The sequence below is a fragment of the Brachyistius frenatus genome, unplaced genomic scaffold (genome assembly GCF_029030835.1).
Source record: "Brachyistius frenatus isolate BFR_SWC_R1_liver_20210118 unplaced genomic scaffold, ASM2903083v1 Contig_6, whole genome shotgun sequence".
Taxonomy (NCBI): Eukaryota; Metazoa; Chordata; class Actinopteri; family Embiotocidae; genus Brachyistius; species Brachyistius frenatus.
Window position 1 is genome coordinate 6,352,982 of NW_027210605.1, and position 70,734 is coordinate 6,423,715.

Below are 70,734 nucleotides of genomic sequence, written 5' to 3' on the forward strand. Positions count from 1 at the left end.
CCACCTTCATTTCTCTCAATTCAAATTCACTTTGTAAAATTCCATTTGTTTGTTTCTCACATATTCCAGTATTTGAGCAATAGCATAGTTTGACCAAAAAAGGAACTTTGTGTAGCTCTAAAGGGAAACTTTTACTGCATATCCTAGGCTAGATCCTTTTGATCCACAGCCACACCACTATTGAGATCAAAAAGTTTCTGATGTTATGCCACTAATGGTTGAAGTGGTATATGTCAATCCCTTCAGTGGCCATTTTTTTGTGCTGCTGTTATTTGTATTACAGTATTACTTTTCACTGTTCACTGCAAAATGCTTAACTCTTTGGTGCTCAAAAACAAGTGTATCAAATAAAAATAATGATCATAATAACAATTAATTGTATATTCTTACCACGGTAAAGTTGTACGTTTATAATGATCACTGCAATAACCTTAAATATTCATCTTCAACCAATGTTCATTCACAATTGTTTGTGTTTTATGCCTCCGGAAGTGCATATGAGAACGTTAAGTAAGAATAGAGAGTATCCTCTTTTAAAAAAAATAATATTCCTTTAGTTAAACAATTTCTCATTTACATACAACATGGCTTTCACGTCTTTGTAATAGATCAAAAGGATCAGGTGCATGAATGCTAGAGGACAGATCATGACATAAAAATAATTAAGCATTTTGCATTGAACTGTGGGATCAGCACATGCCGCTGCACCACTAGTGGCGTGCCATCAGCCACTTTCGATGTCAGCGCTGATGCGGATCAGTGGTAGTGAAGGAAATGGTCAAAAACACAAACAGTAGGGCACACGGGAGAAGTTTTCCTTCAGGGCTACACTTGGTGGTGATTAGCTGAAGAATTCCTCAAAGACAGGATGTATGAGGCACAAACTGAAATTGAATTTTTGGAATTTCAATTGTGAGAACAGAATGTGGAAGAGCTGAATTTTCCATGAAGTTTCAAGTTTACTGAAATTCTGTTTAAAACTGATTAATCTAATTTCAGTTTTTTTCTCCTCAGATTAAGTTTCTTACTGCAATTTTTCAAGTTGGACAATTCACATTCAAATATAAATCAATCAAATTCAGTTTCTGGTGACACATATTTACACACTTCCTAATTGGTATTTACAGTCTCAACGTTGTAATTAAATGTGCACACGAAAGCACAGCAGAATTCTCCAGGCTTTATGAAAAATAGAGTTTAATATGAAAGCGTATTCAAACTCACTGACAATTAGGAAATGAAGACTGGGCATTTATATAACAAATGCATCTAACCCCTACTTGAACGAGGAAGTCGCTTTTAAAATTGAGCAATGGAATAATGTTTAGATGTAAAAAAATAATACAGAAATTCGTACAACAAAAAAGACCCTGAGAAAATCTGCAGTCACGACTTGTCATTCAAAAGTAATATCTATTACCGTCTCGTTTCTAATACAAGCAATGCAATTCTAGTGTAGATGTGTTAAATACAACACAATATTCCTTGTTTGTGAAATCCAGAAAATTGCCAAAATCCCACCTTTGTGAATGTTATACAAACTGAGTTTTCTAGTAGACTGTATTAAACAGAAAACCATTTATCTTGCTCGCAAATCAAACTTGGTGATTCGGTGGTCCTCAAATAAATTCAATGAAAAAAGAAATTTTGCCCAAGGTATATTTTATCTTTTCCAGGTCGTATTTAAACACATCATGTTTAAAACACACAGTACACACCAACACAAGAGTGAATATCAACAATAATTAATATAAAACTAAATGGATGAAATTTAACGAGGGCATTTTCCAGCACACTTCCAATATTACACTAACAAGACAACATGAACTTAGCATGACAGTTAATGCATACAAATATAAAAAAGAACTATTTCAGATATTTTCCAAATACAGCAACGTATCATGTACAAGGTATGTTACGAAAGATTTGAAAGTTTTTGAACTATAAAAGAACTTAAATTACAACACATATGTACATATCAGTTCACATCCTGCACCTTCACAATGTTTTCACACAGTTGAATCTACACCTCTGCCAACATTTTGTTACTTGTACATTCTGTAGAAAGAAAGCACATCTCTACATCTGACCCAAGAATGCTGCCAACACTTGGGGTGCAAACTATGGCAACATGCAGGAAACTAGTCTCTTTATCCCATAATATTTTTCTGCTTTTCCAACGTAGCTATATAACTTACAAATATTACAAATATTTACAATGACAATTTAAAACTGTAAAATATTTTAACAAAGTAATGGATAGTATTTTTGTACAGATGTTAAGTGGTTGAAAATAATTAATAAGAAAATGAGGTGGTAAAAACATACTATATTAAAGTAGGCTAAGAGATGGCATAAGCTTCCTTGTTAAATAAGTATGAAAAGAATAAATAGAATTGTATGGTGGTAGTCTTGGCATTAGTTAAGCACTTTCCATGTAGAGCTACAGTATATGGAGGAACAACGGACAAATTTCAACGTTTGACTGTGCATAGTCTGGATTTTTGCACAACTGCTTTTTGTGGTAAAGATTGGTGTCCTGTAATCATCATACCACACAATAATGTGTTTTATGAGGTAAAAATGAGGTAAAAAGACAGCTAAATACAATACAACTGCGTGTGTGTGCGTGTGTTTGTGTGTCAGTGTTTGCACATGTGTCTTTGTGGGAATAGGGGTTATTACAAACAACATTTTACCTGACCAAACATTTTTTTTGTTTTCTTTCCCTTTTAAAAATGTATGATGGGCATGTACGATGTCTTTGCAGAAATACAACCCCCAAGAATAGCTTGTAATAGCCCATTTGTCAATTTATCATGTTAAATAAAGGTCTACCTGTAATTTTGGAAATTGTTGCACAATTTTGTATTGCCAAAATGTGTGATAATTAAAGAGTCATTTGACACATTCAGTGGGAATCAATCACATAACACATTTTAGTCACAGATATGTCTCTGAAAATTCCATCATGCAGATATGGGTAACTGGAACTGGGCAGAGTGATTGGTGGAGGACAAGAGTGAGGTTCGATAACAAGTGAAAACAGTAAACAAATTTATCTAGAGTACAAAATATAGATCACTATGTCTATTTCCTTCAGACCTACTTCACAAAGGCCTTTGCTTCATTCTAACCAAGTCTTCAGCCACGTTCCCAAAATCTTTCACAAGAGAAGTTTGCCATTGCGGTGAATTTTCAGAATTTTTCCAAGTCTCTGTTTTGCAGTTGCAAGTCCTTTCTTTGGACGTTTCCCTAAAATAAAATAAAAAGGAAGAATGAGAATTACACTGTCACAGACAGACAATATTATGCTGTCAATATTTAAGTATATTCAACTTTATGCTTACCTTGACCAACTCCGGTTGTGCCTTGGCTGGCTAAACCTGCAGGGGATGTACCAGCATGAGAACTGCTATTCTGCGGAGACAGGGAAGGTCTTCGAGAAGTGAGAAATACACCAGGAGCCATGGCTCCGCTGCCTCTCGGGCCTCCAGGGCCAAAAGGTCCTGGTCCTGCCGTGTATTCATGGTCCAACAGACTGGCAGAGTAATAATCCATCCTCCTGTCTGGGCTGGAGTCTGCTACAGACTCTGGAGCAGGTGTTGGGGAGGGAGGGGCTGGCTCAGTCTGAACGGGGGGAGGACTGACTACAGGAACAGGTGGACGCTGCTTTTTGGTGTACTTCCTTTTAGCTGGCTTTTGCTGCTCCTGAATCAGAACCCAAAAAAAGAAACAGGAATCTTTATCTTTTTTTTACTCCACATGATTAATGTGCACATACCTTTAAGACCAACATGCTTTGTTTCCCAACTCACTTGTTGTGCCAGCTTGGCAGCAGCTGCTGCAAGGCCAGTTTCAACAGAGGCGACTCTGGCCCCTTCCCTGGCAGGTCGCTCCTGTTTGGGAAGGGTGGGCATCACCCTGGCTGTAAAAGAAAATAACTTATTGAAAAATCAACCATCAAAAAGTTAAACACAGACTTATCTGTCTTGCTGATATGTTTAAGCCAGGTACCTTTTGGGCTCCAAGGTGTATCATCCCAGTTTTTCTTCCGCTTCATTTTAGTCTTGTTTGCATGATCTTCTTCATCAGACTCCAAGGATGGGTAAACTAAAAAAAAATGATTATCATCCTTATGCTTTGCCTTGAACAATAAAAGCAATAAACTTTCATGCTTTGACTAACATGATGACGGATGACAGATCTTTTACTGCTCACCATAGTCTGAATCTTTAAAACAAGTTCCCAGCGTCTCTTGCTCATCTGGACTTTCCTCGTCACTAAGGTGACGAGCCGGCCGTTTAATTGGCCGTTTTCCTGGCCGCTGGATGACAGGTTTCTTCTCGGGATGTGCGGTCTTTTTGACCCCTCCAGTCACCCACACAGCCCTGCCACCCTTCTCTTTGACAACTCCTAATCCTTCTGTCAGGCCTCCAGAGATAGACAGGGGTGATGAGGAGGAGGAGGAGGAGGAGGACGATGAAGGGGGGTTGGCCATGGAGAGCATACCCTGGATGGCATCACGAGTACTGGGAGAGGCTGGAGCTTCCTCACTGAGAAAATGACAGAGTTTAGCAGTCAATTATCATCTAAAAAATAAACAGACTTAAACACAGCAGAGAGTGAGAGCCGCTGGAAATATGTGAAATATGAAGGTTTCAAAGGTTATGAGATTCTTGCACCAACACAGTGAGCCATTTTCTCCCAACTCTAAACTTTCCTTCTCATCACTGGTATCCAAAGATCAGGAAGTGTGTTTCAGATACGTCACTTCAAACACCATAAAAATCCAATTAAACATACCTATTTAAATATATATAATTTACAATAGCACCAGGTACAAGCATCACTGGTGATTAAGGCAATCTGACCTGAGTGTTGCAGAGTCCAATCCTGCCACTTGCTTGCTGGCCTTCAATAAATCCAGAATGCCCCCCGCACCACCCTTCACTCCGTGGGCGGCCAGTGCCTCTTCATCAGTGGTGTAGTCCTCCTGAAGTCACAAGCACAAACACACCATTGTTACTGTTGGAGAAATGCCGTATTAATAATATAAATAATAATAAAGCTAAACTGGAAGCCATTGGTATATCCATAATAATCTCACCTCAATGTCAAAGTCTACCTCTCCTGGCTCCCTGATGCGATTAGGGTCAGAACAGGGCTTGGCTCTGGGCAGCTTCCTGGGAAGACCTGAAAGCATAACAGTGTTAGTTTACAGTAGCAAAGTGGACTTAAAACCACAATACTGAACTATATTAGTTACTACATTTAGCGGTCACTCAAGGTGTTCAAGCAGCTATACTGATGTATACCAGACTTTGCTGGGAGGGTAAATAAATTGATGTCCAGACAAGGGCTACTACATTCATCCGAGCATTCATAATACTCTTGTAAAATGTAGAATTCTTACCGCTTAGTTTCTTTTTCTTGCCCGGTCCAGCAGGCTTGCGTCGTGGAGGAGGAGTCTCGTCAATCTGCAACTCATCTTCTGATTCCAAGTCAGACAGACTGGATCCCTCCGTGACAAGGTGTTTGTAGTTTCCAGCTCGTCCTGCACCATTACTGCTGCTGTGCTTCTTACTAAAGCCAGAGAAACAGCAGGTAAAAAAAGACAACCAACCTTTGGCAGGACCATCAGATCAAAAAAAAGTAACATGAACAGTCCAAATGGATGCAAAGCTTACCCTTGGATTTTTCCATTAGTCAGCACAAGTTTCAGTTTGCTTTTATTTAGCTTCCCTTCAAACTCCTCTAATGGCAACTCCAACTGTGAGGACAGAAAGGAGGATGAAACATTTAGACACAGAAAGTGGTGACTAACGTTCCCATTTTCAACACAAATGTCTGCAACCTTGTACCTTGTTCTTGTGTTTGGACTTGCCAGGTTGAAATTTCTTGAGTGTATGTTTGGTATGGATCTCAATGAGGTCAAGTTCTCCTGCTTCTGCCTTCAGCAGCCCCTTCTGATTCTTCTTTTTGGTTCCTGGGGGCCCAAGACCCCCTATCACCTCCTTGGGCTTAGGTGCTTTCTTTTTTCCAGGGGGGCGTCCTGAATTCTGAGAGGTGGTCAGGGGAGCTTTGGTCAGTGGTGAACCAGGAAACTGAGGTCCAGAGCGGCCAATGTTTTGCTGAAAGATGTCCTGACAAAAGAGAGCATCATTTAGTCAGTTAAACAGAAAATAAGTTGGAAAAGTAAATATTTTTACATAAACATTTGAATAATTACAACAAAGACTAAAATTCAAGCCTAAAACCATTTTTTTTTTTGGTGATTCAAGTCTTTACCTCAACCAGACGAATTTCCTTGGCCAGGTCCTTCACTAGTGTCTGAGTATTGATGGTTTCTGGTATCTCTGCCTCATGGTCTGCTAAAGCCTGAGTGTAGAGAGATAACTATTAATTGTCTGACAAATATTTCGCAAAGTTACAACTCATACTATGTCATTATTAAGTTACTATTATTATTATTACTACTAATATTATGACATACATAATACAACACGTTTAACGGAATAATTTAACATATTGATAAATACGCTCTGTCATTTATGAAGCTACAGCCAGCAGCTGGTTAGCTTAGCTTAGCATAGAGACTGGAAACGGGGCAACAGCTACCATGGTAAAAAAAAAAAGTCCACCTACCAGCACCTCTACTAAACTACTCGTGCCCTACCTACTACTACAATTGTTATATTGGTACAAAAACTGCAGTGCATGACAATTCTTTTTGACACGGAGGTAACATGCTGCACTATTTCCTGGTAGTGACCAGGAACTTCCTGAAGTCTCTGTTGGTTACCTGGCAACTGCTCAGAGCCAAGACACAAATACCCTGTGAAACCATAGCATGTCATTTGTATAATGAATAAACAAACTAAATAGTTGTCATCAGAGGTGCTGGTAGGCAGTTTTTAAATGCTATGTGACAGTCAGGCTAGCTGTTCCTCCCGGTTTTCATACTCTGCACTAGGTTAAGCTTACTAATGGTTGGCAGTAGATTCATATTTGATTGACAGACACGAGCAGTATTAGCAAATCAAATGTTTTCTCAAAATGGTAATTGTAGGTTTGAATAGTGCCTGGTTTAAACTCAAACTAACTCCTGCACATTATTGTCACAGCTGGCTAGAAAAGGAAATAAACCAAGTCATGAAATAGAGAGTGAAGAGAGGACAACAATTTTATCCCAAGACAAAGTAAAGGAGTAAGATTTGACCTCTTTACGGGTCCAGCTGCGGAAGGCATTGTTCAGGGCCTTTGCTCCATGAACCAGATAAGTGGCAGGGTGTCTGCGGTTTTCTCTTAAACCTGTTAGACAGCATAACACAAGGATAAAGAATAGCACAATTTACAGTAAACACAGGTGACTAAAAAAGGTTCCATGAAAACCCAATATGAACAATATAAAATTCATTGAAATCCCTCACCTCTGAAGGTATCAAGAAGGTGCTTCCCAACATACCAGCACACAGTCTCAAAGTTGGGAAATCTAAACAAGTCTGCAGTGCTTAATCTCTTCTCTATTTCATATGCCCTAAAATGATACCAAAACACAAGAAAAGTCAGACATGAATTGGTTATCATCACAAAGGATTACCTCTGTGGAGGTGAACAGCTTCCAAAGAACTGGAGGCCCTGGGAACAAAAAGAAAGGAACTGCAGCGACTCTAAGTTTCTTTAAAACATTCATGGTTGAGTTTCAACCAGTGGCCATATATTAATACGGAGCGCCACCAACATCGAGAGAACAAATATACTACTTTAATATGTAAAACATAAATTAATTATATAATAATAGTTTGCTCGTAAAATGCACCTGGTAGTATGTCAGCGCCTGTAAGCTTTCAATAAAAACTGTTTATATTCATTTCATTGTCACTTTGTCTTGTTTTTATTGGCTGGTGTGAAAGTCATGTGCCGTTTTAATATCAATCACCTTACGAGAACATTTCAGTCAAAAAGGGATACAATAATATCCAATTAAGATCACATAAACAGTCCTGAGAAAACTAACCGCAGCTGCATGTCAATGTTGAGACTATGCAAGAAGTTTCCTCCAAAGGCCAGGCAGTCAACTGGAGTCAGCACAGCATGAATCCACCCTGAAAGACAAACAAACAATAAAAGTGTAAACATCGTTTGTTTCAGACCATGTCAGCATTGAGCCGGGTAAATTTGTAAACAGGTCTTTTCCCCTCCAATTGGGCGATCTGTCCAAACTAAAACGTAGCTATTCCAAAACGGGCTTGGGAGAGATTTAATCTGAAAATGGCATGGCATAGCAGTGTGTATACAGAAAATGTGTGGAGAAATACTGTTGTAATTGCTGACAAAACATATTGTAGCCTCTCACTGTTTTCTTAAACTAAACATGAAGAGGAAACAGAATAACCTTCTGCTTGTTCTGTGATGAAGCCATAACTAAAAAATGTCCCTCACTGACATGGTTGTAATATATTTGCAATTAACAATGTGTTCGAAATGTGATAAATCCACCACAGAAACAAAAGTAGTATAGTCTTTCTTCTTCAGTGGCTTTCTATGGTTGGCTTGCTTGTGTGTTCTTGTGCATGTCCAGTAGAAGGAGAGAGTTGCCCATTTTTTTTTTTTTTTATGTGGAGAAACTAAAACTCCTGGTGTGAATACGTCAGTTTTGCATTTTCAAAACTTAACTGGTTCGATGTTGTTGTATTCCCAGACTGTTTGACTGTCACATCTTTTCTAAAACTGTTTTTTTTTTTTTTTTTACAAAAGTATCAAAATCAAAGTACAGTTTACCTGTTGGTATGAACAGGGTGTTTCCTTGTTTGACAGAACACTTGTAACACATATCAACCTGGTCCCCGAAGAACATCTCATTCTGGCTCGACGAGGAGCTCCACCGCTCAAAAAGTGCCAGGTTGGCGGTGGTGGGGGATATTAGGTAGAAGATTTTCTCACCCTGAATAAACAGAGAGAGAAGCTTTTAGAATAAAAACCATTTCATTTAGAAAAACAGGAAAACTGACACTGAATTCAAACTTGCTAAACATGACTGAAAATATCGTTCCTCTCACCCTCAGCACATGGTACCACACCGAAGTGCCTCCAAAGTCGATGTGGAAGTCTGTGTAGCTATCCTTCACGCCCATTAGGCAGTACTTCTGCACATTGGGCCGTTCAAAAACAGACTCTTCAGGCCACAGGTTTTCCACCCATGACAGTTTTCTCACAATCTTGGGAGTCTCCACCAAGTTCGAGAGCCTTGACAGACAGGTTGAACACTTGAGTTTAGTCTTCTACACATTACATCCATAACGACGCAGTTTCACTTCATTATTCTATCCAATTACATTTTTAGTATACCTGGTCTCAGAGAACTCCAGGCTAATGACATTGAGCACTCTGTCTCTGTTGGGGCTGTTGTAGTATTCAACAAAGTCTCCCAGACGCATCTTCAGATCACATTGGCGAGACACATCAATCACGTCAATCTCTTTATCTGCACCTGCAATTGAAACCAAATTAAGGGTTTAGAAAAGTGCAGATAATTTAGATACTATGTCCGACACAACAAAGGAAACTGATTTTAATTTTTCGATAACATTTACCCTAAAAATATTTGAGAACACTACGGAGATATATATCAAAATTCAGTGGTAAATGTATCAAAACTTTACCGATGTAGTGCTCTACATCACTGACGCTGAATGATGATGGAGGAAGGGTCATGCCTAGGCCATCCCGCCTCAGCACCATGACAGGAACACTGAATGAATGCTCCTCCAGAAACTCAACTGTCAGCTGGGCGCCTGATGGCTTCAACAAGACTTCATCCGCACTGTCATAGTAAGACAGACAGATATATGCACATGTTGTGACTCAGAAGAAGAAAATCATGATAATGAAGAGAATGCTTCATGATTTTATGACAGTAAGGCATATTCTCAACCAAGTAGCAAAAGCTGCTGCAGAATGCTGAGCAAAAAAAACTACACATGGGCTAAGTAGAGCAATATCAATACAAGATCAACACAAGTAGAATGCAACTCAATCGCAGATGCAGTAACAGTGCAACAAAGTACCTTATGTATGAAAGTACCTCACTTTTAGTTGTTAAATCAGAGTGTGATGTGCACTAAAACCACTGTATCCTTGACTAGAAATCAACTTTCTATCTTAAAACCTGTGAATAATAAACTTTTGCCTTTGCAGGACTGTTGGCGAGACTAACTTTGGGAAGGTGCGGCTCCGTAGCTCCCTAACAAACTGTGAACTGCCAGTCTTAACAGGCCGACTTGGATCTCTTCCTCCACCGGCACCTCCATCTGTCTGCTTATTGCCTCCACGGCGTTTGCGCACTGAGAACAAGGAGACAGAAAATGTTTTATCAACTGCAGCAGTCTTAGAAAAAAGTAAACCAATAACAAGATAATCACCTCAGAGAGGTATCAATAAGAAATGGTAACTTACTGACAGAAGGCCCATGGGTGACCTGACAGTTAGGGCAGTGATACAGGTCAATCTCAGCTGCTTTGTCCTCTTCTACTCCAACACAGCTAAACAAAAACGTACTTATATCAGACAAAGAATGTGCAAAGTGGAGCGTTGAATGGAGTATGATCAGTCACTATACACACAGGAATCAGACAATAAAGATAGCAGATGTATAAATGCCACAACATATGTGAGTCTCGCAGCACAGTATGATCACCAAAATGTGAAATCTAGTATCCTACCTTCCATGGAACCAGTCTTGACAAATGTCACACTCGATCATAAAGCGTGTCACATCGTATGGCAGGCGACACAAGCAGTATACCGGCACTGATGCCATGTTCAGAGAGTGTGTGTGTGTGTGTGTGTGTGTGTGTGTGTATGTGTATGTGTGTGTGTGAGGACAACAAGAAGCTATCACCGTAAAATCAGTACAAATCTAATTCCGATGGGAGAGACTATATACTGAATGCTTATTTAATTATTGGTAATGTTACTGTGGCACTAAACTCTGAATCAGTCACTTCACTTCCAGATCCCACATGTCCGCTGGGATTCACTCGAGAACCTGTAGAACACAGAAGACAACGTGATTTAGTCGCTGGTCATAAGACACGATGACAACAGTGCGACCGCACTACATGCTGATAAGTTAAATGATTTAAAACTTGACCACGTTATACCCTAAAAGTAACTATCCCTGCAAGAAGCAAGTTCAGTCAACTTGTTGACAACCAAACTTGTAAACATAATGTTTTGGTGGCAAGACATTTTTTTTTAATCTTTGTTTAATTTAATATATTTCAAAAATAAATTCTGAGAGAAGGACAGCAATATCGCGCCCTTCGCAGACTTGATAAAGTGTAAATATTTTTTTTTTGCTTCTGCTATTAACAGTAACGTTTGCAAACTTGCAGTCGTAACTCTTGTTTGTAAACACGCTTTGGATGTTGTTTAGCGGAGACGCGTTTAGCTAGCGAGCGAGCGTTAGCCGACGACGTGCTAGCTGGAGAATCGAAATATTTGCAAGCAAGTTAACTCGTACAACAGTTCGTGCAATTATTTCAGTTTCCGAGCTTCAACGAGACGTTTAAATAAATCTAATACAGCAGGATAATTTCAGCCAAAGGACGCGCCCGAACTGACATTTCACGCGAGCAAACTCACCGGAATGTCGCTGCGGCAGGGCCAAGCATCGAAAAGCCGCTGTAATCCCTACGCGAGCCCGGTGGCGGCTGAGGCCTTATTATGCAACGTCAATTAATAAACAATTTGCTTTACCACATTTTTTTTGTTTATCAACTCTGTTAAGCCCAAAAAGGAAAGGCCTGGTCCAGGAGTGCACACTGGACGAGACAACTGAAACCTGAAGCGACCTAAACGAGCTCAAGAACTACAAATAACGGCGTATTAAACAGCATCAACGCCATTTCAAAGACAGTAACGTCAGACCGTTGTTCATCGTTGTCGGCCGTTGAGGGGACAATAAAGTTGCAGCCAGTCAAATGTGGAGTTGCATGAAAGAAACAAAAAAAAAGAAAAAAAACAAAAACAAAGCGGAGCGTTAATGCAACAACAAAGGTGAAGAAGCCAAATAAATCAGTAAAAGTTGCACAGATAACATATTTCTTATAAACATGTTTTTTTTTTTTTTTTTTTAAATTAGCCTAGATAGATAAACGATAGTAAATAAATGCATGAATAAACAAAACGCGAGTACATACTATATATATGTCCATCGTAATCAAAATTCCAGATTTGTGCATTAATAAAAATGTTTAAACTTTAGCAGGAGTCAATATAGTCTACAGACTAGAATGAGAAACTAATGTTTCCATTTCTTTTAATTAAATGAGATCAAATGCTTTTATATTTTTGACTGGATCCAAATTGAAAATGACATCAATATATTTGAATAATTACACCTAATTTAATTTAATTATATCTAATTTCATAATTTGTATTATTATTTTATAATATCATTATGCTCTGTGTCAATGCAAGGCAAATTTTGTAAATTAACCGTTCCTTTTTATTGTATGTGTTAGAGCAGTTTTAGTCAGCATTGCTGGACAATAATGACAACTGAATTTTAATAAAAATCAAAAGCAGACATGAAGCCAATTGACATTTAAAGTAAAATAATGGGCCAAGTCTCAGTTTTAATCCGAGGTTGCAGTCTGCCCCTTCTATTTCTAAAATTTAGGAGATTGCATGTTGTTGTGAATCCTCTGTGAAAATGCTTGATTGCTGACAAAGAAACATTTACCTCTACATCCTGAAGAGCATTCTTGACTTGCTGTGCAGTCATAAATGTATTTTTTTCTTCATCATGCAAATCATTTTCTTCTCATCCATAAGGTTCCTCTGTCTACTATTTTGACAATTTTACATTAAATGTAAAGTCGCAATCAATTTTGAACAACATATGAACTCTTTCATGTCTGAACTAACCTCGAAATTAAGTAGCCAAGTGTCTATTTACTTTTTAAACCTCGCAGTGCGGGCACTTTCTTTTAAAAAGGCCTCACAGTTTGTTTAATGACATAAACTATCCAAATATTTGTGAGGAGTGTGAATGTAACAACCAAAGACCTCTGCATGGCCTCCACGCTGGTCTTGTTTTGCCTCAAACCTCCGCATTAAACCATTGTGGTTTGCATAAGTCAGGCAAAGCAAAACACACATACAATGTTATAATTTGATGTTTAACATCTTTTATTTTGATTAGTTACAAAACATAAATAAAATCAACAATTGAATTAGTTACAATTTACAGAGGCTAAATCACCATCAACATACTTTTTTTCTTGAAGTTTTTCTACCCAAATGTTTTTGTTTTTTTTGTGGTTTTTTTTAATCATTGGTTTTTAATCATGCCATTTTGGAACTCCGCAGATTTTCGTTGCATTAAATTGTCAGTTTATCATATTTGACCTGCAGCCCAGCAGGAAGTCTGGTGTCTTTCTTTTAGGCTGAAATAAGATGTCAAAAATTTATCTGACTATAAATCCTAAATGTCCCTGGTCTGTCAGGACTCAGAGTTATATCAAGGCAGGGAGTCCCACGTAAACATGGAGAAAAACCAGTGTTTTCTCGGTTCAAATAACCTCTGATTTATAGTGATGAGAACACAATTTTACAATTTGTACAACCCCATTCCAAAATACAAAAATAATCTTTATCTTTTAGATAACATTTGGTAACACTTTAAGGACAAAGCCAGCTCCATATCATGAATCATGATCATGAAATGTAGCTTGTTAGATACATGTTAGTATCAGACGTGACACCTTCACTAATAATGAACTACGTCTCTGTGAGAATGTGGGTAGTCTGGAAAAGCAACAAATACAGAGAACTGTGTCATTTATAGTCTAGATTAACGCCGTTTCTGAACAACCACACCCTTTAGCATGAGCTCTTCCTCCTTCCCCATTCATGTTTTATAAGTCTTTGACTCACATTTACCTGTCTTTACCACCCTGTACGATCTCCTGTGTTCTGTGGCACACCATCTCTCTATCATTAATAAAACAGAAATTCTGCTTTGACTACAGGCTACTTATTACACCAAAACAAAAGTATTAACACCTGACCATCGCCGGTCAGATGTGTGTATGGCTAAGTGCACTGATAAGCCAATAAAATGTACAGTAATATATCTGCTGCTGATATATTACTCTGCGCATCTCTGCATCTGCAAATGAAGTGAGTTTAGAAATAGAGGAATGGAACATTTTTTACTTGAGTAAACCTTTAGAGGTGTGCATAAAAGCCCAGTTATGGCCCATATTTAAGCTTCTGATCGATGCACTCACACTGACAGCCTATGGTCAAAGACTAAATAGTTTACAATTGAAATAAGGAATTTGTACAATGCCAAACAAAGCTAACAAAGAGGCAAATGAGGATCTCACAAGAGTGTTGAACATCAAACTTACAACCAGTATATCATCTAAGATTTCACTTGTTTTGTTTCTCGAGGAAGCGAGCCCATAGCATAGGCAGAGTAAACATTTTCGTTTGAGAACAGTGACATTTGAGAGGCTGCTTTGAATGAAAGAAACAGGGATGCAATTTAGAATGCAATATACCATGGGACTATCACAAAGCTTTGTCACAGAAAAAATATACACTCACCCACTCACAAAAATGTGGTAAATTTAAAAGGCAATATGGGAATAACATATATGGTTTCCCCAGTCAATAATAACTTGGCAGTTTTTTTCTTTTTCATCTTCCATGTCAGCATGACACTGATATACTCTGATATGCTGAGTTCAAACTGAAAGCAAAAATGTCAAATGTGAAAGCATATCATACTGAAAGCAAATTTAACTGAGATTCATGAATATAGAGCAAGTGCAAGCTGTTCGCACTCAGGCAAGTCAAGTTAGTCATAAGGTCATGCAGTCTTGGGCTGAGTGTACCCAGGTATTCACGGAACACAGATGGCGTATTTCAATTCACCATCGCATTATGAATTAATCTGACTGTGTTCTGTTACATAAAACAATACAAATTAAGCACATGCTGTAGTACACTGCAAAACTGTGTTTGGTTGCACTGTGGTAATGAGGGCAGCCAGATAAGTTTACTGTGCTCAACTGTGCAACATGCTGTTGTTATCATTTCTTTCATTGCCCATTTAAAACTCCTTGTGCTGTAGGCATACACTTTTAAAACATCATGAAAAAAAAAAAATCCTGTATGCATCGGGTATTGATCACTGTGCTTCTACAAAAATATTTTATGCCTCAGACAAATTAATACAATACGTGCTGGTCAATTTAGATGACCATTACTAATTGCACTTTTAAAATTGATAGTCCTTTCACTGTAAGCATTGACAAATAAAACAAAAAATGTCAACACCACCAAATATTTTGTCCTTCTTGTCTCTGCTTAGGGAGATTTCAGGTCCAGCTGAGTTGGTTTGCAAACAAAAACATGACTTGTAAATTTGTGTCCAAGGACAAGTGATATGTACAGTAGCCAAATAATCCATAAACACTCACCCACACTCATAAATGCACACACTCAAACATTAAAGACTTTATACATCGCAACATCCAAACATATCATGATTCATTAACCCCAGCTGCATATTACCCTCAATCTGTACATACCAGAATATATCGCCTTTCTTCCACATTCATTTCCCATCTCATCCAGAAGAACACTGGAATCCAAATATTCATTGCAGTCACAACTCTCTCACATACACAGAACTAATACTCCAAATGGATCTGCTTTACGTCCTGACCCACTTAGTATTCCCCTCTCTTGGACCTACATATTGACCTCGCACTTCGCTTGGTTTCATTTCTGTCCCAGTGGAAGGGTAGAGGTGGGGGGTGTTGGGTGAATTTTGGCACTGGAAGGTAGAGCAGCAGTAGAGCAAGAGGAGGAACAGGTGGAAGAGGATGAGGAACAAGAGCAAAAGGCCCCCCCAGTCGCAGCAGAGCTGTCTGCGGGCGCGGCGGTGGTCGTCGACACCGGTGACGTGGGCATTTGGGAAGGCAGCAGCGGTTGGCTCTGAGGTGGTGACTGGGGCAGCTGTGCAATGGGTTGTGTCTGAGATAGTGACTGAGACTGTATGGGAGTTTGCATCCGGGCCTGTGGTATCTGTTGGCGGAGTGGGGACTGTTGATAGGTCATCTGCTGCAGGGGGAGAGTCTGATGGAGGTGTAAACTTTGCTGCATCTGTGGCACTTGAGCCAAGTGTGTTTGCGGTGGCGGTCCCGGGGAGTGCATGGTGGACAGGCTTCCTCCGCCTGAGTAATGGGAAGGGGCTGCCACGGTTAGGCTGGCAGGAGTCGGGGCTGCAGGGAGGTTCAGCTGTGCCACTGGAAACCAACCTGGTGGAGCCACCTGTAATTAATATAATGATAAATACTAAGGAAATCTGCCCAAAACTGTTCACTCTTCACTCATTATAATGAACTTGGTGCTGTGTGATCTGAACATCTGAAACAGGCATTTGTTGCCTATCTTAGTGTGTAGTCTTACCTCTGTTGCCTGGCTCCAGCCCCCCAACTCCTGCACCTGCTGAATCTGCTTGATTTGATTTAGTGAAGGCTTGGGCAGGGCAGGGCCCAATGTCTCCTTAGTCCAATTATCAACAAGTTTGTGCAGCTCATCTGTAAATGTGCTTTTCCTTAGAGGACTGTGATCTGTGGAAGAATTAGGTGACTCATCATAGTACTGATTGGAATTAATTTTATGTGGTCTTGATTTAGTACAATCATTACAAACTGTACCTCTTTTAGCAGGCAATGTAGTGTGGTGATCTGGGTTGCAGTAAAGCGACAGTCTGCTCTGTTCACCACCCGAAAAACTACTTGACTGCTGAATCCCTACATGAGACCGACAAGAAATGGTTACACTGAGAGCATGTAACATAAAAAAGAGGACGTTAGGCAGAAAGATCTGATAAAAGGCCTTTACCAGAGTGTGTAACTCCATTGTTATCCATGTGAGAGTGAGGCCGGGGACGAAGCTTGGGTTTGGCTGGCCTGGGCCGGCGAGGAGAGAGGACAGGAGCTGTGGGAAGAGGAGGTGCTCGATACAGCGAGACAGGCAGACTCTGCCTTTGGTCTTTGAGGGAACGAAGCTGTCTGTACAGTTCCTGAAGCTCTCTGTTCTGCTCGGCCTGAAGGGAAACCACCTCTTTGATGTGCCTACAGAGGAAAGGATTTGTTATATAATATAGGCAAGAAAAAATACAATAAATAAATGGAGACATAAGTTTAAAAAAAATCAATTAATAGGGAGACACATCTTGTGAAATAATTTAGTTAAATCTTTCTCCCTACTGACTTACTTCTCTCTCAGCTTGTGCAGTTCCTTTCTCAGGTCTTCATCATCTAGCTCACTCTCCTCATCATCATCACTGCTGTCCAGGGGTGAGTGGCCGTGCCCAGGACCTCGGGGTAGGTGGGCCATTGATGGGGTCCTCTTACTTTCTTCTTTATCCCCTTCTTTTGCCCGAGATTTCCTCCTCTCCCTCTCCACATCAGGAGACACCGGGGAGCTGTCAGTCTGCCTGCCCTCTTTCTTCATCTCAGTCTGGGTTACCGAGAAGCGACCGACTTTCCTGTGAGTGCTACTGTGGCCGGTTGGAACATCCTTTGGGAGAGAGGTCAGGGGCACTGGAGTCACCTGATGGCAGAAGAGGTTAGAGACACTCACTGCTTGTTCAGACTGCCTTAGTTGATCAGATTAATAAGTGTGAAAGGTCAAATCAGTACAATTACTCTTACGTGAAATCGTCCTTTGCGTGAATGAGGGGGATTAAATGGTGCCACATCTTTCTCATCTCTAAGTGCCTGACTGCTTGAACGTCCATCTGATAAAGAGATAGGGATGAAAAACAAAAAGGGGTGACGAGGACACAGAGACAAGAACACAGACACACGTGTATAAAGAGCACATAAATAATGAGATAGACACGTAAAAAAAACAGAGAAAAATTTACATGACAGTGAGACATACAGGTGCACACAGACAAACATGGGGCACGAACACAAAGAAACTGTTAAAAATCACCCACCACTAACACAACTGTCAACTTTGAGACTTGCATTGCTTGCATGCAGGTCTATAAAATGTGTAAACATATGTTCTGTGAAAGTAATTGCCTTAATCATAAACAATAGACTGAAAAATACATTTTTGTGGATGTTAAGTGCTTAAAAGAAAAATGTATTGGGCGTGTGGTTGTGGGGATGAATGGTAAATGCTTGCTTCATGAAAAACTAAATTGTAGTAAATCATTAAATAAAAGAAAAAAGCATGTTGTGAAATGGTAGTTGAATACAGTGCACCCCACCCACCCACACATCATCTCTCTCATTCTCACTCACTCACCATTGATCCACTCATATACCAGACTACAAAGCCCAATATCACATTTGAGATCTGTTCCCAGACCCACAGTGATATTGGCCAGTGCATTTGATATTTGGGATTGCTACATTAGCAAAGCGTGTACATGGATAATCACAGCATTATTTTAGATAAATATAACATAAAAAATTGCATAGAAAAATATGCAGCCTCATATGGATGTTACTTACAGATAATGGTCCATTATTAGTCACTCAAGTGGAACATAACATCCATGCTCATGCATGTGATCTTGTAGCAGAGCAGCTAAGCTATCGCTACACATATTACACATAAACACAGCTACATGCAAGAAGGCTGGAAAATCAGATGAGAAGCCTGAAACAGAACCTGAGAGTAACTTAACTGCCCATAATTTGCACAATGTATCACCAAAATATCATGACTTTTGTCAGAATCTCAATATTTCATAATATACTGCATATAATGGTAATGCATGGGTGCATCCAATAAAACCAAATCATATAGTATAATGCTATACTGTACAAGCTCAGACAGAAAACGTGTACACATATTCTGTATGACAACTGATTACATAATATCTGCATCGCAACTTAGCGTCTATCTTATCTGTGTAGTGATGCGAGTTGCATGGCGCTGTCTACACTGATCCAGCAGGTGGAGGTGAGGAGGTGAGATGGTTGCTGCTGGCAGTGACTGTGGACTTGAGGCAATGAAGTGGGGTGTCATATGAAGGGAAATGTCCTGGGCACAGGCACAGGCACAGCTGGGCTTTAATCCAGAGCTCATCTGCACCGGGAGGGCATCAGATTTCTGATGCCAACCTCCTCTTACACTGGGCCAATCCTCCCACCCTCCTCTACTCTTCACTGTTCTCACCCCTCAGTGAGTAACTCATGCAAAAAGAAAGACTGGCAAGAAAATAAAATTTAGTAAAACGGAATTTCAGAAAAAACAACAACAATAATGTATGCAGTGATGTCAGCACTGACATTACATGGGGACTAAAGTCAAAAAACAATATACAACAACAGAATTATTTAGCAGTAAACATTAACATCCATTAACATTAACTTTGATTAATTATTGATGGTTAAGACAGTTATTTTACTATGTTAAAATTAGTACTAGATATTAGATTTAGGTTCATGCCCCCACATCCCATTCTCTCTCTCTTTCACGCGCTTGCTCGCTCCCTAAGAGGACGCTACCTTGCTGGACTCTGGGCTTCTTGAACAAGCTGGCGGAGTGGCGCAGTTTGCATGCCCAGTTTTTGAATTTTCGAGTCCAGGATTTCTTGCTAACAGGATTTCTGATACTAGGACATGTCAGGTTTAGGCCAAAATATCCACCTCCTGCATTGTGCTGCTGCTGTCCATGCCGGAGGGGGATCGGGTGATGATTGGGGGGCCATGATGCGTCTCCAGAGGCACTGGTGTCAGAGTGTGGGGGTACAGCCTAGAACAGTTAAGACAGTTAAGAGTGGCTGCATGGGGTTGAGACATTCAAAACGGAGAGAAACTCAAACATTTAAATATTACAAATAATCACAGACAGCTGAAAAAAACAAACAGAGCGGAGGCACATTTACACACTGAAATATAAACAGTGACATAAAGAAAATTCAGTACACTGAAAGACAAAACTGAGAGAGAATTTAATCAAAATCTAATCTGTGGTAATCACTCACAAGAATGGTTGGTTCTCCTGGTACAGGTGGGCATTGGGGCCCAGCAGAGTCATCCTGATTGGGAGGCATTAGAGAGGTAGGCAGGGTGGACGAGGTGGAGGGGAGAGATGGGCAAGGCTGCTGCTCCACTGGGCCCAACTCCATGGAGTTGGGTACTTCTGAGGAAGCTTCCTCTTCACTTCCATCCCTCTCTGGGTCAGGAGAGGTAGAGGAGGAACGGGAGGTTGTGGAGGAGGTACTGGAGGACGAGGAGTGGGGGGAAGTATCTGAGGAGGAGGCAGGTGGAGGGAAAGATAAGTGATGGAGTGACTGTGGCTCAGATGACTCATCACCTCCTGCTGATGTAGAGGCAGCTGATGTAAGGCCAGCTCCCCCGGCCAGTGCCGCCCCACCGCTGTACTCCTGATACAACAAGTTTCTCAACTTTTCATCCAAAGTCTTTATGCGGTTGTCTACAAATTCTATTTTTGGAGGGCCTTCACTGTCTGACTCAGCCACAGAAGATGGCTGAGCAGGGGATGGTGTCATTGTGTGGGAGAGAGTGGGTAAAGGGGTTTCAGCATTGCTCAGTTGGAGAGGCAGCAGAGAAGAGTCAGAAGATGGTTGAAAGAGGGCAGAATAGCTGCCTACGTCCTCTGTGACACTCATCTCTCCTGTGGACACCTCTGACTCTGACATCTGTGAAGAGGACTGCTTCTGCAGTGGAAACTGCTGCTGTTTCTGGGGTGTGTCCATGGCATTAACCATCTCCTGTTGCTGCTCAATGTGTTGCAGCTGTTTCTGTGACTGTGCATGTTGTTGTTGTACCAGCTCAGCAGGCACTTGGGTTTGTTGTAGAATCTGCTGTTGTGGTACAGGGCTAACATTTAGCTGGGTCTGCTGTTGAATAAACTTTTGACTAATTGAGACGGGCAGCATTTGGCTTTGATCTGGTTTTAAAGCCACAGCACCCATAAACAGCTGGTGTTGCTGCTGCTGTAGCTGCTGTTGCACCATTTGCTGTTGCTGTAAGTGTATTGTCTGTTGTAGGTTTAACTGTTGCTGTTGTTGGTGATCTATCTGAGCCTGCTGTTGGGGCACTACGGCAACTTGATGTGCCATTACCTGCTGTGGTAACTGCTGCAACTGAGGCTGCTGCAGCAGCTGTGGGGCATACTGTGATGTTTGCTGTTGAACAAGGGGTTGTTGGGTGTGCTGTAGGGGCAAAGGTGGCAGAAACTGATGCAGAGGCACAGACTGTTGTAGCAACTCTGCATGACCTGACCGAGGTAGCGCCTGCACCTCATTCAGCTGCTGAAGTGGTATTTGTGTTTGCATTAGTTGCTGTTGCTGTAACTGCTGGAGAGACTGTTGCAGTGCTTGTTCCTGCTGCAGCGGAACTTGTTCTTGGTAGACTTGATTTTGTGGTTGCTGTTGTTGTGGTGTTGGCTGCGGTATCTGCTGTTCAAACAGCCTTGCTTGCAGTTGTTGTTGCACTGCCGGTACCTGCTGCTGTAAAGCAGGCTGTAGCTGTGGTTGTTGTTGTAGGGCTGGTTTGGCCACCTGCTTGAAAGCCTGCTGCTGCTCTATGCCAAGTTGGCTTACTGCAGATGGCATCACTACAGCAGGAGGAGAGGAGTGAAAAGACGGGTCCACTGCAGACACACATGGCCTTGGAGCAGTGGTCATTGTATCCCCTATACTTTGACCTACAGTGGAGCAAACACTGGTTAAGGTAAGGTTATCGGGAAGAATGGTGGTGGGTGCGGGAGACATAACAGTAGGAGCAGTGGACAAGTTGGGGAGGTTAGCAGCAGCAGGTATTGCAATGGTTGAAGGAGCACTGGGAATTTGGTCAGCAGAAGCTGAAGCAAGGACTAGCAATTCAAAACCTCCTGAGGCAGCGACAGGGACAGAGGCTGGTCCAGAGATGGTTTTAGACACAGTGGTGTAAGGAACAGGGGCTGAGGGGGCCATGGAGGTAACTGAAATTGGGGGGGAGGTGCCAGAAAAGGTGGGGCAGGGGGGAGAGGCCATTCCAGTCAAGGACTCCAGACTCTGGGATTCTTCACTTTCTACAGCCGCAGAGAGGAACACAGAGTTAGTTTTTGTTATGCCATGTTAATAAGCCCCAGCATTAAAACTGACCTGAGTAGAGCTCACCTTTCTCTCTTTTGGGAGATTGGAGAATCTGTGCCTCCGCAGTGGGTGATGATGCTGTTGCTCCCTGGCTGGAAAGGGAGTCTCTATGGCGGATGGTCTGGTTGATAAAGAAGCGCCAGCGCCCCACTGGGGAGGAATGCGGCACTGAGTCCACTGAGAAACCATAAAGACAGGTTACCTGTTATAACAAGGCAAGTTATAGCATGAACAGTAAGTTGTTGTGAAGAAAATATATATCCATTAACTCACTTGAGCTGGTAGGCGTGCTCACATGTAACTGGTCGGTTGATCCAGTCTAATAGAAAAATATAGATTCAAAATTCCTCATTGTTCAGTCAAAACAGTAAAATAAAAGAGGAGAGAAGGTGCAAATTAACATACCTGTGAATGTGTCTGAAGAATTTCGTGGGCTTTCTTAACTATTGCTCTAAGCTCCTCAACAAATGTTTCTTTCTCCACATCAAGGACAAAATCCTCCTCCACCTACAAACAAAGTGAAACCAAATATTAATGATCAAAAATATGCAATGATATTTTCCAGCATCAGTGCAGACTATTGAAAAACATGAGCGGTCTACCATGTAATCTGCTATGTCCTCAGGTGCATCCCCGTCAATGTCAAATTTAAATGTCACCATCTTGTTGCTGTGGGTCTCCAGCTGACATTCCACCATGTTGTCCCCGCTGCCAGACACCTATGGAGTACAATACAAATTATCATGATATACTTGTTCTTTTCATAGTCTGTTGGTATCTCCTGATATAAACATACTGTAAACTAATTTAGTAATTCAGTTTGTCATGTGTTGCCCTTTTTTTCACCTGTAGCATGCTCAGTTGAAACTGATGCAAAACCTTTTCAGGCCTCTGACAGGAAGCTCTTCGCTGACCCTTTAATTTCTCTATTTTCCCATTCACCAACAGCTGCAGGGTGTCGTCGCCATTAGCTGGAACAGACCTGAGGCCAATAGTATAGATATTACATACGGTCTTATAAATAACCAAGTGTCAAAGTGACTGAAAATAAAAACATTATCTAATAACCACAAATGTAGTGTAAACAGTGAATATATTAAGGGAGATTCAGGCTTTAATATTCTCCCAGTAAGAAGACTTTTATCAGTAATTACTTGTAAATGGAGATCAGATGGTAAAGATATCAGACATACCCTGATACAGAATGATGTTCTACACTTGAGAAATATGGACCATCCTGTAGTGACAGGCACAGAGAAAAAAACATTAGCAACATCAGATGCAATTATGGATAATATTACATTCACGAACAAATGTGCTTTTCTATGAATAAACTTGTTTTTGAAAGACAAAAATTGGTTAGCCTGAATAAAAAAGGTGCAGTAAAAGCTCTTAAATATTAAGATAGTAATATTCTCATTCATTTTGCCAGTATGTCAGCAAAGTAAAATTATTTCTTTAGTAATACAGCAAACTTTCATCCTGTACCTGAGCAATGCCCAGCAGGGAAAGGTCACAGTCTTGCAGCGAAGCTTGGGGCAGTTTGGGGGCATTAGAATCAAGCGATTGTAGAGCAGCGACAGGTGGAGGGAAGGTGGGTATAAAGTCGGCCTGCCCAGGCAAGTTTACCTGGGACGCTGGCGGAGATGTAGGCAGCTCTGGAGCGAGGGCAGCGGCAGGATGGAGGGATGGTAGGGATGGGAGAGATGGTAGTGAAGTTGGGGGACATGAGGTATGCGAAGGGCTGAGGGGCATTTGTTGTGCAGGAAAGACAGCATGGGGCAGAACAAGCTGTTCAGAAATGAGTGTCTCAGTGTGTGTCTGAGTGTGAGAATGCATCTGTGTCTGAGTGTGTGTCTGAGTGAGTGTCTGTGTTTGGGAGTGTGTTTGGGAGTGTGCTTGGGCCTGATTGCTGGTTTGTGTGTGTGTGTGAGCTGGCAGCATCTGCTTGGCCAGGTGCTGTGGAGATGGAGGGGCACCTGCCACTGGGTGACTATAGAGGGGCAGGTTCCTGCTCTGGGACTGAGGTTCAGCAACATTACTGGGGCCTAACTGTACAGGAGGCTGGGTCACCAGATGTGAAGTAGGTGGACACTGTGGAGGAAGCTGACTCTCTTCAAGGGGTATCAAAGCCTGCTTCAGAGGAAGTGTTTGTTGAATGGGAGCAGGGATGGACTGTGCCGGTAACTGGGCCTGTGTGTGAGGGAGGGCTTGCTGTTGCTGCACTTGAGAAAGCTTCTTTAGTTGTTGCTGGTATTGCTCAGCAGACTGAGGCACAGCAGGCTGGGAGACGGGTTGAATGACTGAAGGGTCAGCAGTGTTTCCGAGGGGCTGCTGCTGGGCCTGAGCAAATGGATGTAGTGTTGTTTGACATGGAACATAGGCTTTTCCAGCCTGCACAAGATGAGGAGTGGCAATGAAGTTCGTAGAGTCAACTACCGAACTGAGACCATCCGTTTTAGTTCCAACACTTCCAGCTGAACCAGGAGGCAGAATCATCTGCTGATATTGAAGTACTGTCTGCTGTTGCTCCTGCTGTTGTGTCATATGAGTTACATCCTGCTGTACGGGTGGCATGGTTTGGTGGGTAGGCTGAGGGACATACTGAGCTGTCAAAAGGCTTGTGGCCGGCTGCGCATGCAGTTGGATAGGAGGCTGGCCTTGAGATTTTTGATGGACATGGGGCTGCAGGAGCCCTGGCATTTGAGCATTTTGTAGCTCATGTTGGATCTGACTTGGAATTGAAGCAAGTGCAGCTGGAGGCTGGACAGTGGCTTGGCTTTGTTGACCCATCATCTGACTGTCAACATTTGGGATCTGGCCATGTAGTGGCTGGGGCTGAGTAATAGCTGTGTGCAGAGACTGAGTCTGGATGAATGGCTGAGCAGTTACCTGTGTTTGAGTGACAGGTCCAGGATAACTAGTCTGCAGAGGAACTTGCTGGGTCTGGATGGCTTGCGTCGGTGCCTGGACTACTGGCACTGGAGGAGTTACCTGGGCCTCAGTCATAGCCTGAGGTGCTTGGGCTGCAGACTGGGCAACAAACTGGACTGGAATCTGGCCCTGGTTCGGGGCACGAACCTCACTTTGTCCTTGCTGAGTAAGGATTTGAGCAGCGACAACAGCAGTCATCTGGATAGGCATTTGTGTAGTCTGAATGGTCATAGGGACCTGGGCCTGAGGGATAATATGAGTTTGGTGCTGAATCGCCTCAGTACCGACTTGAGCTCCAATTGGAAGATGAGGTTCCATTACAGTATTGTGGTGCAGCGGCTGGGCAACAAATGCTTGCTGCTGCTGGATCAGTGTGACTTGCTGCTGCTGCTCGATCCCCGGCTGCTGAACGCCATGATGTGTAAATTGAGTGGTGTTTGGTGATGGGATACACATGTGCTGCATATCAGTTGGTTGCTGCTGAATCTGCTGCTCACTGTTGCTTTGTGGAATAGGCACCGCCTCTTGTTTTTCAGTTTGCTGAAGTTGAATGGTGGCTGCTTGTTGCTGCTGCTCTTGAATCTGTTGCTTTAACAGAGCCTGTTGCTGTAATCTCTCTGCTTGCTGTTGTAATAGAACTTGTTGCTGACGCTGTTGCTCCAACTGTTGTTGCAACAGAGCTTGCTGCTGCTGCTCTATCTGCTGCTTGAGTTGTACTTGTTGCTGCTCTTGTTGCTGTAGCTGAGCGGTCTGTTGTAGCTGATGCTGCTGCTGTAAAATTAACTGCTGTTGCAAATGCTGTTGTATTAGCGCTTGTTGCTGTTGCTGGATGAAGGCTTGCTGATGCAATTGTTCCTTTTGCTGTTGTGTCTGCTGGGGTTGCTGCTGCAATACAATTTGTTGCTGCTGTAGCCCACTTTGCTGTTTCATCTCTGGTTCTTTTTGGGTTCCAGCTTGGTGCTGTCCAATCTGTTGATATAACTGGCTCTGCTGCTGTTGCTGTGAAGGAAGCTGTTGTTTCTCAAACTGATGTTGTAAAAGTGCTTGTTGAAGTTGCTCTTGTTGTACAAGACCTTGCTGTTGTTGATCTTGTTTCTGTTGAATAAGAGCTTGGTGCTGTTGTTGCTCCATCAGTTGCTTGTGTTGAACGGCTTGCTGCTGTTGTAGCTGTGTTTGCTGTTGCTGCTGTTGAAGCAGGGCTTTTTGTTGCTCTAGCTCATGTTGTTGCTGGACATACAGCTGATGTTGCTCAAGCAGTAAAGCCTGTTGTTGCTGCTGCTGCTGTTGTTGTAACAGAGTTTGCTGTTGCTGAAGCTGTGGTTGCAACTGTTGTGATTGTATCACAGTCTGCTCACAAGGATCGCCGGTTGGTTGCTGTTTATATGTCTGAGGTTGCTCCCCTGGCTGTGGTACTGCCATAGCTCGCTGTTCCATACCTGTTTGCGTAGTCAGCACGTGCTGCTGAGAAGTTGGCTGGACATGTGGGACAGGCTGCTGTACATGGATCTGCTGCTGAGGCTCATTTTGTTGTTTCTGGATAGCTGTAGCTGAAAGGCTCTGTTGATGCTGTTCTGTTGGCGGCTGAGTGGCACTAACTTGTTGTTGTTGTTGTTCGAGCAGAGTGGCCTGGGCCTCCATTTGCTGTCGCGGCTGCTGCTGAAGGGTGGAGGTCTGGGGATCCATGCCTATCTGTTGTTGTGGGACAATAGTCTGCTGCGGGATCATGACAGGCTGTGTTTGCTGGGGTGCAGCTTGGGGAATGATGTCCGTGAGCTGCATGGGAGTGGCAGTGTGTTGGGCCACAATGGGCCCTGTTAGTCCAGCAGGATCACTGACCGGCATGGATGTAGTGAGAACATTAATGGGTGCTTGCGGGGAAACAGGGGGTATGTATGACTGTGAGGGTGCCATTGATCCATGGGGAGTGGCAGTTTGAAATGCATCTGATGGGAAAGTCTGGGACTACTCAGTGATAATGACAGAATGATGATTGGTGTTGCCAGAAGGGGGAAAGAAAGTAGCAGAAAATTAGGTTAAGAATAAGCTTTGGTAAGATGCAAAAATTATCAAAACATTAAATTTTTAACTACAGGGTTTTCCACAGTGTTTCATAGCAGACGTGGACTGCCTAAAAATATAGACCGTGCTAGTTTAAGTCAGAAAAAGTGAAAACACTACAGTGAAGTGAAATATTAAACTTCAGGTAAAATTAGCAGACGCCCAATTTCACCAAGCTGCTGTTTACAGTATTTAATGAGAGAAAATAGGAAGTTTTATCAGCCCACCACCTCTGCTAACCAGCTTACTGTGGAAAACCTTGTACAGAGTACAACCAGATGGCCACTCTCAGAGGATTATGAGGATGATTTGTGGTTGCATAAATAGTTATTTGAGGGAAAAGAACCAGAATATGACAGAGCAGTGAAACCATAGCTTTACTTTCATTAAGAATAATGTTAAATGTTGCAACCCCGGTGTAAATATGTCTTTTAGGTTAACACAAGTATTATTTTACCTGAAAATACTGCTGAGGTACACTTGATGATACCTGTGGAACCATGGTGGTGGGTTGAAGAAATGTTTGACCGACGGGTCCCCCTCCACTTTGACCAATGGTCATGCTGGACAAACTAACACTCTGACCAAGAGGCACATTTGGAACACTACCACTCTCAGCAATGGGGAGCAATTGAGGATGAGCCAATGCACTAGTGCTCTGTAGTACAAGAAAATAATGAATAACAATGTGATTATCAATTTAATGACTTCAAACAATAATTACTTAATCAGTTTGCTTTAATCTATCACTGAGGAAACTCACAGATGCCATAGGGGGCAGAGTAGTCTGGGAGTGGGTGTATGATTCCCCGTGCTGAGAGTATGCCTGGCTCTCACTTGCATAAGATTCACAGCTGGCAGACCCAATGCTCTCACCTTCTGAGTCAAAGACAATAAAAAAAAAATATATAAAAAAATAAAAAGCCATAATGTAAAAATATATATTTTTTTAGTTGTTTCATAAAGTTTTTGATAAACTCCAAGCATATAAAACCCTGACATGAGGGTGCATACTCTACCTGGCAGACTAAGGGTTGTTCCACTGATAATATGTTGCTGCTTGACATGCTGGTCCACTTCAGTCAGCTCCTCAGAGTCCTGCACCACTCCTCCTCCTCCTCCTCCTCCGTCTCCTGTCGGTGCAGCTGCCCCTTGCCCCAGTGAGGATGGGAAAGACGGATGAGAAAAGGTGTAGGAGGTGAGAGTGGAGTCTCTTCGTTCTTCAAAGCCTTGCTGCTGAAGGAGCTGCTGCTGCTGTCGACGCTCCCTTGACTTTTTGATCAGATTTACTCGGTCCCGGATGGATTTTCCCACCACCTTGGCATCACTCTCATGAAAGAACCCTGACTTCACCTGTGATGAGGGGGAGAGAGGGGAGGAGAGAGGGGAAGAGAGAGACCAGGAGAGAGTAATTAATTAATGGGTGGATGTAGGTTTAGGGAATCTAGGTCAGAAGGAGGTATTCCAAAGTGTTTAAGAAATGAGCTAGAGGATTTTCCCACCTGACCTTCATTCAAGCTTTGAAGCATCAAAGCCTTTTCCCAGTCTGACCTTTAGCATATTTGACACCTGTGAACCATCTTTCCACTCATCAGTCATAAATTATTTCTTCGCCTTACCATCTCTGAAGCCACTTCCTCAGCGCTATCATTCTCCAGGTCATAGCTGAACTCGATGGCCTCATTGTCTTTGTGCTTCCCCTTCAGCTTCTTGGGCTCTTCAACCCAAATTCGGAGCGCTAGACAGTCCTGGGTGCCATTGTCCTCCTCTGCCAGCTCCACCCGGACCCCTGTGTCCTCCCCAAAGAATGCATGGTTCAGGAGGTCTCGGATGGAGAGTCTGTAAAGAGAAGAGCAGAAGATGGTGAAACGGATGCCAGGATGTTTAAAGATCGGCTGATCAGTAATTCTGATGTGTTGTGAAAGTAAAGCCTGCTTACCTCTGGCTTTTGTTCTGTCGAATGCAGCATTCGATGATCTCTTTGATCTCTGGGTCATTCACTTTATCAAAGCTAGCTGGCTTTATACCCTGCAGACAAAGAAATAGGAAATTGATTGTATTTAACAGGAAATTATAGATTTAGGTTCTTGGATATTCCATTGAATAATAAAATCGATTTTCACAATGGAGCCCGATAGGACACTTGAGTTATTTGAATCAAATAACAGTGCATTACATCTTTATGTGTTTGCTCCACAAATGTGCTGAGTTTATATGAGAGTAATGCAATCAAAAGAGACTCACGCTTGTGACTTTCCGATAGATCTGAGCAGCATTTTGGCACTCAGAGTAGGGATATTCTGAAGTAGCCATCTCCAGCATACACATCCCAAAGGCATACACATCCACAGACTCATCATAGTGCTCCTCATACATCTCTGGAGCCATGAACTCCGGGGTTCCTGTTAAAGTCAAACAGTGGTTTCTAGTCTGTAACAACTAAATACTATCACTGTTTACAATCTGTATTTACTGTGATATAGCATTGTCCACAGAGCATGCATCTCAGCAGGAAAATTCAAATTCATTTGAAACCTTGATAACCATCTTCTTGGCGATTACTCTTGCTTCCTGAGTTAAACTTTATTGAGTTAAATGGTACTCACAGTACTTAAGTTGGCTAAGAAAGCCAACATCCCATCAGTGCTCTCTTTTTACACTAAGTGCTCCCTGCATGGATTTTAGACGGACTGTCAATAATAATCTAAACTCCTGCTGCAGGTAGCCGAGGCTTCTGTAAAAATGTGAACAGTGCTGAATCCAAAGAAAAGTATATTTATAGGCCCTGACCCAGTGTACCCAGTTTGAACTGGAACTACATGGTTGGTATTGTTCTCACAAGTAGCTGGTAAGCCTACCTATAACGCTCTTGGCAAAGGAGGTCCTCATAAGAGTGGCCAGTCCCAGGTCACCTATCTTCACTGATCCTGTGGGGCCTGTTATGAAGATGTTGTCACACTTGAGGTCTCGGTGGACAATTGGCGGAGTCCTGGTGTGAAGGAAGTGAAGGCCTTTCAGAATTTGACGACACCAACTCCTTAGGACCTTCGGTTTCATCACCTTAAACCGCTTCAGGTAACTGTGCAGAGAGAACAAATTCTGTCAAACTCAAATGAATACTGTAACCAACCACTGATAGACAAAACATTAGAGAAAAAAAGACAAAATTAAACACAATAATAGTGTGCTGTCATTGAGTAAAAAAAAACAAGTAGGGAGGTGATACTAACGTTTTGAGTGTTCCTGATGTCATGAGTTCAGTGACCAGCACAATGCACTTCTTGCCACGGAGCACAGACTCCCAGGAATCATAGAAGCGGACAATGTTGGGGTGCTGAAGCCCCTTTAGCATCTCTGCCTCCTCCTTGAAGCGTTGCTGCTCCGCCTTGGTCAGCTTGCGGTCCTGAGGTGAGAGATGCATACATTGTTACATGGCATGAATGTCTACATTTACTTCCCTATTTGGCTGGTAACTCCAAAATTGCAAACATTTATTTCCAAGACTTCTGCCACCCAACTCTGTTCAAGGACCCAAAACATCATGAGCCTACCTCACACTCTGCAATAACACCTACTGCCACTAGATGGTACTAGCAACGTAGAGTTGCAGCAATGCTTAGACAACACCCAAGCCTTAGCTTTATAAAACACATTTCTACTGCATCTGCCACACATCCCCAGCATGGCGGACAGAATGGACGCAGCAGAAATTCAATTCACTGGCAGAAGCAGTATCCCATGGGAACAGAGACAGCCACTGACTAATCCCTTTGTGAAACATTGGTGCACAGCTTATTAATAGGACCTAAGATTCCTGTGTGTCTTGGAGTGAAGGTGTTCTCTTTTGTAGAGGAAAAAATAATGCATGTTTACTATCACGTTTCCTCTATTTTTTTTCTTTCATTTTTATGCATTCTTCTGTTTTCTTAAACTCATTGTGCCATCATCAATAACTTGAACTGTATTCTCACAAACAATGCATCTTTAAATTTCCAGTCAACAGGGGATCATATTTCATATGCATTAAATGCATATAATCTAATAACAATATGCCAATAGGAATTAAACATTATACGGGCGATCAAAGCATTTGTCAGTGTGTATTTTTAGGCATGTCACGAGCAACTGTTGTGTGCTCTATATCCATGTGGACAAATAACAAAGCTTTTCAGGTCTGTGGTCTTTTGACCTTTGTCAACCTTGTGACCTGCTATTGAAGGGAACTAATAAAGTTTTTAAAGAAAACACAGTTAAAAAGTTCATTGCCATGGGTTTGTATGTAACCTACACACATTTAAGTAAAAGTAAATTATATAAAGATAAAACAAAAGTCTGATTTAACAACTGTGAGGGAGTCGGATGGCAGCCATTGTTGTGTCACAAACAGATCTCACTATAAATAGACGCCATCATAACACCCGTTTTCCACTGATCGATTCCATTGATGTTGAGCTTTTTGCTTTACACAAAGCCCCTCACAGGGAGGTGGTGTGCTGCAGATATTTGGATGCAAATAAACAGATTTTCATGTTATGTTATGCCACTGCATCTATATATATATATACTTTTCTAACTATGCTCGGAGCCTCTGCTTCTCTTCCTATCTGTCTGTGTTTAATTTTTTCCGACATCTTTTGCTGTCAGGGTCTGTACTGGTTGAGTATCCTTTTCTGGAAATAATGGTGGACCCCCCCCCCCCCCAACATTGAAGTGTCATCAACAAAAGGCTGCTCCTCTTTGCACTATTAAGGGTAAGAATAATTTGCCCTGTCTAGGCCTGCCCTCATACCTTCATTCCTTTAACAACTACCTACTGTCATTGGGTGTGTGCATTCATATGCAGATGTGTGTACTTGATTGTGTGCAGGTGTGTCTAAACATGCTTAGATCTCAGCGCTGCCTGTCTCTACCAGCCTCCCCATAACTAAATGGGTCTCCTTTCCGATGTGCTTTATTTTGCCAGCTAGTACTGCCTCTGTCCTCTGTCTCACTCCTCGTTTTGAGCATCCCATCTACCTCACTGTCTGGCACAGTGTGAGACAGAGAGCCTGACAGTGTGTCTCCGTCTGCCGTCTACTGGGTCTTCCTCCTAATGTCGCATCAGTCAGCCTTGGGGTCCGCAAAGGTCACACAGAGTTCAGTTAGTGAGACTGTGTCTAGACTGAATGACACAAACCTATTCCCCACTGCAAACCCCTTTTACACACTGATATTCACACAGACAGAGGTGCAGCTAAAACAAAAAACATCTCTCCAAGTGTATCATTAATAAGCCACTGCTGTTTTTCCAAAGACCGATATGTACACTTAAATACAATCATTGCTATTCGTAAGCTTTAATCAAACTGATTTATGTGAACAATGCAAGTGAACTCATGGAAATGGCAGCAATCATCTGAAACTGGATACTATAGTACATTAGTTGTGCGCTGGTAAAACAGCAACTTACAAAAGGAGATTTGAAAAACCAAAAGGCACAGTCACCACAGGAGAACAAGTGACAGAACAATCTCAACAGTGAAACAAATAGACAGAAAACGAGGGAGAGAAAGGCAGCAGGACATGACACAAGCACAGTGGTGGATGGCCTGTTAGTTCAGATTGATTTGCATTTCTACTCGTCAAATAAACACTCTCTAAGCCCGCAGTAATGTCAAATAAAAAAATTCTCTCATACAATTTAAACATGCACACTGTATATGTGTATATAAATGCAAAATAACTGTTGAATTGTGTAATACTGTGTGTGTATCATGGACTTCTGGGCACAGTTATGCTGATGAATACTTTAGACTGTAAACATGTCAACTCTACACTATATATACACTTAGTTATTACTATGTACAGCAGAGCAGGTGGACAACTGTCATTAAAATCATAAACAATGGCCTTACTGTTTCACAGTTTCTCACCGTATGCGTATATTTTCTTTCTGTGTGTTATATCTGAGCCTCATCAAAGACCAATTTCCATTGTCACATGATGTAAGATTTTTCTGAAATCAAACCAAAACAAAGAAAATATGATGGAAGGTTACGATGCTCCGTTTTTGTTGAGACTGTGTCAGAGATATTTCGATTCAACTTTTTGAGGTTTGTAGTTTGTGATATCGTTATCTCATCGTAACATCGGACTGTAGACTGATTATACTTTTTTTTTGTCCAAAGTTGGTACACAAAAAAAAAAGATATTTTCAATGTATCAAGTTATATCTGCAAAATCATGTAATCTAGTTGTTATGCAGTGGCCTCATAAAATACTGGTGTAAATGGACTGGATATAGCTTACTAGGCACATTTGGTAAATGTAAGAGGATGGAGTCATGAGCGCAAAGCATGTGAGCCATAAAACCTCTGTTTTAGAAAAAAAAAAGTGTATGAGCATCAGATATAAAACAGATAACGTTCAGGTTACATTCTTGTCTGAAGAAGCTACAGTTGGATTAATGGGGTTGATTAAGAGCACCGTTAACAAACGGGAGCGCACCAGTCCCGCTGTAGTTGGATATTTTGTAGCTTTCCGACAGTTCATGCAGTGTATGTCTCCCTGGAGTAAAGGAGTAAAGGAGCAAGCATGTCAGCATTTGAAAATCCAAGGTGGCGGGTGGCTAGGATTAGATTACTGTAAGCTACAACAGCTCACACTAACAAAATAGATTGCTGGAAAAGAGCTGGCCTGCACAACAGATTAAAACTAGAGGTCAGTAGGCCAAGTTCACTAACCTCTATAGAGGTCTTTAACCAATTAACTGCACAGGGCATTTGTTTTTAGATGACCACTTATTATTATTAACAACAAGTCAGTTTCACTCTGTGTTTGAGCTATAGTGTTGGTCTTGTACAGTGGCAGAGGCACCTTAACTGCTATAATGTCTCGCTGACCAAATGGAAGATACACATCACCTCAGTTATAGCAGGTCTAAAACAGCAAAATCGCACGTAAACAGAACAAACCGTTTAAAAACATATCTGTAAACAATTTCTGCTCTACATATAAAAATGCGTTCTTCACATTAAAACCTGATTCAAACGTCTTTCTTTACTTTGTCAGAGGAGAGCCTTTGATAGTAATCCCATCATAACAATTCGATTATAAATGCTTCACATTTATTGATTTCTGATTAGGCTATATGGTAAATGCTAGTGTTATGTGGTTTAGGGCTCAAACAATCAATAGAAATTTAATCTCTGTTGCCAGTTAGGTAATGAAGATTGTGATGGGAGGATATAGCCACAGGGACACTCGCCAACTGTCAGTGTCCTGGTTGAACAAGCCAGTTTGGTTGGATCGATTCCAATTGGGTCTAGTCAGTTCAGCCGCAGTCTATTTGATTTAGCCACTACTAATTTTAGGCCCCATCAATAGTATGTCTTTGCTTTTCCTGACGAAGACCAACTGGTCTTTCAGAAAACCCCCAATTCCTCCCTTTATTGTTGTTCGTTACGGTATGCTAAACAATTCTAAACAGAATAACACATTTTTGTAAATATTGCCACATTTTTGTCATGTCATGAGAATACTCTCATCATAGCATACATTGACAGTTTTTAACATGAGGCTGGCAACAATCTGTGATGATCTCTCAAAGATCTCCATTTGTAAATAGTTAAACTATCATTGTGCTAATGGTTCCACTGGGGGTCGCAACTATATACATGCGAACACTAAGAAACGTGGCACAGTGTTGTCAGAGGCTGACAATGACTAGCAGAAAAAGCTCTGTAAAAAAAAAAAACAAAGTTACATCAACAAGTGTTTCGAGTGGTACTCATTATTATGGCAAACGTCATACTGCAGTCCTAACTGTTGCTCTAGTGTTGCTAGTCCTGTGAGTGTGGCTGGGCTGAGCTAAACTGGACCAGTCTGGGATGACTGGGTTGATCCAGTCTGGTTTCTGCCGCCCGAGTTATGCTGTCTGTGCAGGGTTTTTGTTCCAGCCTGACAGGCACCCACTGTAATTAACTCCCTGGATCACTCTGCATGCTCACTCAAACAGACAAAAAGTGATGGGGGTGGGAGGTGAGGGGGGGGGGAGACAGGAGAGGGGGGGGGGTGATAGGCAGACACATACAGTGACATATGTTGACACAGGCAGATGGGGAGCAACAGCACTCACACAGAAATGTAATACATGGACAAGATACTGTACACACAAACATCCACTTAGAGTAATGGATGGCAAAATATACAACTGAAGCAATTGCAAGTGAGATATATAGCTCTGGCCTTTCAGGTTTGGAATTCCCAGGGATCGGGAGGGAGATGGTGTTCGCACTGTGAACTTTAATTACCCACTCTTTCAAGCTGCATTTGGACAGCTAATCCCCTGGCTTCCCTCTCTTTATGGACACAAGAGGAGAGGAGCATAGTGCTCCCAGGCTGCAGTCTCACAGGATAGTGGGTAGCATCAAATAGTGCATTGGCTGGTCATATACAGGTTGTTTATCACCCTGTCCCACACAGTGCCTTCAAACCGGAGGCCTTGCACAGGCAGTTTTGTGGTCTCTTGGCATTATAATTCCAGAAGTGAATATATTCGGGCCGTTAGAGATTCCCTGTAGTTTTAAGAAGAGGGAATTACCTCTGTTGAATTTCAAAATTACAAGAGTGTAAAGAAGTAAGTCAACTAGTTTGTTTTGCTTCACAAATGACACAATTTAGACAAGACTATTGTTAGCTTAAGTGAGATATCAACACTGTACTCCGCTTTTAAAGATTGCCCACACTTCATCCTTTAATAGGGGGACGAATTAATGCCCCAACCCTAATCTATCTCTAGTCAAGCCTACCATTATCATCACAGCACTGTATCATTTTTACTCCGATCGCTGATGTCCATTCTAATGCCACTTTGCACTTAAACTGTGTACAAGCGTTGGTAAGGTGGAGTAAATAGAACAGAGCATGTGCCCTGAGTGACTAGAACTTTGCACTGAATGTGGCACTGGATCCATCTATAAGCGTGTGACCAGGTCGGTGTCGGTGTCGGTGTGTGTGTGTGTGTGTGTGTGTGTGTGTGTGTGTGTGTGTGTGTGTGTGTGTGTGTGTGTGTGTGTGTGTGTGTGTGTGTGTGTGTGTGTGCATGTTTGTGTGTGTTCATGTGTCTCCCTGAATGTGGTAAGTTAGCATTAGCTCCGCAACTGCTCTCTGGGAGGGATGCCATAGTAATCCTCCCCCCACCTCTCCTCCCCCTTTCTGTCTCTCTCTCTCCCTCCCACTCACTATCACCTCCTGTGTCTCTCTCTTCTCTCTCACATGGCCTTTTCCTCTTCCCCTCGCTGATGCACTATGTGTCAGACTGTCACTCTGTTTTTATCTCAAATCGTTCATCTGTTTATGATGTGAAATTTCATTAGAGAGGGAAATGTGCACAGTGCTCTTAATTGTCTCAGTAATTTATGATTGATGCAGCCTGTTTTATTTTAACAAATAACTGCCAAAATCTAGTATCTTTTTATAGGATTTAATTTGACCTGTTGTATTTTGTGAGACAAAATTGGATAGATCCAATTTGAGTGCAGCTTAAGCCTAATGTCTTTTCATTTTCCAAAAAAAAGGCTTTTATCAGCTCAGATTTTCTCACAATCATGAACCGAGGCTAAAAATGCCTTTACTGATGCCATGAAATAAAGTTATCTGGTGGCAAAACATTCATGACACATTGTTATTGAAGGTGAAACATGCTACCTATGCAAGCTGAGTAGATCTCTTGAGAAAAGGACACGTTAAGTATTTAATAAAGCACTGAACAAGAACTGTCAGTATGACATCTCAAGCAGCAGAGACCAGCTGTTAATGTGAAGCTGATTCCCCGAAATGTTGGACTAATACCAGAAAAGGTGATGCGGCATGCCTGCTGCTTGTTAGCTCAACAGACAGAGCTTGATCTTAAGGATTAGTCAAGGCTCTTGTTTTGGAATTAGCTCCTAACCAAACACATGACTGACTTTTCTAACACAAAGCCAGCAGTCAAATCAGACGGCTTACCATAACACTGCTCTCGATTGTGAGGCTAAGAGTCGGAGGGATGCCTTTCTTCTCTTCTCCGTAAGTCTTTCTCCCACCACATGTTGAAGTCACACCATGTAACAATGTTTCCCATTACGTCTCAGCATAATAAAATCCGGTTGGCTCCAGTATGTAAAGACTTTGACGGTACTTTCACATTAAACATTTATAATCTTTAATTATGATCCTCCCACTGTAATGTCATTAGATGACAAAGAGTTCCTTGTAGTAAATGTTTGCTGTTGTTACACCTACATATGCTACAGGGTTCCTATTTGCTGTATTGCTCAGTAAATGGATCCCATTCAGAATTCCCCTTTCACGTGACTATTTGCATCTCGTACATCATAGCGTGACACACGAGACAAGAGTGGGCTGTCACTACTGTCTCCTCGGCGATACTCATAAGCATGCTAAAACTAGCTGACGTAGCAACATAATGTTGACCAGATATTTCACAATAATAACTAATCATTTTAAAAATTGTAATACATATTGATGGTTTGATTACTGACAATATTAGCCTGTGTAATAATTCATTTCCATAAAATAAGGCAGAGAGGCCGTACGTACTCTAGACGCTTCAAGATGTTTCTTTTCAAAAGCTGTGAGGAGTCCCTTTCTCTGGTTTCAAAGCCTTCCCCTACAACACAGTGCCATCAATACAAACCCTAAAATGAATACTTCCATTTTGTGTAATTCAAGCCAATGCAGGAAATACTGTTTGTAATAGGACATCTATCACAACAAGAAGACACGCTCACAGAAGATAATTCTATTATTCATAACAGTCTTAGAAAAGGCAAAGCATCCACTTTCGCTTTGTAATGTCACTCAGGCACGAGCGACACTCCTGCTTTTCATCCCCATCTCCACTCAACGTGTGACCAGCAAGCAGACAACAAGCTGAGATTTCCAAATTTCTCTGTCACTTAAAAAGAGAAATACCAGGCTTAAAGCCCTGATTTATTTGGGTTTATATCCTAAATGTGTCAGATAATGCAGAATGTGTAATTATGGTTGCATATTTGGCATCATGAAGAAAACAGTTTGTCTTACCTGAAGTTCACACCAAGCCACCTCCACCCAAGTCTCTGTGTCCAGGCCTTTATACACAGTCTTAAAAGCTCCTCTGCCCAGTTCAATGTCAAACTTGAGGAACCTTCCTCCCGGAGAGGTGGCTACAGCCTTCATCTCTGCCTCCTCCTCCTGCTCGCGGTCCCTTTCTTTACCCCTCTGTGTAGCTGCAGCTGCAGTAGCGTCTTTGCCAGGCTCATGGCCTGAACTGGGACATGATGGGTCGTGCCCCAAGGCTGCACAGGATGAAGCAGTTCCATGCTGCTGGCCACTGCTATTGAAGACTGAGTCTGAAGAGCGTAGCTCCAGGTGGGGGGCACTGTGGGGCGCCTCAGGGGACACCTCCACCTCATCGTCCGCCTCACAAATCTCCACGCTCTTCCTGAAGAAGCGCTTCTCCCTTCTCAGTCGTTTCTGACCTGTATCGACCGGTAAGGAGGGCGTGGAGGACGAAATCGGTCTGACTGTGGTCTCCTCACACTGCTGGGAAGCTTCTCCTCCTCCTCCTCCTCCTCCTCCAATTCCTCCTTGCTGTCCTTCTGTCACTCTCCTCTCCTGAGTCTGGGAGGAGGGGAAGTCCATCGGGGTGCTGTGTGTCCTCTCCCTCTGTTGGTCGGCCCTGCCCTCCCGCTCCGTGTCCTCCTCCTTCTTTCCATCAGGTTTCTCCGAGGAGTCCTCGGTGCCTGTGGGTTCTCCTGGGTCAGTAGCCATGGAGAATGGCCTTTCCCACCCCTCCTAGACCTCCTCCTCCTCCTCCTCCTCCTCCTCCTCCTCCTCCAAACCTTTGCTGGTCCGTCAGTCCCCGTCTCTCTCGCCTTCTAGTCCACCAGGCTGTTCCAGTGCTGCAGGTGAAGGCTGTCCTTGGTCAAACTGGCAACTGTCCCTCACTTCTCCTTTGCCCACGTCCTCTCGGTCTTCTTTTCTTTGCTGCTTTACAGTAACGCAGGACGGTGAGACCACAACCGTTAGAGAATAGTTCCTGTCCTCACTTTCCTTCTCACCATTTCTTACATTCACAGCTCACTCGCGCAGACCTAATCAACGAAAGCCACTCGTCTCTCAGCTTGAACAAACACACGAAAGCAGGCGTTGTTTTCAAGCCTGTTGAAGCTGCTGTGTTTTTCTTTCAAACTGTTGAGTCAATATCTTCAAGTAAACCTGCAAGACAAAAACAAAACACTGCATTAGTACTCAGATGGTCGAGGAAGACAATCAGTCATATTTAAGTCTCTAAAGAAGTTTGTATTTGTTGAACTGCATTTTGAACAGGTTCCCCCATACACAAATTTGAATTGATGATTAAGGAGGTTAGTAGGTTTTGAAGATCTCCATATTTGGTGTGAATTTTTTTCCATGTCTGGAAATGGTCTTATTTCATGGCTGCTTGCTGGTAACTAATTGCATAATGTTAATGCAAACACGTATGTCAAACAAAAGCTTAATCTTTATTTGTTTAAACCAAAAGAGTCCTCAAATAATATTCAACGAGCCTGGTCAAGATTCGAACACGTCTTCATCAATCATCAAGCACGTCCTGTGACTTAGGTTGTGTTCGACAGGTCTATTAGTCAACAGAAAGCTGCAGTTAGGAGTATGCAATCCCATCCATTAAATATGGATGATGAACTATGGGCCAGTTGAGTTTGAATAATTCATACGCAGAGGGATTGTTGAACTGTACAGGAGTAACTACCACACATTTGCAACAAAGAGCTCATAAATATACACAACTATGATAATGATTATCATCAGCACAGGCATCAGCCACCAGTATTTAGTTCAGACCCAGTCAACCATTCAAGCAGAGTGATATTAGACATAATTCAAAGTTTCTAGCTGAGCCTCAGTATTGCCCCGCCAGATGAAGGTGCAACTGAACACAGCGACTTTCCTCTGACATGGTGATCTCCCATTTAGGTTCCCGTGTATGTTTGTTAGTGTGAACACTGGCGGACATCTTTCCGATGACGTCTTCATCCTTCCCCTCTCCACCTGTCCAGAGGTCTTGTATCTCCTCTGACCTCTGACAGCCAGTGATCTCACAGCGGCTGCATCAGAGCTGTTTCATTAAGACACTGGCCAGCCTGAAGTTACTTTGGAGACAGTATCTAACAGACGGGGTTGACCTACCAATAAAAGACGCAATAAAGCCCGGAGTCACCATTTATGATGAAGCATTTGAACTCGCAGGGAGAGAGAGAGCACTAATACCAACAACAAAAGCTGCAGAGACGGAAAGTCCTGGGAGGGTAATGGTGCAGTATGGAAAGTAAAAGGTGCATTCTAGGTCAGGGTTTTAACTCACTTTGCATATTAGTTTACAACTCAACACGTATTAGTTTACAACTGATCATCTGAGACTTTCAAGGGCCACTGCCATCAGGCATCCACGTCACTGGCCCCCAAACTGTCTAGGGTTACAGCTCTCTTAGCTATGAAGGTACCCACGAGGACTACACATGTACAGTCAGTCTTTGGCAGCTGAAATATTTTCTTCAAAGTCAGAGCAGCAAGTCTAGACTTTTTCTTCAGTTTGAGCGAAGAACACTGGAACTACTGGGGACTTGTCTTGTTGCAGCTATTATCTCTTTTATAACACAGTCTTTAACACTCACATCAAGCCTATTGTCTCTCCAGGCTCAAAGGAAACGGGTCGGACATACAATGCTACTCGCTGTCAGTCAAAATAAAACACAATACGCTGATATTAGACCAACTGCTAAGAGGCTCATGAGGAAGAAGGCAGAATTCCAGTTCAGCAACATTCCCGAGACAAAGGCACAAACTGTAATTACCATTAAACAAGTAGCCTCCCACACCTCATGTCACAATGAAACAAAACTGATTATGAAATCATGAACGCATATGGGAGAACAAGGCCATTTAAATTACATACTGCGCACATTACATGCAACAATGAGATACATTGTAATTTTCAATTGCTAAACTATTTATAAATGAAACATGAGATTATGGGTTTGATTGGGGCTAATCCAGTGAATCAAACAGTCCTGCTGCTGAGCTTGTATGACCTTAAATATTACAGTTACTGCTACATTGACAAAATATTAGTGTCAGTTCCTGGAGTTTAGAGTGATATAACCAGACTGCAATTTTTTTTGTCCAACCAACTTTTTAAATGCTGAATTTCACAATCAAGAAAAGCTAAATAGCTTCACACTTAGAGAAGATGGAGCAAGTCAATTGTGTGTCAAGTTTCCATCTTCAGTTTCTGCCAGCTACTCATGTAAATGCTGCAATAAGCTAGAATACGACTGCCATGTTGAGAAACGTATTACTAATCTGAGATTTCATGACAAAACGAAAGGAAAAGTGAATCGGGGCAACCTAGGAGGTACATGTTTTAGTGTACAGTGAGTCCTAAAAGGTAACCGCCATGTGGGGAGCGTAAAGGGGGAGAAACAACAGGCGATAAAGAGAGGGAAGTTGCCCCTTTAAACAGGAGCTTATTCTCCCATGTCCCCAGGGCGAGGAGTTCCCATGAAAGCCACATACCGGACAGAGTTATCACAGTACATCAAACACGTTCAACTGCATCACTGTCTCTCACACACCCGCCCAGTCTCTCTTCATAACTCACACACACACTAACACTAACACAAACACACAGACAGATACAGATATCAAACACACAGCAGCAAATCAGAACAAACTTTGGTGGGTCTCTCACTCTGTCTTTATCCGTCTGTCCCTCTCCACCTTTTATACACAGACAAGAACGCATGTCCCGTTTCAATGAAAGAATGCCGAAAGGAATTTCCTGACGCCAGCCGAATGACCAAGCAACCGCCCGTGTGGGCAAACGTGGTAAAAGTTGAAGATAACAAAAACAACAACAACAAAAAGCAACACTGCAGCTAAACTGTGACATCTCGCTTCGGCTGCAAAATGACTCCGGGGCGAAAGCGTTCGCCAAGTTCCCGTGTCGGAGTTCACCGTCTCTTCTGTTCTCTCTCAGCGCTGGAGTACATGAGAACTGAGCATCTGACACGCTGCCCTCCGCCTGCCCTCCGAGGCTTCTGTGAGGCTCCTCCACGGGCGGAGCACCTGCAGCTGCCTAATCATTTTTGGAAATGTGCAGCAAAAATCATCGCGACATCTTTTGTTTCAAGAGCGCCGAAGATGCGATTTCTATTCTATTCTCAGAAACCTGCTGAAGGCCCCCAGTTTTTTTTTTTTTTGTTATCCGCGGTTTGTGTGGGGGAAGAAAAAAAAACAAAAAGAAGTCTGAAGCGGAGGTAAAAAGAAGCCCCCCCGCATAACTTAAGACTTACTCCTGATCGAAAAACAAAACGCACGTCCTACATTGCTGCCTACGGCAAATACATTGATACGCTGGCCTTTTTTTTTTTTTTTTTAATCAATAACTTCATGGGGACACATGATAATCCCTCAAATCAAACCGCTGCTGGAAAATTAGGCAAGGCGGACAAAAGGAAGAGCCGGGGAAGCCGTGTCTGCGTGTGTGTGTCTGTCTGCGTGTGTGTGTGTGTGTGTGTGTGTGTGTGTGTGTGTGTGTGTGTGTGTGCGTGCACGCAGACAGCTATGTTTTTGCAATAGAGGGGCACATTTAGATGAAAAGAGTGAATAACTAGTGGCGAGGGGGACAGGAAGGGAGCAGGCAGACAGCAGAGTTTCAAACAGAGAGAGAGGGAAGGAGAGACGGAGCGAGGGGAGCCGGCGAGCACAAGGGGTGGGAAAAATGTGTGTGTGAAAGAGAACAAGAGAGAGATAAAGTGAGGGGAGGGCGGGGGAGGCTAGGGGGGAGGTGGCACAGACAAAAAAAATATATAAAAAAATCGGGGGCTTGGGGGGGGGGGGGATTTTGCCTGATAAAATATGTGCCAATGTTTGTGTGAATGAAAGCAGTGACTATAGCTAAATTTCGGCCTGAACAAAAGCGGCTACAGTTGTGTGTAGGGAGAGGAGGGGAGGGGAGCAATGTTTTTAATGGTTGGAAACACGAGGGGAGAACATTAGCATGGGGATAATTTCCGTTATGAGAGAGGGCAGTTTGAAAGGACTGCACAGGACTAATAATTAATATGCTCAAATGACAAACTTACTAAAGGAAAAAAAAAAAAGGAAAAGAATTGAGCTCAAATGACTGATCAGTTAGCAAAAACATCAAACTTCATAACTGATAACTGTTTTAGGCATTTTTAAGCAATAAATACCAAATATCCCCTGATTACATATTCTCAAATTGAAGGATTTGCTTTTATAAATAAGAAATGCAGTTGAATTTGTGGACTGTGTAACGCAACACTCTTCGGTCTTGTGTGTAGATCAAAGATCCAAAAAATGAATTAAAATGCATCTACAGCAGCCTATGATGCCAACTTTGCCATGCATCATTAATGTAACACATGAATCTTTCCTGTCTTCTTCCAATTCAGCATTACTCCCACAGAGATTTACAGATGGGATGGAGGCTGAGTGATGGGAGGAGACGGGGCAGAGAGTAGCACAAGGTCTGGGAGCTCCTGGCCAAAATTCAAAATGGGCTTGATGTCGAGCAGCAACTATTCTTTATCTCACAGGTCTACACCTGAACTCCGCAGCTCAGCTGTGGACCATACTGACAGATATAAAAACAGAGACTGTATTTGTTCAGTGACACCATGTCTTAACAGGCGCGACTTCTCTCATACAGTCACACCCGGACACATTACTGTAAGTAGCAGGTGTAAGCCCTCCAAGAGCTGACTGACTGTGTCTGCTGTTGTCACATTGAAAAACAGGCAGTGGTTTGGTTCAAACTGTGATTGTGTGGCACAATTACAATCAATTGCAGTGTTCAGGACAAGCAGCATGGCCAACACACTACTGGGGGAGAGAGGACACTACAAATTAAACTCGGTTAACTTCTTGATGAATAGATTAGCCTGATAAAAAAATTTTTTTTTTAAGTATTTGTAGAGCAGTGTGTGCAAAAGAAAATACTAACAACTCCTCCTGCTCAATGATTAGACGAGCTGTTCAGCACATGTTGCTTCCCCGTGGTGTATTGAAATCGGCCGAAAAATATCAAATGCCAGTAACTAGAATCAAACACACGCTGATTGTTCTCTTCCCATTAGGGGAACTAAAGGCTGAAAACACAACAAGGACTTTTGTCCAATCCAGGTCAAGCATGGGAGAGCAGAGTGTAGGTAGCACACACAGAGTACTGTTCACTGAGGGAGAGACGGAGAGAACATGTGTTATCTAACTCCCGTTTCTGTTCTCTTTCTTTCCCCTCAGTGAGCAGAACCAGCCAATTCCAACGGATTCCTCTAATCCAGGTGAGCAAAAGGCTCCTTAATCATCCAATGATGAGTCAGGATTACATGTCACTAAAGTGGCTTACTACTCCTGGAGCTCATATCAGCGACTGGGCCCCTTTTACTTTTGCAAATGGTCTCTGAACCTTTCCGGATGATGCCTTACTCAGAGATCAGCAAAGTGTAGATTTCAGTGGTCAAGCACCTGTCAGCCTTTTTTCCGAGGAGAGCAAGCAGTCCTCCCTTAACGTTGGGAGTACACCACCGTGGCTCTCAGGACGCACTGTTTTCATCTATAAAAAGATCAATACGGGAGTTCAGGAGGTGATGGGTAGCGTTTTACATAATTTATGGATACCCAATACAATCATTACAAAAAAAAAAAAAAAAAAGATTATAAAACTAATAATGCACCTCTGCGACTGACAAGAAACAGTTTCAGACGTGATGTTAGAAGGGCGACTTTTAATTTTCCAACACAAAGAACCGATGAAGTGAAGCAAAAAAAAAAAAAAAAAAAACGCAATGAACGTATGTTATTTATAGGCTACCAGCATATTCAACACGGCGACGCCTGGACGTGCACCATGTAAGTACAGCTATTGGCTAGCCGGTAGCTCAGCTGACTTTGGGAAAGACACCACCACCATATACAGGGCAAAGAGCACAGTGACTGACAGCAGATACAAACCCCCCTCTCCTCTCCTCCTCCCTCCCTCCTCCAGACCTCCTGGACCTCAGTGCCCGGAGCAGCTTTAAATGATGGGCTAATAACTCTTGAGGTGTCTTGAGGGCCCGTTTCCCCGCACGTCTGCACTTGACTTAAGTGTTTCCAAATCTGCATAATTTATTTCAGGATATTACGAGAAGGATAAACGGATAGGCGAAACATGCTGAACAGAAATAACAACGACGTCTCTCCGGGGGGGGGGGGGGGGGGGGGGGGGGGGGGGGGGGGGGGGGGGGGGGGGGGGGGGGGGGGGGGGGGGGGGGGGGGGGGGGGGGGGGGGGGGGGGGGGGGAGAGAGAGAGAGAGAGAGAGAGAGAGGGGGGGGGGGGGAGGGGGGCACGGTCTTCTCGCACGCCGCGATGTTTACTGTTTACACCGTAATTGAAAAATAACAACAAACAAAACAAAAACACTCACCCGAATGTTGACATCGTAGCTTGTCGGTTCCGGCGATATATATATATATAGCTAGCTAGCAAACTCACTGAAAACTGGATTTGTGTTATCTATTTACAAACGTCAGGGTTATTTACACACGGCTTTCTGCCTACAAAATTATTTTACAGCCATTGAAAAAATACATTAAAAAAAAAAAAGCTTTAGAAAGACAAAAAAAAAAATTAAAAAAAATAATAATAATAATCGCAGAAGCGTTTGTTATTTTTTTTGTTTTTTTTGTTTTTTTTTTAATCTGCTTTATATTTTACAGGCTCGCCGCGGTGCTTGAAAATCCCCACCGGAGCCGTCGAGCCTCGGGTCTGTGTGTGAGAGAGGCAGGCGGAGAAGAGCGCCTAGTGTCCGCGTTCCCGTTCAGACGATGCTCGCCGTTTGGTCTACAGATTTCCCCGCTCGCTGCTCGGTTTGTCGGCTCCAAGTTGCGCGACCGGCCATTCACGTGTATCCGTAAAATAACGGTGACTTATGTACATAATTTACAACGCACGACACCGACGGCCTTCAGCAGGTTCTCGTGTGAACTGAGCGCGCGCCGCCTGCCTTGCCAGTTTCTCACTTGCCACGGGGGCTCATCATCATCATCATCATCATCCAGAGGACGAAGAAAACCTACAGTTGCCTTAATCCGCCACTAGGGGGCAGAATACTACATGTTTATTACGTGCACGGTTTATGTGACTTTAATGCTGCCTTCACTGCTCCTCGTAAACAAGTAACAAGCCTGCAAAGGATATTAAAGGATATTAAAACACGTTATATGGTTGGCGTAGATTTGTATTAATTTAGATTCCAACTATGTCGTAAAAAAAAATACCTTATGTACATATATGTTTTTTCTAGTGATGGAAAAAGTATTCAGTAGGAGCACAACAATTTAAAAATATTTCATTCTGCCCCTCAAAACTTACTTATTGATTAAATTTAAAGACGTGTTATCAGGTCAAATAAATCAAAAGTTAAAAAAAAAACTACTGTCAGCATTGCATCGCATAAATTGTGTTTGCAAAATGAAAAATAATTTTCAAAAACAAGTAATTAGCTGTCAAATAAAAGGAAGGACTGTAAAAAGTATAATAGTGCTTCATGAAACCTTTTAGTGGAAATGTAAAGCAGCATTAAAGTAAAGTACAAGTACCTTAAAAGTTTATGCAAGTACAGTATTTAGTAAACCTACTTGATTACTTTCCCTTTCTGGTGTATTTGTATATGGAGGCATACATGTTTATGTTTGTACAACGGTACTGTATGCCCACTATATCTATCTACAATTGAATTTGTTTATTTTGATACATATCTTGTTTTTCTTGTGAGCTGTGGAACCTCTGAAAACAGAGTTCCCCTTGGGACAATAACGATTTTATTAGTTGTAATACCCCTGTTTCTATCTGATGTATTCAAGTGGAATAATAAAGTGCATGTTAAGTGGGACACAAAAACAGCTAAATAAAAACTATACAGAGTAATTATTAAAGTGTGCCTAAATGACAGCACTAAATATGATAATTAAGTCCCAGTAATAATCTGAGCAATAAACTATATCATTAATAATTTAGTAGTTGACTGTAGGCTCTTGGCCCGTTTGAACGTCACATGACGTATTGCTGGGATTCACAATTTATCTAATAACACTTGAATGCCCCATAACACATTTCAATGGAACAATGCAATTGATCGTTTGTCCTCATCTCGTTAGAGTGTACCGATTCAACGAGCACCATGATTTTATGCTGTCACTGAATTTACTGCCAAAACAGAAATCTTCCACATTAAGTCCGCAGCATTGATCTTCACCGGAGCATGTTGATGAGGCAGACGCCTTCAGCAAAATGAACCGAGTAACCTCAGTGAGATTTGGACTTCTGTCGCCCTCTGCTGATTCTTTTCAAAAACGACTGTTCCACTCAACAATACTCGGGACCCATGGAAAAAAACAACATACAAATATTGCAGCATTTTTTATTCATCAGTATTGTTGTCACAATACAAACAGATTGTAGTGTTTTGTAGAAAATAATATTTACACTTATGTCACATAAAATAAGTTAAAAAAAGAAGAAAAGACTCTTAACCATACAGATAAAATAATATTTATTTATTGAAAGAGGGCAAGTGAATACATTCAACATAAAAAAAAACACCAAAAAAAAAACACCCACACATGTATGTTGAATCTTCAACTCAGTGGAAAAATGCTCACAGGCCTGAGACAACATTAAAACTATTGGCTTTATGATGAAAACTCAAACAATCAACCAGCTGTGTTTTCTATCAAAGTAAATAAATAGTTTTCTAAGTATTATGAACAAATATTTGACATGAAATCTGTAAACCCGTGGAAAGCAACAACTCCGGTTCATCAAGTTCTACGAAGACAATGGTAAATAACACTAGGCATAACAACTATCAATGAATATTATATAATGCAAATATATTAAGATATTCAAATATAAAATTTGTCCACAGACCTGGTGCTAAGGACTCATTAAACTACTAGAGTAACTCAAAGGTTTTTCTTAGCTGATGTGGATTAGGTTTTCCAATTCTGTAGTGTGAAACCAGTTAGTATGTTGTTTTTATTCTGTGCAAGTATTCAACATTTTCCAGCACAGAATATTGACAGGCAGTCTTGCAGGGAGGAAATATGTCCATTTCCTATGATGGCTTTGGAAGACCTACTCCAGCTGTGTTCATTCACTAGTCAGTTACACTTTGGTCACAAAGCATTTGCACTTTCAAGTTTCGGTTGACATGATATTGTTTTCCTTATTTCTAAAACATTACTTCAGCTTAAAAGGTGTCTCACAAAGCTTAATTCATAAATCCTCTACAACAGGTTCCAGCAATTTTAAATATATCAAGTCCAGACAGTCTTTGCATTCAACTCATGCCTCAACCATGAGAGGGAGCAGCTCCTTGGCTTTCTAGCAGTCTGTTTCGCTGATGCTGCTAGGTGTAACGCATGTGAGAGAGTACCGGGCATAATTAACCTTCCAGTGGTGGCCGCAGAGGAATGCAGCCATCCATCTCCAGAGACTCCGGCCAGCCTTCATACTTGTTGCTGCTCTTACTGTTCTTCATACGCTAATGGGAGCAACCACAGACAAACAGAACTGATGTCACCAACCAAGGATCAGGTTCATAGTAGCTTCTGGATGACAGCTGATCGTACAAGATAGGTGACATCTTTTAAATCACTTTTCAAAACATTTTTAAAAGTAAAAGTTAATTATCGCACACCGTGTCTATTTTCAACATGTCTCCGCTGTTCTATTTTTACCATTGTTGCTTTATATTTTCATTGTTTGTGATTGTTTTCATGGCACTATTTGCTTTCGTTTTGAAACGTTCTTCCATGTAACGCACATGGTAACGTTAAGGCCCAACACACACAGGCTGCGTGGCATGCAATCCACTTGCGTTTGAGTGTGTCCACACTGGCAGCATGTCTCCAGCGGTGCTGCGCCTACCTGTCCTATTATTGAATAATTGAGTTTCCCTTCGATAATCGCCATGAGTAATAAATGCTTGAGGTCCAACAAGTGATGATTTGTAACCAAAAAGCAGGCATGTGATATTTGTTTACCTTCATTCAGAGCAAGACACACAGACACAGAGGAAAGATAAGGAAGGAGAGACGGCATGCATGATATAATCAGAGTTGACAGTTGATTACTGTCATCATTATATAGTGCACGTGATCACAGATATTTTCCCTGTATATTTGTACTGGGAACCACATGGAGCACAGGTGACAAATAGGGGTCAGGTCTATTCTCTGCATGACAGTATATATGCGAGGCATGACTTAAGCGTGAGACGCACTGTGCGGCTACTCTAAGCTGTTAACATGGGCTGTGAAATGAAAATCAAGGCGCAATGCATACTCCATGCAGGCAGTGCGTCCCGGGCCTAAATCATGATCATACGGTTTTGTCTGGTGAGTCCTTTTGAAAATATACTTATACTATGAAACAGGAAGCACATCATCATGTCAAAATAAGCAGATCTACTTTACACTTAGCCTCTGCTCAATATTAGTAATAATAACATACCTGCTCAAAGGGACTCTTATTCTCAATGCCCTTGGCTCCGACAAATACCCAGGTGTCTCTGAAGGCCAGCTCCTTTATTGCCGTGCTCCCCAGCTCCTCAAACAGTCGTCGAGACTCGTCGTTCATCCTGCCACCGAGAGAAAAAAAAAAACCCCGTCAGTTTGTCAACAGTTTAATGAACAGAAAATGTGTTTACGGAATCAAATCTGATGATGAGGTGCTTAAGGCAACATTGGAATTGATTTGATAACTGATAGGTTTATCTGTAACTGAAACGTCAAGATTTAATTGAATTGAATCAAATTGATTGGATTATTTGGGAATGTACGCAGCCCTGTTTACAAAGCTGATACGTTTTGAAGCCAAAAGGCTTGTGAGGGAAACAAAGAGGGATTTATGATCGTGCTCATTTTGTATTACTGAAAGGCCTCAAGTGTTCAAAACTACAGAACGAAACATTAGACGTCTCATTATCACCAACAGGACATGTTGTCTTTATTATTCTTGATTGCACCGGTAATGTCCTTCTGTGAACATTTTGATTTTTACAGTGTTACACCTCACACACAACTGTCCCAAATGCGAGACAAAACATCATTTTTAAAAGGACTTTTTTTTAATGCATAACTCCTCATGTGGCATTATTAATTGCTTGCTTGACGATACCTTTTTATATTATGCATGATTTTCAATAAGTTAGAAAATGTATGCATTTACGAGTGGAGTGTACAACGATGCATTTAGCTGTGAAGATGACAGAAGATGAACTGATAAGCATTAGCTGACGATATATAAAACTGGTTGGATATTAGCCCTGCTGTTGTCTAGCTATTTGAAATTTAATTTATTCTTCAAAATGTTTAACATTTTAACACAATAACAACAATAACATGACTTTAACACAATAACAACAATATTTATAATATGAAATATCTTTCAATTTAGCTGACAATTTATAGGTTAGAATTAATATGAAGTGTGTCTTAAGTTTAAAGTGAGAAGTGCTGAACTAGAACTGATGGCACATCATGGATTCTTACTTTGTAGCTGCATCATCGAATGAAGCCACGAACACAAGAGTTCCCTCATGAAGCGGTCGCAGAAACTTCAACAGGTCAGAAACATCTGAAAACAAACATCAAATGAGCTGTGAACTGTGGTTTATGGGTTTTTATTAACAAGCCATATGTCCCACGAGATGGGGAATTCATAGTAGATATTAATATGTTTTTTATTACCTCCTGCCCACATATCAAAGGATTTTGTCTCCAAGAGCTCGCCTGTGACCCCTGGAGCAAAGACACATGAGTAAGATGTTAAAATACTGTGACTAAGAGGAAATAAAATTGTAATACAACACAGTCTGCTGAAATCTAAAAGAATGACCTTCTTACCATTCACCAAAGCTATGTTTAGTCCCCTGCCAACGTTGTTCTTCACACTGCTCAACAACCTGTTAGACAGAAACACAAGCATCACACATACACATCAATTTACACACTTATTCACACTACCCAACACTGAAGGACTAACAAAACATAAAAAGGGACAAGACCACAGACAGAACTAAGGAGATGAGGCACAAACAGACTGAAACAATACTTGCATTCAGCTCCCCAGACAGACTTGGAGGCCTGGTTTTGACAGCACAGAGGAAAAAAAACAGAATAGAGTGTGAAGAAGAAAAAAAAAAGAAAAAAAAAGGAAAACACCACAAAAGAGACAACGGGAGAGACAAAGACATAGATGAAGGGAGAACGTGGTAAACTAAGTCTCACATCTTGTCCTCCAAGCAAATCTTGGGGCCAATGACGTTGGCAGCACCAGACACCAGACGGAAAGCCAAATGCTTTGAGGGACAGGGGGCTGAAAGTCCACATTTAAATCTTCGAGGTCGGGGTTCAGCTACAACATACAAAAAAATGAGTCAGTGGTAATAAACAGAAAGATAAGGATACAACATTATCATGGTGATACCTGACGAGTAGAACCATGTCCTACAGTTCCCTTCTACTTACCAGGCGTTGGTTCGTCACTTCCACCTGAAAAAATAGAGGATTTACAATCGAATGAACTAATAAGAAAAACACATTTTCATACACAGACCTCTATCAAACATGCATCAAGATTTAATACGCGTGTATGGTTGATACTTACGAACATTAAATGATCAAAATTAGTCTCTAGTCACTAAAATGTTAGAAGTGTGAAAATATTTATCACCCAGAACCTCTGATAATCCAGTTACTGTTTAAGCAGTATTTATCTTACCACTGAAGAAATGTCGCACAGATGAAGCACTATCTCCTCCAAAAAGGGTGTTGGCGAGCAGCCAGGTGAGCCCCACCAACAGCAGCACAGCCACAGCCCGCAAGCCTGTCAGGAGAAACAGTTAACGCCAGTTCAAGCAAAAGACACTTTGAAAATACTTCCAGACAACTGACATACTCTAATTTCCACCCACCTGTTAATCTCATGATTCAGTGTCTCATAGACCTGGACAGAAACATTAGAGTTGGTTAATTTCAGTCATGTTTACAATGCGTAGTTAAAAGTTTAACACAGGGGCTTTATTGTCAAAAACCCTATTATAATTCCATTTTCCAGTTATTAGAGTTTAAAAAGGACATAAAATAGAAAGGTCAACCTGAAAAAACAAACAAAATATATGCATATTTTTAGGTTTTTAAAAGAAACAAACATTACTGTGTAAACATGTAACTTTAAAGAGTTTTAAAAACTTGTAAAAAAAAAAATCTTGAGGGATAAATACGTTTCACTATTAAGACAATGAAATTAGCTATCCAATTAAATTTGGGGTTCTTTCCCTCAAAGCCTGTGACATCTTTCACCGAGAGCTTTTTTTTTGTGACCATGCAAGATGGCTCTGCAGACATGACGTTTTAAGGTTATGACATGAACCCACACCATCGGAAAGACAAGCCAAAATAGAATATGTTCTGAACGACACCATTAATCACTTTTACAAACAAACTTAAAAGTTGAAAATGGTAAATTGTACCTTATTGGTCCACGTTTCGGGCGAGTATTGCCTCGTGTTGTTGCCTTTTGCTGGGATGTACCGAACGTCAAGAGAAGCTGTTGCTCTGGTCAACCGGGACTTTTACTATTTCTTGCGCTGTTTCCTCATTGACGCGTTCCTGACGTAAAAAAAAATAATAAAAAAAAAAATCTTTCAGTAAAAAGACAACCCGAGGCTGATGTGGTCAGTCGAAGTTGTGTCACTGTGATTTCGACGAGCATGTGGAAAACAATGTTTGGTTTCTCCCATTTGTCTTCCGGATATATTTCCAAACCCAGCCGTGATCACAGCGGCTGCGCCAATAAGATCACGTGACCAAACTTATCTTAGATTTTAAACCATTTCTTACATTTTATTGCTGATTTGTCTCCTTAAATTGTCACAAAGTTAACTCAATAGATAAAAACTGAATGTCTAATCTGATTTTTTTTTTTAATTTTTTTTAAAAGTAACCTCAACCTCGTACACGATTTTGTCCGTAAGACGGTAAAGTCATGGCATGTCCTACTCTGGCTCTGATTGGTTATCTGGTTATTGTCGCCCTAACATTGACCAATTATTAGTCCTCATGCGTAAAGGTAACGGCCGCAGCCAACGAAATCTAGCCAATCAGATGTAGGGTAGGGCGGGTCATGCCTTCGCCGTGTTATAATTTTTTTTTTTTTTTTTTTTTTTTACTTTTGGTGCACGCGGATGCTTTTCCAAAATCAAGATGGCTGCTCGCAGTGCCGTACTCTCTGTGTCCAAAATTATTAATCCGTTTCTGGGTGGACGCCTTGGAAATTCGGTTAAAGTAAGACCATATAACGTTTACCTCGTTTTATCGGTTGTGAGTGTTGGTGTGAGTGACTCTGAATTATACTCCGTTATTCGATATGAACACAAGGTCATACGGATTGATTTAAGCAAGCCATCAGGCTTCCTCCTGTTAATTTAAAATGTTTGTTAATCAGCATTATTTAAATCCACTAACAAACACTCTTGAAATGAACTGTATTCATTTTGTTTTTCAGGTATTTGGAACGACTGTGACAAGTCACAGGAATAAAACCTCGCATACTGTGAGTAAATCTGACAGTGGGGCTCAAAATCTGTCAAAACGAGTAACCTGATTTTTTTCAGTTTGTCACTTTTTTATGTTATGCCATAAAATCACTGTTTCTCATTAAACTCTTTATTTCCAAGCTATATGGCTTTGGATTAAATTTGGGGTGTTTTTCATTTTGGGTTCACTGTCACATGGGAGTGCTATACATCTGGGTTTTTTTTTTTTCTCTTTGGGTGGGGAAGAGGTTATACTACAACTGTATTATTTGGAGTTAACATGTTCTTCTTCCAAACTGTCAAGCTGACTCTTGTCCTTCTGCTTTCCTTGCTGTCCGTCAGGGTGGAGATATTGTAAGTATTGTAACTATGATCCAGAAGACCACTGGTATTCATCACAATATTATTACCGTCATGGAATATCACATGTCAGATGGATTGCATGGGATCTCCTACTGGGACATTTTCCACTGCTTTACAATTATCAAATTGGTTCTTGACTCACAATATTAAAGATAATACATTATATTATAGCTGAATCGTTATATTGCCCACCCCTGAATAACACCCTCAAATACATACTTCTGTGTTGCCTTGGACCTGTATTAGTGGTTTTGTATTTTCTTGCCCATTGATTATAAACTGTGCTTTTGGACAATATTACACACGTTTTACTCTTATTGTCTTTTCATTCGAACACAGCATGACAGTTGACTTTCATATATTTGAAACTGTCAACCCACCATAATGAACAATACTCCACATGAACTTTTTTCATGAAGTGACATGCATAAGCCATTTTGAAAACTCTTTTTGCTGTTTTTAAAAAAACAAAAACATAAACTCCCAATTTTACAATGTCTTTTGTGAAGTGAAATGTCTAACCAGAACTAGTCAAGATCCCCACAAGTGGTGATAGTTTTGACAAAACCCAATATAAACAAAGTTATTTTAGTAAATAACTAAGGCTCCAGTGATAAAATTACTTGGGTTTAAAAAGAGGTAAATCTTGCATTAAAATGTCTTACTTCAGTCTTTACAAACAAACACATTTTTGGCCTGTGTCGCTTGAGCTGCAGTAACTGGAGGCTTCTCTATGCACAGCTGCTTAGCTGGCATCTACCTACACATGAGGTTCACATTTGTGAATTGGAACATCCTCTGATTGTCTGCATGTCAGGCATTTAGTGGGATTATGTAAATTGTTGCAATGGAGAACAACACTGGTTACGCTGCCCCAATCTAAACTGCATGAATCTCTACATGCAAAGCGTTCAAATGCCATGACACCCGCCACCATAAGAACATTCTCAACTTGCAGGAACCACTTTGTATGATGTAACATAATGTGCTTAGATTTAAAGTTCTTGGATACATGTTGTTGCTGGTGAGTGACATGCAGGCTCTGCGTGCACAATGAACCACCACTCATGATTATTCGCCTTCAGATAGAGCCATTCAAGCCAACCGGTATAAATTCCTGAAATTTTTCAATTGCAGTAAGAAGAAACACAGTAATGTCAGGATTATTTCCAATATTGTGCAGCCCTAGTCTTACATCTGTGCAAAGTGATGTTCATATAACACTGACATTTAACTTTAAAAGTGGGAGGCTGGAAATCAAATTCAATCATATGGTAGTATATCTGCAAATTTACATTGGGTATTTGTTGATATGGGTAAAAAAAAAATTGCAAAATCACTCGTGTTGGTCATCGCAGTGAATAATGTGTTAAATATTACAGCCCCCTCCTGCAAAGTATGGAGGCAGACATACTGTGACCCTCATACCTGGAGATGGAATCGGTCCAGAGCTTCTCAGTCATGTCAGAGAGGTTTTCAGGTTGGTTAGACTTTATCTAAATCTTGACCGAAAGTATCAGCTACAGACAGGCGAGGGATGCCTCTAATGTGTGGTTTGTAATTGTGCTGCAGGTTCAGCTGCGTGCCCGTGGACTTTGAGGTGGTGCACGTCAACTCTGCTGTGGAGACAGAGGACGATATCAATAATGCCATCACAGCCATCCGCCGTAATGGAGTTGCCCTTAAAGGTAAGCAAGGACATGAAAAGCAGGGCACGGCTGTAAGCAGCATGTCGCTTATACTATGACTATGACACTGTAATTTAACTTAAATTGCTCAACTCTTCTGGCAGGCAACATAGAAACCAAACACACCATGCCGCCATCTGTCAAATCCAGAAACAATCTCCTGCGGTAAGTGTAAATAAAATATTCATTTCCCTTGATGAAAGGCCCTTGTTTGCCAGATGGCTCACACATCGTCCATAATTTGGTCCTTTGTGTCCGTGGGAGTCATTGTTTTCTCCCTCTCCCTCTCGTTCCATTTCCAACAGCACAAGCTTAGACCTGTACGCCAACGTGATGCACTGTCAGTCCCTCCCCGGAGTCCAGACTCGCCACAAGAACATTGACATCATGATCATCAGGGAGAACACCGAGGGAGAGTACAGCAGTCTGGAGCACGAGGTCAGACAGAACAGAGAAAACAATCAATTCTTCTGTCTGCTGAAATACATGCGCCCTCCTTTGGAAAGACCTCTTTCCTCTTTTGTTCTTTTTTGAAATGGTGGTTCGGTACCGTCCATACACTTTCGAATATACAGAATTTGCAAAGGGAAATAATGATGCAGAAACTATTGATGTGACACACTTGGATCAATACTGACCTTATTAAAGAGACTAATATTGGATAGACGTGGTCAATCACCAACAGACACAGTATGAAATAATAAGTACATTTTATTATCATTTATTTATTATTATTTTATGTTTCAACTCTTAATGTTGAACTTTAGTCTTGATTTGTTATTCTCCCCACTGTATTCTTCAGAGTGTATCAGGGGTGGTGGAGAGTCTGAAGATCATCACCAGGAACAATTCCTTCAGGATTGCTGATTATGCTTTCCGACTGGCCAGAGAGAAAGGTCGCCGCAGGGTCACCGCCGTACACAAGGCTAACATCATGTAAGGTCCTTGGTGGCAAATGTATCCTGTCAGAGCTGTCTGGCCCTCTGAGTCTTGCATAACGTTCTTCTGGTGCTCAAAATGTTGAGTGTAGCATGTGTGCTTCCACAGGAAGCTCGGTGATGGCTTGTTCCTGCAGTGTTGCAGGGAAGTAGCCTCTGGTTACCCAGACATCACATTTGACAGCATGATTGTGGACAACACCACCATGCAGGTGATAACGTTTATAACATTTCACGGCATTAAAGGAGCGTTTGCAGATGTTCCTTGATCTAAATCATTTTGCTGCCGCCATTTGTTTATAGCTGGTATCCAAACCGCAGCAGTTTGATGTGATGGTGATGCCTAATCTGTATGGAAACGTGGTGAGCAACGTGTGCGCTGGCCTGGTGGGAGGGCCTGGCCTCGTGCCTGGGGCCAATTATGGTCGGGACTATGCTGTTTTTGAAACGGTAAGTGTTTAGAAAATTAGCAGGCTCGTAGGACACTGTTCCCTTTGATTTCGGATGCATGAAAATGTATGAGTCATGTCTGCCTGATATATTATAATTCAGAGAGATTCACCTCTATCTTGCCCTTTTCTGAAATTCAAGGCCACGAGGAACACAGGAAAAAGTATTGCAAATAGGAACATAGCCAACCCTACTGCCATGCTGCTCGCTAGCTGCATGATGCTGGACCACTTGAAGTAAGCGTATAAAATACCTGTTTCCCTGCCATTTCATCCCAGATGTAATGTTGCAACTGTGCTATACTTGTAACGTGAACAATTCTTTCTCGTGTACGTCTCCAGGCTTTACGAATACGCAACTTTGCTCCGAAATGCCATCCTCACCACGATGAATGAGACCAGGGTGAGTCTCCCATCACCGATAGGCCCATCCCCTCACCTGTCATGCTGCCATAAAGCTAACAGGCCATCATTGTCGGATTAGAGGATTAGAGGCCCTGGTGGCCGGTCTGGCACGCTTCCTAAAAAGCATCACAATGCATTCACACAAAGCAGCATTGTGTCCTTTCACTGTCCCAAAGCTTGAACAAAGTTCTACACTGTATGGTATCTGATGTTACATTGTATGTCTGTGGCATTAATTATGGTATTTAAATACCTGATCTGGAAACTGATTGCTACTTACCGACAGTTAAAAACACAATGCGGCTCTCCACATACAGTATGTGGCAGGAAACATATTGCACAATGATACAATTTCAGGGTTGAATTAACTGTTAATTATTTCATTATAATTTTGGACCATGTTTGTCAGCACCCTGTTCTTTTTCTTGCAGTTGCACACGGCTGATATCGGAGGTCAGGGCACCACATCAGAGGTGGTCCATACCATCATGAGGCTCATCCAGAGTAATGGACAACTGACAGCAGAGTTCTAAACCAGTACTGTGGACCCCTCCTCCCCCCTTCTCCAAACACACACACTCACTCACTTATCAGTGGTGTGAGTTTAAACAGGTACCTGGGGCAGGTGTACAGGATGTCCATACATGTCTGTTTCCATGGCGTCGGGCCTTTTTCCTCATGAGCATGTTTTACCGATCAATTAACTATACAAACGACCAAATATCCACCCGTGTCTTTCACTTATAATAATAACCAATACTGGACTCATTTTAAAACGGTTTATATTGGATAAACCTCCATTATCACTCTTTGTAGTTATTAAATCCTTCTGTCAGGAGAGGTTTTACTACTGGAATTAATGAGGTGAACATCTGTGTCCTTACATACTGTTTTAAAGCGCCCTTTTACAGTTTGTCTGACACCAATCACACACCAAGCTCAGAATGATTTATAATATGAAAATAAGGACATAAGATTGTCCACTCTACAGAATGGATTATTTATTTTTCAAATTATGACCATGTTACAGCCTTTTCAATCAACCGAAATGTGCAATTTTTTTTTTTTTTTATGGTTTAACTTTTTTTTGTCATACTGTAACTTAAATTTCAAGTTGCCTATTAAATACTGTTATGTCCTCTATGTTCACATCATTTTAACTGTATTTCATTTATAGTGTATCATCAGAGTCGTTGAATATCTACGCTTGTGCCATAACCTTCTTCTCAAGGTTACTGTTGTCTTTCAATTTAAACGGGAAACTGCTCTTAAAGCCTGAAATGAAAAGACTGGTTTCATCATTTTTGTGGATGGGCATGTATACTGTATAACATCAATAAAGAAATACGCTAAATTATCTTAATCATTCTGGGGGCATGTTTGAATTTAAAAGTAAAGTAAAAAGATTTCTGTATACACAGAAACCATCTCATTAGATTCACCTAACTAAAATGAATGTGGTCCAATTAACAAGTCTTGCAAATTTTAGAGACTGCAGTTTGTGGTGCTGTTGAATTGTATTAAACTCCTGGCAGGTGTTGCTGCTGACAGTTGTATTAAACTAATTTCATAATAAGCTGATTACCGAGTTAATAGATCTTTTATAAAACAGGAAGGTGTTATTGCTAAGATCCATTATCTCCATTCGTTGCCTCGGTTTCCAAGAAAAGCTCTGTTGTGGCCTCCTGCTGGGGATAAAGATTATTTTGCTCCAAATAAAATAAAGCTCACTGTTCCCTTCCGTTTGTTTTACAATGTCATGCTCCGTCAGCATCTTACAACACTGGATAGCAAACTGCCCTTTTACATTTCACCACTAGGTGGCAACACCACTTTCTGCAGCTGCCATGAACTAAACTTGGAGCTGAAATATTCCCAGATGTATGCATATGTGCTCCATTCATACACTGTGGTGCAAGACAAAATGCAGGCTCTACTGTATGTGCTAGTATCACTATATGTTATTTTTGTGTTGCTCAAAAGCTGCAGGGAACTTGTAGATGCAAGAATCTCTGGCAGGCAGACTCCTCCACATAATTAAGAATTTGAATTTTTTTTTTTTTTCACGTGATTTCAGGGAATCAAGCTTTTGGCTTCAAAGTACATGTTTCTTGGATAAACGTGGCAGATTTTTGCTTTGCCCTCTATTGAAATGATCAACATTTAAGTTCAAACCATTTACTACAGTTTCACCTGGTAAAACCAAACAACTCGTTATTGTTTCATCTGCGTATGTAAAATGCTCTGGCCATAGTCTCATTGGGATAAAGTGCACGGGTCCTCTGAGACGGCAGGAGGAGGAGCATGTAGACGTAATTGTGGTACATCATTCAGTGCTGACCTCCTGCTCATATATTGTACAAATAATCCCAGTCCCCCTCTCTCGCGCTCCAATAGGGCCTACAGTTCTAGGGGCACATCCCAATGTAATGATACTGGCCGATTTATCATCTGTCCAGTTCTGTGGGAAAGTTACAAACTGTTCCCTCTCTTTGTACATTTACATACTGAGTGCAGAAACCCTCTGATGAGGCTCTTCTTTTTTAGATTTAGCTGTCCAGGGGAATCAGTAATCATATGCAATCATACAGTGCGTGTGTACTTTAGCTTCTGCCAGCTGGCTATCTTTAACCGTTTTACTCCCTCTTATTTCATGTCAGCCACTCTACTCCAGACCAGCTTTTTCTAATAATTTTACTCCACTTAGGCTGTTTACCTCACTGTAACTCACATGACCTCTTATCACTGTATATAAAGTAGACGCTATTCTTCCCCCTTTGTCACCCCTCATCTCTCGGTCTTCCTCCTCAGCTGCTCTGGTTCCCTCAGAGCCCCGACTGGAGCCATGCCACGGGACTGACGCTCAGGCGTTATGGGAGAATGGGGGATGTTGCAACAAACCACCGGCCATTTGACCTTTATGGACCACTATTAAGTTCTTGCATCAAACCCTATTAAAATCCGCTTTGCAGTTTTTTTTCTTCAGGAGTTGCCTTTAAAAGGTTGGTTCACGCAAATTACGAGACTCTCCCTTACCCTCAGTGTTTTAATGTTATATAGCCATGCAAATAATTTTGGTTTTATGAGCCCAGTTTTATAGATTCTGTATCTGTGGAATTTTCGTCTGTCATTTCAATACAAGTCGGGATTAGATTTGTCTGTTTCACATAAATAGCAAACACATAACATTGAACCCAACGAACAAAACAAATACAATAACATGAATAACATGTATCACATCAGACATTACAAATACAATTAACTACCAAATTCCAATAAGTGGCTGCTGAGCATCAATTTAATTTGTAGTGCTCACACCATTAAAAAAATTTTTTTTTTTAAATCACATTTTTTAAAATTCTGCACAATCTTTTCTTTCTAGACACATTGTCTGAAAGGAGAAAAATGTAAGTTCTTGATATTGTGAGCATCGCAGAAAACATGTATTCTCCTCTGTTGTGTTAGAGCTGCTGCTAACACACAAATATTTCAAAACTATGCTGGCCAAGTCAACCAAATCTACCTACATGGTCAAATTTAGATTTTATTTTTTTCATAGTTTGAGTGAAGTGAGACTTAAAATGTTCCACATGCATTCATTTGCCAGTTTATTAGGTACACCTCGTTAAAACACATGCAGTTTGCTCATCATGTACACTCATACAAACACGTTTTATCGTTCTGGCACTCACTAAACTTCCAGCTGCTGGCTGGTTGACTACCTTATGACTCTTTTGTTCTGCTCATTCATGCCCTTCCTTCTTCATTCATTGGTTTTTCATGCGTCTTTGAAACACCATGTTTAATACTTTTCCTGAGCCCCTATAACATAAATCTTGTTTGTTTCAGATCATTCCCAGTCTTTTATCTCCTTCTCTCTCCTTTTCACTCTCCCACAACACACAGTTTCCATCACTTCAGAGAACATTACCTTGATTTAACTGCCATTTCCTGAGATCTTAATCTAAATGTAATTAGTACTTGCCAAACCATAACCTTCATCTTGACCTAAACCTAACCTTAAACTAAGATTTGCGATACATCAACTCACATTATTGGGCCTTTTCTATGCTTTTGGTCCCCAAAAGGTACAAACACACACATTATATTAATCCAAGATCCACAACATAATCTTCATTGCATAAGAACATTTTCTCTCTCCCTCTCTGATGTTGATCAACAGTGCTTCAGTGCAGGTGATTGTAATCAATCAACTTGCCTCCGATCAGCCACTCAGAGCACAGCTGCATCCAGTCAGTCAGCAACGCTCTCTGTCAATGAAGCTTTTTCCTTCCTAACAGCGATGGCTTAGCTGCATTAAGATACGTCAGCGGTCAGCTATTCTCCATTACTTGGGCCTGACTGATTGTGTGTGCGTGTTTTGGGCTTACTGGGTGTCCTCTTGGCTTTCTCATCACAGGCACTCTGGTGTCTTCCTCAACAAGGACAGCTCTAATCAGAGAAAAAGAAAGAAAGGGTAAAGGCGAGCGGTTAGTGGTGATATTTGGCTGGCAGGAATGGAGGTGGCCAAGACAGATGGCCTGCAGAGGAATGAGGAAGAGAATGTGGCTATAGCTGCAAGAAGTGGGAGGAAGAACAGTGTGATAAATAACTTTGATACAGGGAGTTTACCGGTTACTTAGTTGTTAAAGCAATTCATCACCACTTTATCTTTCAAAATGAAAGAAGTCAAATAAATCACAGGACTCCGGCAAACCTCTATCAGGATCTGCACAGATATATTTTACAGGATGTGTTTTAACAGCAGAATGATCCTGGCTTGTGCGATAACATGCATCGCAGTTCTGCTAAGTGATCCTTCATTGATACCCTTGAGAAAGTGTGTACTTTACCATTTGAATGTGTCAGTTGCTCTTCCCCCCCCTCCCCCCTTCCTCTCCGAGGACCGTTTGCAAGTCCACCTGCAGAATGTGCATCTCTGCAACTGCTGGAGTTTTATGACCCAGTGTAATGACACTTCTAGGCCAACATGGTGCTTGAACCGGGGTCATGGAGTTACACAGTCCCTCTGGCTTGTCTAATTTGGCCACCCTGATACTACTTTAAGCCTTCAATAAATACCAGGGGCTCCCCATTCTGAGCTCATACTCAAAACATAGTTACTTGTTTGAAAAGAAGCACCCATGCAGATGTTATGCAATGCCAATGCTTTTCTTGTGCCTTGTAAAACAAAGTTGTAAGTCCATAATGTTTTCTGTTGTGTATCCAGGGAGGAAATCCTAGGCTCCAGGCGTATCTTTGTGTTTGTGGATGTGCATACCGGTACATCTTATGATTATATGCATACTTGAGTCTTATTTATGTGCACATCTACATATGTTTTTACTGCAGCTGTGTCCTTAGCTGGAGGCAGAGAAACTGATTCCACCTGTGCTACATGAGCCAGCCCTTTACGTACCCTGTTTTTCTGACCTGTCAGAGGTCCAGTGTGGTCAAATGTTGCACAGAAAAGGGTCAGCGTGTGTGTGTGTGTGTGTGTGTGTGTGTGTGGTGGTGGTGCGCTATTGCATTGTGTCTAAATAGGATCCTGCCTGTCTTGCTCACTTTCTTTTAGGGTCGCCCCGGCACTGAAAGCCTCTTGACAAAGTGAGAGTGAGGGGAGCATGTGAGCTATTTCTGTTTGGTTTTATTTTTATGATAAATAGTGGGCTTGTGTTGCGAGCTGGGTTTTCTGAGAACACTGATATGTCGTCTCTCATCGGAGAAAATCAGTGGGGCTCATTGCAAGACACAGGCCAGATGCACTTTTAAGAGGAAACGAGGGGGGAGAAGTAAATGCAGTGATTGATTGGATATTGATGAGCTATTTGTTCCATCTGAAATCCCTCTTTGTTTCTTGCCAATATATCCCCCTGTTCTCGCTCCATTTCGATTGCTCTATCTCTAATGCTATCAATTTTTTTTACCGTCTGTGTCCTTGCTGTGAGTTCAGGGAGTATTGCCAGAGTTACATTACATCAAGGCAAGCATGTTGTGCTCATGACAACCTGCATTACACTGCCCTGATGTCATTACAACTCTGCTCCCCTGAAATTGGAGCATCTTGGCACAGTTACAACTTAGCAACCCCCTATTTTTCCAGCTTTGTGTTCCCCAGTTCAAAAAAGTGTGTTCTCCTGGTTGCCAAAGCAAAGCATATTTCCCAGTGACACTCGCGTAGTTTAATCTAATAAATCTCTTCATGTCCTGTGACTCTGCACAGTGAACAATCCTCTCTTCAAACCAGCCAGGACCGTCTTCCACCTGCAGCCAGAAAGATGTTATTAAGAGAGTAAATATAGCATCCTGAAAGATGTATGCAATCCATTTAAAACTCTCCAAATGAAATTTTTTTTACATTTACATTATTTTGTTTTTATTTCTCCCGTTGTCAAGAACGTTCACTTGACAGTAGCTGTTAGAAGAAAGAGTTCATGCACTTTACTTAAGTCACTCCCTTTTTTCTGTCTCGTATAATGTGGTTTTATTTCCTGGTTTTTATGTGTTTTATCTGTGTTGACCCCCTCCTTTGTCTAGAATGTCTGCACCTCTCTCTCTACTCTCCTCGGGTCAAGCATCGCTAAAGAGTTTTGATGAGAACAGATTTCTACAAATCCACTAGAAAACACAGCTTTGATTATACTGTATTTCTTCATTTACTGTGACATCTTGGCGGGATTCTTGTCTGTTCCTCTTGATAGGCAGTGTCTGGTTCCTGAATGAATGGGTGGGTGGTGACGCTACCGTTCCAAAACACTGAAATTGGTTTCTGTAAACTGTATTCACGTTGAGTTTAGACAAAATTGTGCTGAATTTGTACTAATGAAAGAAGTATGTTGAATTTTCAATGTCAGATGAATGGATCCACGGCTGTAGACTTGAATTTGTGGCGGGTTTTATCGTGGTGAACCAGCTGGAAGGCTGCAGACAGGAACCACAGTGCAATTTGAACTAGCAGCCGAAACACATCTGGCCTCGGGGCAAGCGAATCAGTGACATACCTGATGCGACCCGGTGCAAAGTCACCAGAGACCAGGAAGATATGAAAACGCATTCTAGCAGTGAGCCAGCTTCCATCTTTGAATAGCTCCAGTCAACTCCAGTCTTTAAGGAAATCCAGTGGGAATGAAGCAGTAAGCATCTTGTCTCTGGCTTTACTGTCCTCAACTGATGTACTGCCATTAGGTTTTATCACTTGGGACATGTCTCTTGGTTGTAAATTTAAGCAGTAATATTAAAACGGCAACAGAGTTCCACTTTTATTTCCAACGTTGATCCTGCTTTTTATGGTATGTTAAGGAACAGCTGGGAGACTCATTAAGGAATGAAGATAGAATAACAGTCAGTCTTTTATCTATTCATCACATGCAGTATTTTCCCTTATAAATCTTTTATAAACTGACACAGACAGATTTTTAACAAATCTATGATTCTCAGCATTCATTTCCTCCAGAAAAATGCTGTTGTTATTGGTTTTAAGGGTTATGGTTATGCACTTGGACTTTATTTTGTTCTCACATTCTCTTGCTGCGACTGACCTGATGTTTCTTTCAGCAGCCCTTCATGTGCACATACCTGCCTGGCCCCTTCCCTTTTTCCACTTCAAAGCTCCCCCACCAGCCTTATCCATGGCTTCCTATCATCCTGTTGCCTAATCTTAAAAAGACAACACACACAGAGCCCAACTGAAGATAAGCTAAGTGTTCAACATGTGGCTCCATTTTTCAGATTTTGCTATTACCTCATGCTGTAATTTCACCAAGCTGTTGCTATATGATGCACTCTCTTGAGTTTAGAGTGTGTAAACACCTCAGCTCCTACACTAACTCTGGTAATGCAAAGTCCTACTGTGTCTGCATGGCGCTTAAGTGTGTTGTGTTCTGGCTCATTTCAGCTAATACAAGCCAGTAAACATTTCTTCTTCACTTTCCTTACTTGTCAAAACTAAAACACCAATCATAAAATGATTACGCCAAATCCTGGAAAGAATCCTAAAACAAGCTGTGTGTTTATACTTTCCCTTACAAAGTGCTTTTACGATTTTAGATAGACAGCACGAGAGGGGAAAAAAAACATGCAGGATTCTTTCCAGGAAGCAGGTGGAATTAAAGACACTGAAGAGAAACTGGAGAGACAGTAAATGTCAGTATTGATGCCTTTCATTCCCTGACAACACCGTGCATCACCAGCTAATTTTCCATGGAGTAACACAGAAATCAACCCTAATCCCTGCTATGTTCCGTCTAAATATCTCTTTCTTGTCTATTTACACTCTTGTTCACACCCTATACAAAATTGAATCAAGACCCCTGTTTTTTTTTTTTTTAGAAGTGGCACGCTTCATGATGTCTTCAGTCTTGAGAAAATGTTTTAAGATCAAGCGACATTGCTATGTATTTATAACCATGAAATTACTCAGGCTAATTGCCTGCATGATAGCTAACATATGACCCAATGAGCCAGGCTGAGCTGTTTATGGTACTCTCTATATTATGACCTATTGTACTCAGAACATCCAGTAAAAAGCGAGGAAGAGCTGGCGCCACCGAGGATGGTTTACTTTGTAGGGCCTCACCTCAGTCTATAACTTCAACTCTAATAGTTTTCAGTTACATAACTAAAGCGTAACGTGGCATACTTAAAAAAAAAAAAAAACACAAAAAAAAACAACGACATTCACTGTTTCACAAGACTCTGTGGCCATCACAGCGCGAAAGAAGAGGAAGCGAGAACAGCTAATCCACTGTCAGTCACTGAAACTTGTTATCCATCCCATTTGGCCGGTTGATGCGGCATCATTACTGCCATGTCACAGCCTTGTTATCATAAACCCGGGAGCCCAGACTGAGCAGCAGCAGATGTAGAAAGAGACAGAGCGCACGCTGTCATGTTGGCTTTCCAGTACACTCGACTTATACAAGGTCCATTACGCTGCATGGCAGGACAGTTTTCTCAAACGTCCAAAAGTCAAAGTGACACCTCTGTCCCAGGAGAGAAAGGTACACTAAGATCTTTTTATGGCCTGAATGGTCAAACTGTTGCCGGGTTCCCGCGGCCCGTTCTGCCTTCTCTCCCTGGGAACTGTAGGGGTCCCTGAGAAGCTATGGGTGCAGTGTCATAAACACGGTCACACTGCGGTATACTTCACATTAGCACCATCAGGCCTCACTGATGTGAAGCCAAAGTACCAAAATTCATGTGTGTGTCTAGACATGGTCTAATCAAGTTAATCTATTAGATTAGCACCCTTGGTCATCCTGACACCCTGAGCCTGATCAGGTGTTAAGACTCATTTTACACATGAGAGCGCTTCATTAAACAGACAGAAATAGGCAGACATGAACTCACGCACATGCACTTGACCGCTTGTACGTACACATACACATACGCAGCCGCACAGAAACACACCGCCAGTTAGGAAGGTCTCTCTCTGAATGGCCCTAACCTGACACCTCTCAAGAACACGATGGTGACTGACACACTTAAAGTTTCATTGACTGAAACAGGAGATGAGCACAATCTCCCATAACACCCTCTTTTATATATGCATGTTTGTTTGCGTGTGTCTGTCTATGTGTGTCTGCTTGTCTCCTCTTTCACCACCTTGATCACTTTTCTAACAATTCCTGCCTCCTGTTATCATGTCAGAAATTTTCAACTATGTAACCAAACAACTTCCTCTTTGAGGAAGAAACAAAAGGTGGTATTGTTTTTCTATTCTGAGCGATGTGAATTATTTTTTGACTCTTTCTATCCTCCTTCATTCCTTCCGTCTCTAAGAACGTCTTCCCCCCATTCCTCTGCCCTTTTTCTTGCTGAATAATAAGAACCAGCGTGATTAAATCAGCTGCTCAGCAGCCTTTAAATCAGGAAATACTCAGATCAGTGACACGCAGTATTTTGTTACTACATTCTTTGAGCCAGAGCAGAATGTCTGCAGATGCCAGGCTGTTTCCTGATAACACCTCCATATCAACGCATGTGTCTAATTAATTAAGACTGATTATAGTGGATGATTATATTGTAGTGGTCAGTGCAGTTCAGGTAAATATGGATTAGGAAAACCAACAATCCCTGTTTTATGGTTGGACATAAATATAGTTGGGACATTGTGGAGTTATTACCTGTTATAACCCTAATTTCCACTAAGCACATCAGATTTGCTTCATTCTACTATAAAGTATACCTCCACGTGTGTCTCTCAGGCCAAAGCAGCATCTAGCCAAGCTCAGATTTATTTACATGCAGGACTGCCCATGATAAGAAGATATGTGGAAACGCATGTTCTTTAGAGTCTTGGCCCACCTCAGGCCGCTGGTGAAATCTTCACTGGACCCGCTGCAATTTGCGTACCAGCCTCATGTGGGAGTGGACGACGCCATCATCTACCTGCTGCAACGAGCTCAGTCTCACCTGGATGGAACCGGTGACTCTGTGAGAATCACTTTCTTTGATTTCTCCAGTGCATTCAACACCATCCAACCACTGCTACTGAGTGAGAAGCTGCGGGTGGTGGGGGTGGACGCGTCCACCGTCTCCTGGATCACTGACTACCTGACAGGCAGACCACAGTTTGTCCATCTGGGCAGTGTGCTGTCTGATACGGTGGTCAGTGGTATTGGAGCGCCTCAGGGAACTGTTCTGTCCCCCTTCCTGTTCACCTTATACACAACTGACTTCCAGTACAACTCAGAGTCCTGCCATCTGCAGAAGTTCTCTGATGACTCTGCAGTGGTCGGGTGTATAAGGGATGGACGGGAGGATGAGTACAGGGCAGTAGTGGAGGACTTTGTGGAGTGGGCGGGAAGAAATCACCTGCTCCTGAACGTGGCCAAGACCAGAGAGATGGTGGTCGACTTCAGGAGGAAGACGACGGCTCCACAACCACTGAGAGTTCTGGGAGAGGAGGTGGACATGGTTGAGGAGTGCAAGTACCTGGGTGTCTCCATCGACAACAGACCAACATCAACGCTGTCTACAAAAAGGGGATGAGTCGACTCTTTTTCTTGAGGAAACTTCGATCCTTCAATGTGTGCAGCAAGATGTTGGAGATGTTCTACCAGTCTGTTGTGGCCAGTGAACTGTACTTCTCTGTGGTCTGCTGGGGGAGCAGCATTGGAGCCGGCGACACCAACAGACTTAACAAACTGGTTAAGAAGGCCGGCTCCATCATTGGCTACAATCTGGATAGTCTGGAAAAGGTGGTGGAGAGGAGGACGCTGAACAAACTATTATCCATATTGGATAATCCTGACCACCCTCTCCACCACCTGCTGCAGGGACAGCGGAGCACTTTCTCCAAAAGATTCCTCCAGCTCCGCTGTCACAAGGACAGATACAGGAGATCATTCCTGCCGACCGCAATTAGACTGTACAATAACTCACCTCTGGCAAAATCCATCACATAACAATAACACAGTTGTCTGTGTTTCTTGGTTGTTTGTATATAATATATATAGATATATACTGTACTGTATATACTGTGCATTTTATATTTTATATTTGTACTGCTATTTTACTGCTATTTTATTGCTTTTCTATTGTTCTATTATTATCTTATTGCTTCTGTATGCTGCTGTAGCGAAAAAATTTCCCCTCGGGGATTAATAAAGTAACTACCTAACCTAACCTAAATACTGACACGCACAAATTCACGCCTCAGATTTGAACAGGGCCTTTTTCCACAGGGAACACCGGATTGTTGATATGAAACAAACAAATGCTAATTTTGATAGAACGCACAACACCTATCTTCAAGGTAAAATTATCGTTTGTATTTGTTCACATTTGGGCCACGATCCATCTTCCACCGTCAGTCCTCATTAGTTGAAACATTTAAAGTGGATTTCAAACCTGGATGTACTTTTCCACTGTAGTGTTTACGTTGCTTCCATCCACCACAAGGCTTGAATGGAAGGTTTGCTTTTCTCCTTGGGCTTTCTCTTTGTCTGACTCGTCCTACATATTTATTAAAGTAAAAATGAATACACCTACATTGTCATTGCAGCTGCAACTCTCCATCCATCTGTGCAATTTGTGTCTCACTGAGTATTTCTTTCTCAGTACAACAGGGCTGATGAAAGGAGATCTGTCTAGATAAATCGCTGCAGCTCATGCGGTTGTTTCTACTCCGTCACTGCCATTTTTCTCTCCATGCTCTATTGTTCTTGGTCATTACAAAGTCTGTACAGCATCAAGACGTGCAGGTACACATGTCCACAGTAGCCTGCTATCGGCGGCCTCCGAGCAAAATTGAGTTAATGGCTCCCGTTTACCTCCTACTCCTCCCACTCTCTGTGCATTGTGTATATACCCTCCCTTTCGCCTCCAAGTATCAAGCTAGCACACAGTCTACTACACATGGCAGTGTAATTATATTTCGCCTAGAGCTCATGAAACCAACTATTACTCCTTTGCTGGAATAGCACCTGGCCCTAGGGTTTGCTGTGTTTTTGTGGTAATTTGATCAAAGGCAAATTTATTTAGAAATACGCACCATGTGAGCTCTTACAACTAGATGTGCACACAGGGTCCCTGCACAACCTCGTGATTAGGTAATGGTTTGGTTTGAGTTTATACTGTAATAAAACAGTGTTTACATAACATACATGCAAACATATACACAAAACTCCCTGCAGAAATCTAAACAGGGCGGCACTGTGAAGCTGTACTTAGCAGGGCTGAGGCTAAATGTTCAATGTCTTCAATTTTACAGATATTTGGTGATCAATAAAAGTATCGAACAGATACAAATGTTATCTGATAATGGAACTAGATGAGAAATTAAGGGATCATTTAATTCTATTCCACTGGCTCACCAGCGTCTTATCCAAATTTCATCACAATCCATCCAATACATGTCAAGACCATTCACAAACAATCAAAAATATCAACTTCTTGGTGGACGCTTAAGAAATAGCCAGAAATCCATTTGATCAATTAAATCAATTTTGAGATTATTTAATCTCAAAACATTAGGACAATCTTGAAAATGTTGGTGCTACAGGAAAAGTGAGAGGAACACCAAAGTTAATAGGA

The 70,734-nt window shown here is 41.7% G+C and overlaps 4 protein-coding genes across 11 annotated transcripts; 1 reads left to right on the plus strand and 3 right to left on the minus strand.

The window, feature by feature from the left end:
- Window positions 1-1,180: 1,180 nt before the first annotated feature.
- On the minus strand, window positions 1,181-11,946 carry phf8 (PHD finger protein 8). The gene is made up of 22 exons (XM_069688825.1): window positions 11,650-11,946; window positions 10,725-11,050; window positions 10,459-10,544; window positions 10,220-10,346; window positions 9,666-9,826; window positions 9,352-9,493; window positions 9,063-9,249; window positions 8,785-8,947; window positions 8,021-8,108; window positions 7,434-7,540; window positions 7,223-7,314; window positions 6,292-6,381; window positions 5,865-6,146; window positions 5,691-5,773; window positions 5,417-5,586; window positions 5,111-5,196; window positions 4,875-4,996; window positions 4,222-4,556; window positions 4,018-4,113; window positions 3,819-3,928; window positions 3,351-3,711; window positions 1,181-3,255 (listed from the first exon to the last, which is right to left on the minus strand). Exons 2-22 carry the CDS (start codon window positions 10,820-10,822, stop codon window positions 3,167-3,169), a joined length of 3,075 nt encoding a protein of 1,024 aa, XP_069544926.1. The 5' UTR covers window positions 10,823-11,050; window positions 11,650-11,946; the 3' UTR covers window positions 1,181-3,166.
- A 1,236-nt stretch (window positions 11,947-13,182) lies between these two features.
- Window positions 13,183-45,940, minus strand: wnk3 (WNK lysine deficient protein kinase 3). Of its 8 annotated transcripts, none has more exons than XM_069688836.1 (25): window positions 45,676-45,940; window positions 38,225-39,400; window positions 30,388-30,560; window positions 30,016-30,236; window positions 29,402-29,559; window positions 29,097-29,185; window positions 28,777-28,996; window positions 28,177-28,510; window positions 27,921-28,033; window positions 27,615-27,815; window positions 23,654-27,061; window positions 23,359-23,402; window positions 23,012-23,147; window positions 22,768-22,884; window positions 22,571-22,672; window positions 22,439-22,484; window positions 22,190-22,342; window positions 20,048-22,101; window positions 19,569-19,815; window positions 17,751-17,836; window positions 17,312-17,649; window positions 16,936-17,168; window positions 16,749-16,844; window positions 16,498-16,661; window positions 13,183-16,359 (listed from the first exon to the last, which is right to left on the minus strand). In XM_069688836.1, the coding sequence occupies exons 2-25, from the start codon at window positions 38,951-38,953 to the stop codon at window positions 15,808-15,810; spliced, it is 10,014 nt and encodes a 3,337-aa protein (XP_069544937.1). In that variant the 5' UTR covers window positions 38,954-39,400; window positions 45,676-45,940; the 3' UTR covers window positions 13,183-15,807. The 8 variants fall into 8 exon arrangements, 7 of the variants coding, with proteins under 7 accessions (XP_069544937.1, XP_069544945.1, XP_069544949.1 ...); XM_069688844.1 differs by having other exon boundaries at window positions 23,795-27,061; window positions 27,921-28,036; XM_069688848.1 differs by having other exon boundaries at window positions 20,048-20,313; window positions 27,921-28,036.
- A 1,732-nt stretch (window positions 45,941-47,672) lies between these two features.
- fam3a (FAM3 metabolism regulating signaling molecule A) lies at window positions 47,673-53,097 on the minus strand. Its single transcript, XM_069688851.1, has 10 exons — window positions 52,789-53,097; window positions 52,231-52,262; window positions 52,038-52,142; window positions 51,785-51,808; window positions 51,545-51,671; window positions 51,161-51,219; window positions 51,005-51,055; window positions 50,807-50,891; window positions 49,767-49,893; window positions 47,673-48,795 (listed from the first exon to the last, which is right to left on the minus strand). Exons 2-10 carry the CDS (start codon window positions 52,241-52,243, stop codon window positions 48,697-48,699), a joined length of 690 nt encoding a protein of 229 aa, XP_069544952.1. The 5' UTR covers window positions 52,244-52,262; window positions 52,789-53,097; the 3' UTR covers window positions 47,673-48,696.
- A 406-nt stretch (window positions 53,098-53,503) lies between these two features.
- Window positions 53,504-59,059, plus strand: idh3g (isocitrate dehydrogenase (NAD(+)) 3 non-catalytic subunit gamma). Its single transcript, XM_069688852.1, has 13 exons — window positions 53,504-53,602; window positions 53,823-53,886; window positions 54,203-54,207; window positions 55,599-55,696; window positions 55,789-55,904; window positions 56,009-56,069; window positions 56,210-56,342; window positions 56,707-56,840; window positions 56,952-57,054; window positions 57,146-57,292; window positions 57,434-57,528; window positions 57,634-57,694; window positions 58,128-59,059. Exons 1-13 carry the CDS (start codon window positions 53,522-53,524, stop codon window positions 58,227-58,229), a joined length of 1,200 nt encoding a protein of 399 aa, XP_069544953.1. The 5' UTR covers window positions 53,504-53,521; the 3' UTR covers window positions 58,230-59,059.
- The last annotated feature ends 11,675 nt before the right edge of the window (window positions 59,060-70,734 follow it).

Excerpts from the sequence above, each read along its gene's own strand:
- fam3a (XM_069688851.1), bottom strand. Across the intron at positions 51,672-51,784 it reads AAGTGACGAACCAACGCCTG|CTGAACCCCGACCTCGAAGA; the intron begins GTAAGTAGAAGG and ends TGTATGTTGTAG. Across the intron at positions 49,894-50,806 it reads TTCGATGATGCAGCTACAAA|GATGAACGACGAGTCTCGAC; the intron begins GTAAGAATCCAT and ends TCTCGGTGGCAG.
- phf8 (XM_069688825.1), bottom strand. The coding sequence starts at position 10,822 with ATGGCATCAGTGCCGGTATACTGCTTGTGTCGCCTGCCATACGATGTG. Across the intron at positions 6,147-6,291 it reads AGGAAATTCGTCTGGTTGAG|GACATCTTTCAGCAAAACAT; the intron begins GTAAAGACTTGA and ends CTCTTTTGTCAG. Across the intron at positions 4,114-4,221 it reads TTTTAAAGATTCAGACTATG|TTTACCCATCCTTGGAGTCT; the intron begins GTGAGCAGTAAA and ends ATTTTTTTTTAG.
- idh3g (XM_069688852.1), top strand. The coding sequence starts at position 53,522 with ATGGCTGCTCGCAGTGCCGTACTCTCTGTGTCCAAAATTATTAATCCG. Across the intron at positions 55,697-55,788 it reads CATGTCAGAGAGGTTTTCAG|GTTCAGCTGCGTGCCCGTGG; the intron begins GTTGGTTAGACT and ends ATTGTGCTGCAG. Across the intron at positions 56,343-56,706 it reads ACAGCAGTCTGGAGCACGAG|AGTGTATCAGGGGTGGTGGA; the intron begins GTCAGACAGAAC and ends TGTATTCTTCAG.
- wnk3 (XM_069688831.1), bottom strand. The coding sequence starts at position 38,953 with ATGGCTACTGACCCAGGAGAACCCACAGGCACCGAGGACTCCTCGGAG. Across the intron at positions 30,561-38,224 it reads TGGCTTGGTGTGAACTTCAG|GACCGCAAGCTGACCAAGGC; the intron begins GTAAGACAAACT and ends CTCTCACCTCAG. Across the intron at positions 29,560-30,015 it reads CTTTGCCAAGAGCGTTATAG|GAACCCCGGAGTTCATGGCT; the intron begins GTAGGCTTACCA and ends TGACTTTAACAG.